Raw genomic sequence first — 69159 nt, 5'->3', positions numbered from 1 at the left:
TCAAAAAAATATCTCTTTCTTTCAATCGATCTCCCTCTCCTCTCTCTTGCTTTACAAATCATTTTTTTCTAATGCAAATCGTAATCTCCCTCTTCTTTATCTTTAAAAAAAAAAAACCAAAGATTCAGTAACAAAATAGCAAAATTTGATATTTTTTTGTTCTTACAAAAATTAAAAAAAAATCCAAATTCAAAGCTACATTTAGGTATTATTTAAAGGTTTTCTCCTTTTGTGATCTGTATGAATTTCACTACAAAAAAATCAACATTTTTCAACGAAATTTTTCGTTGGAAAAAGGCTAAATTTCGTTAAAAATTTCATTGGTAAAAGCCTCGTAAGTAATATTTTTTGTTGAAAATCTGTTGGAAAAATGAGCTCATTGTAGGGAACCCGACTAGATTTTCGTTGGAAACTTCCAACAGAAATTTCGTTGGAAACGACGTTCCAACAGAATTCCGTTGGAAATTTTCAATGAAATTTTCCATTAGAAATAATTTCGTTGGAAATTTGTTTCCAACAGAATTTTCCATTGGAAGCAATTCAGTTGGAAATTGGTTTCCAACGGAATTGTTTCATATTCAAAAAGGCATTTCCAACGGAAATTATTTTAATAGATTATCAATTTCCCAAAAAATTACCAAAAATTACTTTACAAAAAAGAAAAATAAATTTCTATTTCGATAATAAAATATCTATTCACATCGACATTTGAGTTTCATATTATATAAAAGAAACAAATATTAAAAACTGAAATTTAAAGTGAAACTTATATAATTCAAAATTAGCCTAACACACAATATCTAAGAAAAGTTAAACACATATGATTATAGAGCTAAAATTGTTATTAAACAGCTATACTAAAAAGTATCTCAGTGTAGCAGTGAAACATTGACATCATATCATGAAATGTGATCTTATCTCAGTGTAGCAGTGAAACTTTGACATCATATCATGAAATGTGATCTTACTTGTGCAGATGTTAGCTTGAAGGTCCCGCATTTCCTTGTTGTGAAAGTGCATTAGTCATGATCATGCTTTCCATACGTGCCATAAATTCACTCATGTTTTTCGCCATTGCATTTTTAATTTCTTCATGTATTTCTCCATGTAATTCATCACGTATCTTACCCAAATTTTCGGAAAGATTTTCTACTTTCTCTTCCAATGCAATTGCGGGACTGGTAACGTTTGAAGGCATAGGGCCGCATGCAGACTTAGATGTTGCGACATTGCTGTGTATTCCGGTAAGTAAAGCTGTAGTAGGGACCCGAGTACCAAACCCATACACGTAAGTGCGTGTAGTCTCAATCCCTCCTATTGCTTCAGTCCAAGCATTCGGATCGAATTTTGGCTGAGAAGATGAACTTCACCATACTTCTGTGATATTACAGAATTATACATTTTCTACAAAAAAAAATTAAATTAGATTAGTATTCAACTACAATTGTCAACTTTAATTTTAGAATTAATCAATTTGGTACGTATACTCGTAGACTTGGAAATGTTATCTATAAAATCACCATGACCCCCTAAACGCTTGTGAGTGCGGTTGAACACTTTCAAAAAGCTAACATCTCATTTCATCTCATTTGTCTGCATTTATTTACAACTATATATACTCAATCATAATTGATATATATAAATTACATAAAAGGAAAAATCAAAGTCAAACTACTAAACAAACAATTTAAATTTAGTTTGAAAGAAACCAAACATATAAATGCGAAGTAAAAGTAATTCATACCATCCTTTTTGCATGAACCACAAATGGAACTGAACCGCCAGTGTGCTTTGGGATGCTTCCTTCTTTTACTGTCAAATGATTTTGCCTTGTTTTTCTTGATTTGTCTTGCTATTCTTCTGTACCCCATACCATATCGATAAGGAGATCCCAGATTTCATTCGTGATCCATTCCCTTGACATGCCTTTGTAGTCCCTAATGTTGTATGTTTTGGCTTCTGTCATTGATTTATTCCTTTCTTCTGACAGTATGTCTCTTAACCGATCAGAACAAATTTTTTCCCATATTCGTCAAACCAAAACATTGTGATTTGCAGACCAAACACATTTTTCCTAGTTCAAAATAATAACGTTATTAAAAAAATTGATAAAATTTTTTTGAAAACTTAAAGTTATAATAAATAAATAAATAACAAACTACGTACCTAAATTTTTTGAAATATTAACTCTTTTACATCATTAAGGACTTTCCTCCATGTAAACCATGGACCATTGAAGTGATTTTTGATGATCCTTGTGATTGTAGCAGTGACCCCTTGTTAGAAAAAAGTGCTTGTAGAATATAAAAAAAAAATTAATATATTAATATTTTTAACAAATATAACAATTTCATTAAAAAATATTAGAAATATCTTAAGACAACATACCTCTCCCCAATTGGAGTTATACGCAATCTGTCCGCTGGATTAATAGGAGTCTGTAATCGTAGTTAAGCCCTCTACCCCTTGACCTTGAGGATGTGTCATCTACACTCGCACCTAAATCAATAGATGAGGATCTACGAGAATCGTGAGTAGATGTCTCATTTTCTACTTGCTCTATAGATGCACCTAACAAAGAAGGTGTCTCAAATGGCACATCATGAAACTCCAACTGCATCTGTTGTTGAATGGATAGATCAGCAAATTCTCTAGCATTTGTAGGCAAAGACATACTTGTAGAGGCATTTATTGATCTAGGTCGCGGTTTTGAATGCTTCCCTTTAACCATCATTCCTGCAATATTTATAATGTTAAAAGTCAGACACAAATCCATTAGATATAAAATTGAAACAAAGTATAGAAACCATCAATTTACAACAATGACAAGTATGATTATTCATTGGTATAATAAAATTGGCATTATATAGTATTAATCTCAACATTTATAAATATAAACTTAGATTAAATTTTACACACAGTCAAGATCTTTAAATATTATAAAATTAACAAATATACAACATGTAACAAAAAATATCAAACCAATATCATATATGACTACCATCATCATTCACTTTCAGAATAATCAAATTCATGTTCTTTATTATTATCACTATCATCACTCAAAGTTTCAGAAACGTTGTCTTCAAGTTCATCTTTTTCTTCATCGTCATCTTCATTTTCATCTCCTTCCATGTCATCTTTTTCATCTTCATCTCTTTGCATGTCATTATCTTCATCCTCAATCAAGAGATAAACCTCTTCATAATCACCACTTGCTAAGACTGTCAAGTTATCAAGTTCTTCCGATGGAGTAGCATTCATTGAAATAGACACATCTTCTTGGTATACTTCTTCATTCAAATCAATTTCATTTTCTCTATCTCCACTGCTAAGAATGTTATATCTACTCCTAGCTTTTGTTTTAAATATTGCCCACCAATCACATCGATCTCTTTTCCTTGATAGATAATTACTATAATAAACTTGGTGAGCTTGTGCTGTTAAAACAATGGTTCATTACTAGCAAGTATTGAGTTGTATTTAATTTCAACAAGACCATGCAAAGGATCTACTTTAATACCTTTTTCAGTGTCAAACCAATGACACTTAAATAGCACAACTCTGTTTCTGATTCCAAAATACTCCAACTCGATTATATCCATTAAAATACTATAAAAGTCATGCTTATAATCATTGTAAAAACTCCCTTTTATGCAAACCCAACTATTCATTGTCTTACGATTTTGTCCGTAATCTAGGGTGTGAAACTTGAAACCATTTACAAAGTATCCTTTGTAACACCTTATCATACGTCCTGGACCATGAGCAATTTCAAGAATACGTGGGTCTATTTCATTTGTACGTGTTGCAACCTACGAACATGACATATAAGATCAAAAATTAATAATTACATAATTAATGCCTCAATGTTATTAAAAGTTCACTTATAATTTACATAAACTTACATAATTTTTAAACCATTTAACGAATCTTGCATCACGTACTTTCTCTAATTCATCTTTCGATATATGCACAACATCTCCCTTGATAATATCATCAAACATCCTATCATCATATCCACAATTTAGTGATTAAATTCATTCTTATGATCACTCATTTGAGTTTTATGGTTGAATGATACTTGCTTTATATATGGGATCATCTCTTCACAATTCATTAAAACATATAGCTCAGCAGCATAAAACTCATCTTTATCTAAAAATCGAGATTTATCTAATGGACCAAAAGCTCACCCAGGATGAGTGAAAATTGAAAGACGACCTTGAGAGTCCATGTATCCCCCATCATCATTACGTGGCACTCTATTTAATCTTTTTCGCACATTAGGTGCAAAATACCATGAGCAAAATGAGGAGATTTCCTCGATAACATAAGCCTCACATATAGATCCTTCAACTGAGGCTCGATTTTTTACTTTCTTCTTCAAATGTTGCAAAACTTAAAAATCACAAAATTCAGCAAACTTAGAAAGTACCTTAAACTATTTTGATAAGCTATTTGAAAACAAATAACAATTATAGTACCTCTCAAATGGATACATCCATTGATACTGAACGGGTCCACCAATCTTTGCCTCATAAGATAAATGAATCAGCAAATGCTCCATAGAGTCAAAGAAACTGGGAGGAAAGATCTTTTCGAGTTTGCATATAGTTTCACATATTTTTCCTTGCAAAGCTTCCATATGATTTATAGGTATTTTCGTTGCACACAAATCCCTAAAAAAGTGAGATATCCCAGTAATCGCATCCCAAATTGAGTGAGGCACCATATCACGAAAGATAATTGAGAGCAATCGTAACAAAAATACATGACAATCATGACTTTTCATCCCATAAAATATACAATCACTCTCATTAACACACCGAAATATGTTCGATGCAAAGCCATCAGGTAATCTCAGTTGTTTCACCCAAGCACAAACATTTTTTATTTCTTCCTTATTTAAGGTGAACGCAACCTTAGGCTTGAAAAATTTTCCATTATTTTCCACCAATTCCAATTCTGGCCACTTGTAATACACCTTCAAATCTTGTCGGGCCTTTAAGTTGTCTTTCGTCTTTCCCTTAACATCCATCATTGTGTTGAATATATTCTCGAATACATTACGTTCAATATGCATCACATCTAGGTTGTGACGAATAAAAAGCGTATGCCAATAAGGCAGATCCCAAAATATACTCTTCTTCACCCAATTATGACTAACACCATAACCCGAAATCTTCTTGTCACCACATTTTGTTCCGAATGGGAGATCAAGAAGCGAATTCAAAAGTGACAATATTTCCTCACCTGATAATCGAAGAAATGGTAAGTCATGTTCAACTCTTTTTTTAATAAATTTGTCTCTCTGCCTTTTAAAAGGATGATTAGATCGCAAGAATTGTCGATGACAATCAAAGAAACAAGGTTTCCTACCATGATCCAATATGAAAGCCTTAGAATGTTCCATGCAATAGGGGCATGATAATCGTTCATGAGTACTCCACTCTGACAACATACCGTAAGTAGAAAAATCATCAATTGTCCATAATAATGCTACCTTCATATGAAAATTTTGTTTCCTATATGCATCATACGTTACAACACCCTTGGTCCACAATACTTTCAACTCATATATCAAAGGCTTCAAGAAAACATCTATGTTTTGACTTAGATTTTTCTTCCCCAGAATAATCATATTAAGAAATATATTGTGTTGTTTCATACACATATATGGGGGTAAATTGTACACACATAGCATTACTGGCCAAACATAATAAAGTTTCGTAGTCGGTCCAAAAAGATTGAAACTGTCAGCACATAACCTTAATATGACATTTCGAGGTTCCATTGCAAAGAAGTCATGTGTGTCGTTGAAGTGTTGCCAAGCCTCACCATCAACAGGGTGTTTGAGGAATCCATCATCACTTTGGTGTTGCGCATGCCACGTCATATATTCAGCAGTTTTACATGATATATAAAGCCTTTAAAGCCTGGGTATAAGTGGCAAGTAACGTAATATCTTGTAAGGAATTTTCTTCTGCCTTTTCACACTTGATTTCCTCATTTTAAATCGAGGATGCCCACATATCATACAATGCTCAAAATTAGCAGTTTTCATCCAAAATAACATGCAATTGTTTTTGAAAGCATGAATTTTGATATATCCCAATCCAAGTTTTGCTACATTTTTTTTTCATTCTATAAAAATCAGTAGGTAAAGTTTCATTTGCAGGCAACATATTCTTTATTATCTCCAACAGGCGATCAAAACATGATTCACTCAAATTTTACTCTGACTTAACATTTAAAAGTTACGACACAGCTAAAAGCGTTATGTGCTTTGTGCAACTTGACCATAAAGGTTCCTCTACAGTACTTAACAAAGAGTAAAAGCTAGATGCATTTGGATTTGGATTTTCTTCCACAAACCTTGACTCATTTTCACAACCATAATTGAAAGCAACTTCCGGACCCATAGCATCCCTAACCATTCTACTATATAGATTTTCTATCCTCTCATCATCTATAGGTTCTCCATATTCCTCATGTTCCTCATTACTAACATATGGTTCAATTCTATCTCTACTTCTTGATGATTGTCCAACATCATGTTCTCCATGTAAACTCCAAATTGTGTAAGCACCAGTAAAACCCCTATTAAGTATGTGCTCTATCACCTTATCCTCACATAGAAACTTGTTGTTACTACATCGAAAGCAAGGGCACCTAATTTTATTCTCCCACATAAATATAGTGTTAGAACGTGCAAAATGAATGAATTCATTAACTCCATTTACAAATTCATCTCTAATGAATCCATCAGAAGTTAAGCGACGGTACATCCAAGATCGATCTCCCGTCATTCTGTTATCCTAAGTATCATAAAATATAACAGTCAAGGGTAATTTCCACCATTTATTATAATAAAATTTGTTAACAACTACATTCCAATATTTAAAACTAAGTTAAACAATTTAAATATATTAACAAAAAAATAATAACATATGAGGATAGTAAATAAAATTAAACATAGAAGAAAACAAATTTAAAAACTGGATCGTTAATAAGTGTAACTTTATAAACGAGTGGATAAATTCATATTCACAAGCTTTTCTATGCATTAAGCAGTATAAAATCCATTACAACCAAGTGACTGAAAAATTAGCAAAACTTTGTTGCTTTTCCTTTTGGATTACCATCATCACCATGAATTAGACCCCCAGTTTGGATTAGTATTTTATGATTAAAAAATTAAATAATTAGGTAGGAAAGGAATTACTATTTTTTTAAAGTAATGACTTTTGATATGTTTTTTTACTTAATTTGAAAAAAATATTATATAAAAAAGAAAATAGTAAATTTTATAAAACACAAAAATTGTAAAATTTTTAAAATTGTTATATTTAATTGTCAATGTTTTATTATTTTGTTTGATTTATATATTCTTCAATTTAAAACAGCTCTCTATTATAAGTGACCAATTAATGTCATTACTTGACCAATGTTTTGTTATTGTATTTGCTTTTATTTTATTTGATTAATTTGATAATTTGTTTATGGTTGCTATTCCTTCTTTATTTTTAATTATTATTTTGTAAAAAAAATGTTAATTATAAACGTAACTTATTTCTTGTTAACCAAGATATATTATCAGACTTAACATATAATAGTTGCCCTTATCATCCATTAACTTACCTAGTTCTGCTCAATCCCTTAGCAAAATGTAAAATAGAATTAAGTTTTTAATTTTGATTTATGATTATGGTTTGTAAATATATCCAAATTACGGATTTGTATTTTTTTTTTCTGTTGAGTTGGAAGTATAAATTAAGGAAAAATACAAATTATATGAGCTTAGGATTATGGTCTATAAATATATTCAAGTTATTTATTTGTAAATTTGTCCTTTTCTCTTTTTTTACTTTGAGTTGAGAAGCATAGTTACCACAATAAATATTATGTAAGCTGAATAGAGATAATTTAATTAAATAGAGAATATTTTATGTAAAACACTTCTAGCACTAATAAAAATCTTTCAATATAAACCCTAAATATTTTTACATGGTAGTCAACTTCTTCTAAGAGATTAAGATATGTGATTTCTTTTGTTTTTTTATCTTTAGAGCTTGTTTCGTGTAAGCACATACCAAGACAAATATTATACCGATTTATTTGTATAGAAGGTCTGTACAACTGTCTTCAAATCCAAGGATGGGTTTTAGGAAATACTCAAATCCTTTCGGCCATTGACCATATGAAAGTTTGTCATTTTTGTTTTGTAATTTTTTTTTAAATTAGATTTTGCTTATAGTTATCCAGCTAAAAATTCATTAAGTAAATAGTTAAGATAATAATGTAACAAAGATAATAGCGTCACATGCTATTAGTTTAGAATCTTTAAGAGGAATTATAGTTATCAACAGTTTTGAAATTCATTCATCATCAAACTTCAGTTACATAGAATGTATATAGGCTCAGCAACAAGATCTAAAGTCAATTTACTTTTCATTATAAATCTAAATTGATTTTAAAATTTTTACAACTTAATGAGTAAAATTAAAATTACAATGAACAAACAATTTTAAATCAAATAAACCTTTTTCTACGTGATTTAATGAAAAATTCATTCTTATCATTAATTTTATTTTTATAAATAACAATTTTAAACAATAAAAATTATTCAAAAAAATGACCCGTTGGAAATATAATGAATAAAGATATCTACTTTCGAGAATAAAAAAATTTGCACCCATATTTATTAAGCTTATTAAAATGTTAAAGATTATTAAAAAGTAATATCTTTATTTAATCTATAATAAATCATAAAATTATGTATCAACAACTGCATTTTTTATAATTAAAAAATACTAACATAAAATATAAAAATAATTTTAAGAAAATACTACCGTAAGAATTACTCAAGACACTCATTAACAAAACCCATGGTTACTAGGCTTATGATGGAATTACTTCATTCTACAGCCCATTGAAACTTAGCCGAAGATTCATTGAAGATTCTTTTGGGGTTTCCATCCATTGGGAGAGAGTAAAAGGTACCAAACACAGTATGCCAAGTAAAGCAGGATGTTCCAATGAGTTTTCCTTCAACTAAACTCCCCAAGTAACTGATTTAATACTGATATTATGCTAAACCTATATATATATATATATATATATATATATATATATATATAATATAAAATAAACTTAAAACCAAACCAACATGTTTAAAGCCCCTGGATGCCTGAGGTTTCTCTTATTCATTGTAACAAAGCCGTAGAGCAAACACGATGCCAAGTCCTTGCTACCAGTCCACTAATCGAGGGTCCTAAACCCACCTCATATCAAAATATTAAATCCAATTCAAAGAGTTAATTCTAAATTAAAATAATTAGCTTCAAAGTTTGTCTTCTGGATAGCAAAATTCAAGAGGGACACATGTACCATTTATCACTCTCATAGCATCAACTACACCTTCTAATAGTCATCATTTGAATAGTTCGTAGTTTGTAGAAGAATGATACCTCAATTAAAAGCCTTCGATTTCATAGAAGCATTAACAAAATATGAACAAGAACATAAACCAAATCCAAAGGCTTCTGGGCACACTCAAATCCCGTCCTACAGATTCATAATAGGGTTGGATCATTATCTCAATTTTACAAACAAATATATGTATAAAAAATTTATCAAGAAATAAATAAAATAATCAAATAATATAATAAAAATGAACATTAAACAAAATTAATAAAAAATAATAAAATTAAATACAAAACCAAGAGGGAACAGATAAGGACCGAAATCTTCTGGAGAAATCGGAGCTATTCGTACCGATCAAGAATCGGCTGGCAAAGAAGAAAAATAGATTTAACTTTTTTTTTTCAAATCTAGGGATTATCGGTGGAGGGAAGAGATATTTAGGGTTTTAGGTGACCGAGCTTCAAGCCACCGGTGGCGAGGAAGGTGACAGAGAAGGACAAAACGGCCAGTGGAAGGAAAAGTTTAGAGAGAAGTGAGAAGGAGGTTGCGATTAGAGAGAGAAAGGGAAAGAAAAAAATGAATGGAAGGATTGCCGGTGGAGGGAAGAGATATTTAGGGTTTTGGGTGACCGAGCTTCAAGCCAACAGTTGAGAGAAAGGTGAGAGAGAAGGAGAAAGTGACCGACGGAGGGAAAAGTTTAGAGAAAAGTGAGAAGGTGGCTGTGGGTAGGGAGAGAAAGGGAAAGAAGAAAATGAAGGGAGAGGAGAAAAGGAATGTTTTTATACCTAATGTCACGACCCGGAACTCCCATCGAGCCCGTGACAACCGCCGCGAAGCCTCGACAGACATTCTTCCCCCAAATGCCTTTCGAGACCTCGCAAGGCTTTTATACTAGTTTTTCCATTCCTCTCTATTTTTTTCTTTTTTTTTTGAATAATAAAATAAAATAAAAATATTAATTAAAATAATCTATTTTAATGTAAAACAATATATATATATATATTTGAAACATCAAAAATTAATTTTCTGCACATAAAAACAAAATAAATTTATACATACTGTAATATAGAAAACTGGAGTATGCAATTTAAATTACAATGACACGTGAGCCCCCAAATAACTGAGAAGGTTTAAGTCTATAACCTTGCTTTTTAGAATGCAACTCCGAAATTTACTTCTCGATGCAATTGATAGTCTACTACCTATTCTAAGCCTGAAAAATGTATAGGAAGAAGGGGTGAGATTATAAAATTCCAGTAAGTAGACAGACATCATCAAAATAATCTAAAGCCGAGTAATATGAGACAATTAAAATAATTCATCCAAACCCATATAAATAATTGGATTTCATCCAATTACTCAACATGGCTTGTGTACTTTTCAAAAACTTGACCCTTGCCAAAAATCCATTCTCAGGGATACCCTGCGAAGGCATCTTACCGAGATCGCCAAGGCTGTTTATTGTCACACACATAAACACATTTCACCTCTGACAACACAACCGTTCCTCGACGTTGGCTGAGTCCCAGTTTCACGTGGTGGCCAGCATGAAGTGTACTCAAATCCTACCTCGGGAGTTATCCTATGCACCTCTCCAATCGAGGTAAGCTCAATAATTGGGAACCGTGCCCCTCTAATTAGGCTAGCCCACGGAACCCCCGTCACTGCAGTGTCCACTTTATAATCCACCAACCAATAAAATCACAATAGTATTGTCAAACCCTATCTTATAAAATAATTACGACGTCATTTACATGCTCAATAGAATGGTTACATATTTAGGAAGTTTGAGAAATCGTTAAAAGACGATATTGCCCCTAATGGTAATATTAAGTCGATTAAGCCTCAACTAGTTCAAATAGGAATTTTAAGGTGAAATTAAGAGTTTCATAGTTTAAGGATGACTCAAAATGGTAATTCGGAGTTCGAGGATCAATTTGGAGTCAAACCGAAATTTTCACTATTTAGGGGTAAAATGGTCATTTGCCACTTGGGGACAAAATGAAAATTTTTAGAAAATATTTTTTTTTGGTCCATTTGACTTATTGGAGTATGATTTGAGGTTTAGAAGTAAAAAAGTTTAATTTCGGTGATTTTTGGAGTGTAGGGGCAAAATCATAATTTTCTCAATCACGGACAAAATTTGAGATTTTGAGAGAATTTAGATCACATTTGACAAATTGGAGAATGGTATGAGTATAAGGGATGAAAAATATGTCTATGGGTAATTTTTCAGTTTTTGAGGTAAAAATATAATTTTTGACTTTTACAGGGGCAAAAGTGTAAATTTTAAAAATTACTTCACCAAGACTTTGGATAAGTGTGAGAATTTTATCTTAGTTATGGATATTTGAAGGAATAATGTGTGGTGGAGATTTAAAGCTTATAAGATAAGAATTTTAAAAAATAGACCAATAATGTAGTGACATGTGGCAAGTTTAGATTATTATATTATTTAACTATAAAAATCAGCCCACACCACTATTTTCTCTTCATTTTGGCCGGCCATAGCAAGAAAACAAAGGGGAAAAGAAAAACAAAAACCTAGGTGGAGAAATTCAAGGGAAAATTGGTGAAAATTCAAGGAAACAAGTGACAAAAGGTAAAATTTCTTGATTTTGACTTGTGATCTACCTTTCCCATGCTTTTCTCCTTATTTTTCATGGTTAGATTTCATGTTTTCATCGTAAATTCATGGCTGCCCAAATGGGTATGGAGAGAGAATGAAGTTAGATTAATTTGATTTTAAGTTATGTTAGTGTTTTAAGCTAGTTTAGCATATTTAGAAACAAAACAACAAGAAAAGAATTCATTTTCCTCCATTACCATTATTGGCCGAATTTCTAGGAGAATATTGGCTAATGATCTTGATGTTTATTTGATGAATTATGATGAATAATGATGAATTATGAGCCTAGAAAAAATAATGGGAATTTTCAGAGCAAAAATATGAATTTTTACCCACTAGGGGTATTTTCGTAATTTACTATCGCGACTGATAAATTGAATCTCATTCACAGTCCTTAAGGTAATTTAAGTATAATTGGAGTGTAGAAAGTGAGAAGAATTGATTTGGAGTTAAATTGGAGATAATAGGCCGAATTAGGTCAGCACCGTATTTAAGCGGTAGTCGGATAAGTTGTATATCATATTATGCATATATACCGAGCCTGAATTGATTTTATAATGGTCAAGCATTGATGTGGTGAATTATGTATTGTACATAGTGGATAAGTGGTGAGCAAATTACATTGGTACAAGTACAGAGATTGTGCTTAAAGATTGGGATTAGGAGTACATCGACTCCTAGAACTGTGAGTGGACAATTTATCGTCTTAAATATCTAGAGTAATTATATTTGTTTGATGCTTTTATTAAATGGTGAGTTTAAATTAGAAAATATTATGTTTTCCAATTAAAATATTTTTTTAATAAAAATGAGATTTATTTTATACTGGTTTTGAAATCAAATATTGTTTTGGAAAAATTGAGTATATGGAGATCGTGTTGAATTTATGATTTTATATGTTATTGAAATTGTGGCTTATGACACTATGGTAGCAGGATAGCTAAATTTTTGGGGTTGGCATGAAATATATGAATAGCTTTGGATTGGTCTTGATAGACTGGATTACATTTTATTCGCCATATTATGCTACTGAAAATTTTATGGGTCTAATGGTATATTAAACGGTCACTGTAGTGGTGGGGGTTTTCGTGGACTGCCTATGAGAGGGGCACGGTAACCCAATTATATACTTACCTCTAGGGGGAGATGTTGGGTGAAGTATCTCCTGAGGTATGATTTGAGTACACCTCACGTTCGGGCCACCACGTAAGAGTGATACTCAACCAACGCCAAGGAACGGCTATGTGTCAGATGTGAAAACATGTTTATGGGTATGAGACATTTAACAGCTTTGGCGGTCTCAGTGGGATATCTTGACGAAGGTATCTGCGAGAATGATATTGGCAAGGGCCAAGTTTAAGAAATTCATAAGCCGGGAAATTTTGATGAAAAGAAATTGTTTGGTATAGATTGAAATGAAATTTGTGTTATGGACATTATTGAGATATAACGTTTTTATATTGTCTCCATCTACTCGGCTTTAGATACTTTTGATGGTAATTGTTTACTCACTGGGATTTTATAATCTCACCGCCCTTAATTCCCCACATTTCAGGCTCAAGATAGCTGGTAGATAGCCGATTGCATCAAGGACTTCAGTTAGTCTTGCATCGACAAAATTGTAGGTTCACAGACTCGTACCTTATTGGTTAGTTGGGGGCCCACGTGTCACTGTAAATGAAATTTCATACTTTAATTATCTTTATTACTCTATGAATAAATTTATTTTACTCTTATCCTACAAAAGTTATTTTGGGAAGACTTTGAAAATATTATGTTTTAAGAAAATAGAATATTTTATTTAATGTTTTTATTATATTCAAATAGCTATAATTTTACTTTAAACGAATGTTTTAGACTTCAAAATTTAATTTAAATCATGAAATATGCGTTTCCACTTACATATTACATTTTTACGGATTTCAAAATTTTCAAAAAAAAAAAAACGAAAATGCCCTTGTGAGCTAGAAAAAAATATTTTATTGTTTTGAGTTGGAAACGACTTATGATTTCTTAAAATGCGAGATTTAAAAACTGTTACTCACTGGGGATATGCAGAAGCTGATGCTAAGCCTTGCGGGGTTTCGATCGGCATTCGGGGTAATGAGTGTCTATCGAGACGTCGCGGTGGTTGTCACAGGCCCGATGGGAGTTTCGGGTCGTGACAAGTATGACATGACTCACTTAACACATTCAAGGCAAATCAAAGCAGTTCACATATTCTTTAAATCATAAAAATAACCAGTCATACCCACATTTATCATAAGCCATTTAATGTAAAATCATGGATAAACAACACAATCATAGTATAGGTCTCCAATTACTCTAATTTTGAAATCATTATTAAATTTTCAAAAATTTTATAAAATCTCATTTTCCCATAAAACACAATAATTTTTCAATTAACCAATTTTCCATAAAATCACACAATTAAATAAATCTACTCTAGATAATTAAGACGATAGTAAGTTTATTCACTGTACTAAGAGTAGATATACTCCTATTCTCGGTCTTCGGGTGTAGTCTTTTACCCGTATCAGATAGCTCACCACCTATCCACAATACATTACACAAAAAATTCAATAATTTGTGTCAAATCAATATATATTATTTCAGGCTCTTATCCATGCGTATGCACTATATAGGGTGTGAAATGTTTGGACAATCGCTTAATCATAGTGTCCGACCTAACTCGCCTATACACGGTGTAAATTTTTTAAAATCTCCAATTTAACTCCAATTCCATCCATTTCAATTTCAATTATCCAATTATATCCACAATACCTCAATGACTGTGAATATGGTCCAATTTATCAATTCGGATCACAAATTACGCTTTTACCCCTAGTGGGTAAATATTTCAATTTTTTTGCACCAAAAATTCCCATTTAATTTCCAACCTTATAATTCATCATTTTTTCATCTAATTCTCTTAAAATAAAGTCAACCTCATCCTCACACACCATTGGCTAGATTCGGCCTAGAGAAACTCATTGAGAAAATGAATATTTTTCTTGTTGTTTTACTCATAAACATGTTAAACTAACACTAAACACTAACATAGTTCAAAATTAAATTAATCTAAAAACTTTCTCTCTCTAAACCCATATGATCAGATTTGAATCCATCATCAAAACACATAATTTAACCATGAAAAATAAGGAGAAATGCATGGAAATGATAAATCTTAAGCTAAGCTTGAAAAATCATACATTTAAACACTTGATTCCTTGAAAATCACACTTTTCCTTTGAATTTTCTCACTCTAGGGTTTGTTCTTATTTCTCTCTCTCTCCTGCTGGTTTTGGCTGACCCTCCCAATGAAGAATTTTGAAATTTTCAAGCCTTTTAATAGGCTTAATAAAATATTATTATTTTATTTACCTTTTGAATATTTTATTATTTTATTTTTTTCTAGCCATCTTTTTGACTTTTTTTTTCTACCACTCAATCATCTTCACTTATCCATGTCTTCCATGAAATTTTTAGACTTTTTCAAAGTTTTGGTGGAGTAAACTTTTAAAAATTACACTTTTACCCCCGTAAAGTGAAAAATTACATTTTTGCCCCAAAAACTGAAAAATTGTCCATAGACATATTTTTCATCTCTTATACTTATACCATTCTCCAATTTGTCAAATGTGATCTAAATTCTCTAAAAATCTTAAATTTTATCCGCGAGTGAAAAAATTACGATTTTACCCCTAGATAGTGAAAATTTCGATTTGATCCTTGAACTCCGAATTACCATTTTGAGTCATCCTTGAACTGTGAAACTCTTAATTTCACCTTAAAATTCTTATTTGAACTAGTTCGAGGCTTAATCGACTCAATGGTACCATTAAGGGCAATATTATCTTTTAATGATTTTTTGAACTTCTTAAATATACAAACACTCTATCGAGCATGTGAATGACATTATAATTATTTTACAAAGCAGGGTTTGACACCTAAGGTTGCTAGCTATTAAACGGCGTAGTTTTGATAGTTAGAGAAATTGTCGTATAAGCACCAAATGGTGTGTTTTAAAATTAGAATGGATGGGTGGTAGACCTGGTTAAAGTTTAACTCATTTTTCATTAGGGCAAATGTTCAAGTCACCCTATCAACACAAATTTAAATTTTAAATATTTGGAATTTTATCAATAAATTAATGTTCAAAAATTACTCAATATAAAACATAATGGTATATTACTATATTTATTATATATATTAATGATACAAATATTGTGTAATATAATTTGAAATATATTAAAAAATTTGTATAATTGCTAATCAATATAATTTTATGAAAAATATGATAATAACTATAATCATATAACTAAAATTACTATAAGCTTACATATAAAACATGTTAATATATATTTATGTATGATATTTCAATATCTCATATACATACATATATATATTAACTTATAAAGTTATATGAGTTAAAGAATATAACTTGTAATTTAATATTAATACAATAAGTTTTTTCCCTTTAATAATGCAGGTTTATATCTATACTCTAATATAGCTATCATTCTAATTTGTATACATAGATATAATAAACTAATATATTTTAAATATATTAAATTTATAAGTTCATTATATATAAATCTTCTTAATTTATATATATTAACTAATTAGTCCTAAAACATAAATAAAGTATTAGTATTTTTTAAAAATTTCTTATTAGATCTTATCATGTGTTTTTTTTAAATTTAAATATTTATTTTTTCTTTTTATCAATTTTTTAATTTTATAGAATTAATTAATTTGAAATTATTAATTTATAATTTATGATTCAATAAAGTTTAAAAAAAGTAAAAAAATTAGCAAAAGAAAACATAATTAAACTTTTAAATATTATAAACTTCACATATGAATATATTTGAGTTTAATAATATCAATTTTTTAATAAAGATTAATAAAATTTATAAAAATTTTGAAATATTTTAATAAAAAAATAAAAAATTATTATTACTAACGGAATTTTCCAATAGAATATTTCGTTGGAAAAATTCCGTTAGGAATAACTTGTTCCAACGGAATTTTCGTTGGAAACGTCAACCGGGTTTTCAATTTTTTTAATCCTAGAACTTTCCGATAGATTTCCAACGGAAATTTCGTTGGAAATTCCGTCTGATATGGTGGTTTTTTTTATTTTTGCTCCCCAAAACTTTTTCCAACGGAAATTTCATTGGAAATTTCGTAAAAAATGCTTGTCTCCTTTTTTTTTTGGCTCGCCAAAAATTTTTCCAACAGAAATTCCGTTGGAAAAATTTTTGTCTATTGTTTTTTTTATCGTCAAAAATTTTTCCAACGGAATTTTTCCGTTGGAAATCCGTTAGAGAAAATTGATCGAAAATTTTTTAAATTTTCGTTGGAAATTTCCAACAGAAATTTTTTTGTCGAAAAAAACCAAATTTTTTGTAGTGTTTTTTGATTTTAACATCTGAAATTATATCGAAACAAACTTGTTCTGTTTTGATTTATTATGTAATTAAAGATGACATCAATACCCTTTATCATAATTTTAACCAAAATTAAAACTTAAAATGAGAGTTTATATAATTTATTTTGCTAAACAACTTACCAAATAGTTTTGCATTTTTTTTATATACAATTGGGGGAAAGAGGATTCGAACCCTACTCTTTAAACAGGGGGTTCATACACCAACCAATGAGAAAATGTTCGGGTGTACCAAATAGCTTTAGCTTAATTTTATAAGGTATTATTTTTCATAAGAGTTTTTTAATAACTTTTAAACTAAAAAAAGTAGGCCAAACAGACTCTTAGTATCTAAATTTTAAAAATTTACAATTAAGTATTAAATTTTTTTTCGATAAAGCATTTTTAAGTAATACAATTAAACAAATAGAAGATGTGATAAAAAAATTAATAAAAATGTATGACGTGTCTGAAAAATGTATCCTTATATCCACATAAATATTTCAAAAATATTTTTATTTTAAAATTATGATTAAATCTAACATTATCACATTTCAATAACAGAAACATGAATTAAATATTAAAAAATAAAAATTACGCAAACATGTAAAACTAAAAGAGTGATTATCCCAACTAGCTTACCTAAGGATAATTCCAACAATTTCTAGAGCAAAATGCGTCAATTCAATCCATGGTCTAATCATCATATGTATCAGAAAAAAGTATTGTCACGACCCGGAACTCCCATCGAGCTCGTGACAATCGTCGCGAAGCCTCGACAGACATTCTTCCCTCGAATGCCTTTTGAGATCTCGCAAGGCTTTTGTACCAGTTTTTCCATTCCTCTTTTTTTTTTGAATAATAAAATAAAATAAAAATATTAATTAAAATAATCTATTTTAATGTAAAACAATATATATATATATTTTTTGAAACATCAAAAATTAATTTTTTGCACATAAAAACAAAATAAATTTATACATACTGTAATATAGAAAACTGGAGTATGTAATTTAAATTACAATGACACGTGGGCTCCCAAATAACTGAGAAGTTTAAGTCTATAACCTTGCTTTGTAGGATGCAACTCCGAAATTTACTTCTCGATGCAATTGACAGTCTACTGCCTATTTTGAGCCTGAAAAATGTATAGGAAGAAGGGGTGAGATTATAAAATCCCAGTGAGTAGACAAACATCATCAAAATAATGTAAAGCTGAGTAATATGAGACAATTAAAATAATTCATCTCAACCCATATAAATAATTGGATTTCATCCAATTACTCAACATGGCTTATGTACTTTTCAAAAACTTAGCCCTTGTCAAAAATCCATTCTCGGGGATACCCCGCGAAGGCATCTTACCGAGACCGCCAAGGCTGTTTATTGTCACACACACAAACACATTTCACATCTGACAACACAGTCGTTCCTTGGCGTTGGCTGAGTCCCAGTTTCACGTGGTGGCCAGCGTGAAGTGTACTCAAATCCTACCTCTGGAGTTATCCTACCCGCCTCTCCAATCGAGGTAAGCTCAATAATTGGGAACCGTGCCCCTCTAATTAGGCTGACCCATGGAACCCCCGTCACTGCAGTGCCCACTTTATAATCCACCAACCAATAAAATCACGATAGTATGACATGACTCACTTAACACATTCAAGGCAAATCAAAGCAGTTCACCTATTCTTAAAATCATAAAAATAACCAGTCATACCCACATTTATCATAAGCCATTTAATGTAAAATCATTGATAAACAACACAATCATAGCATAAGTCTCCAATTACTCTATTTTTGAAATCATTATTAAATTTTCAAAAATTTTATAAAATTATTTTATAAAATCCCATTTTCTCATAAAACACAATAATTTTCCAATTAAACCATTTTTCCATAAAATCACATAATTAAATAAATCTACTCCAGATAATTAAGACGATAGTAAGTTTACTCACTATAATAGGAGTAGATATACTCCTATTCTCGATCCTCGGGTGTAGTCTTTTACCCGTATCAGATAGCTCACCACTTATCCACAATACATGACACAAAAAATTCAATAATTTGTGTCAAATCAATATATATTATTTTAGGTTCTTATCCATGAGTATGCACTAGATAGGGTGTGAAATGTTTGGACAATCGCTTAATCACAGTGTCCAACCTAACTTGCCTATACACGGTGTAAATTTCTAAAATCTCCAATTTAACTCCAATTCCATCCATTTCAATTTCAATTATCCAATTATATCCACAATACCTCAATAACTGTGAATGTGGTCCAATTTATCAGTTTGGACCACAAATTACGCTTTTACCCACAGTGGGTAAAAATTTTAATTTTTATGCACCAAAAATTCCCATTTAATTTCCAACCTCATAATTCATCATTTTTCCATCTAATTCTCTTAAAATAAAGTCAACCTCATCCTCACACACCATTGGCTAGATTCGGCCTAGAGAAATTTATGAAGAAAATGAATATTTTTCTTGCTGTTTTACTCATAAACATGTTAAACTAACACTAAACACTAACATAATTCAAAATCAAATTAATCTAACAACTTTCTCTCTCTAAACCCATATGATCAGATTTGAATCCATCATCAAAACACATAATTTAACCATGGAAAATAAGGAGAAATGCATGGAAATGATAAATCTTAAGCTAAGCTTGAAAAATCATACCTTTAAACACTTGATTCCTTAAAAAATCACACTTTTTCTTTGAATTTTCTAACTCTAGGGTTTGTTCTTATTTCTCTCTCTCTCCTGCTGGTTTTGGCTGACCCTCCAAATGAAGAATTCTTGAACTTTCAAGCCTTTTAATAGGCTTAATAAAATATTATTATTTTATTTACCTTTTGAATATTTTATTATTTTATGTTTTTCTAGCCATCTTTTTTACTTTCTTTTTCTACCACTCAATCCTCTTCACTTATCCATGTCTTCCATGAAATTTCTAGACTTTTCCAAAGTTTTGGTGGAGTAAATTTTTAAAAATTACACTTTTGCCCCCGTAAAGTGAAAAATTACGTTTTTACCCCAAAAACTGAAAAATTGCCCATAGACATATTTTTCATCCCTTATACTCATACCATTCTCCAATTTGTCAAATGTGATCTAAATTCTCTCAAAATCTCAAAATTTATCCGTGGGTGGAAAAATTACGATTTTACCCCTAAATAGTGAAAATTTCGATTTGACTCCCAATTGATCCTCGAACTCAGAATTATCATTTTGAGTCATCCCTGAACTGTGAAACTCTTAATTTCACTTTAAAATTCCTATTTGAACTAGTTCGAGGCTTAATCGACTCAATAGTATCGTTAGGGGTAATATCATCTTTTAACGATTTCTCGAACTTCCTAAATATACAAACATTCTATCGAGCATGTGAATGACATTATAATTATTTTACAAAATAGGGTTTGACAAGTATCCAATTCAATGGTGGATCCAAATTTTTGCATGAGGGGTGGAAAGGATAATCATACAAAATTCGATTCGGAGTAAAAATTAATCACTTTTGAAATAAAATTAAATTATAATATAAAATTTTACTAACAATTTAAATATAAATTTTCAAATTCACCAATATAAATAAATATAAAGTAGAAAAAAATTAATATAAAATGTTCACATTAAGTATTGTAAACTATTAAGCAATATATTTTTTACTTAGGATCATAACGGATTATATACAATAATGCTAAATATTCTAGTAAAGATATGCCATAGTTATTTGGTTTGGAAATAAAAAAGATAAAAAAAATTTTATTGATTCACAAAAAAAAAAAGAGAAAAGGTTTTTTTTTTTGCTTAATTTGATGAATGATAATTGTTTGTTTGATTAAAAAAAAAAAGAATGACGGAAAGGGTGTAAAAAAAATGAGAATAGAAAAAAGAGTTTTTCTAATTTGATGAATGATAATTGTTTGATTGATTCACAAAAAAAAAAAGAAAAAAAGTTTTTTCAATTTGATAAAGAATTTTTCTAAATGCATGAGTGATAATTGTTTGATTGATTTATATAAAAAAAAATTCTAATTTGATGAATAATAAGCCTCTAAAAGATTTATAAAAAAGAAACAAAATTAGGGAAATGGCGCCTCTGCCAATAATCATAATTCATTATTGTTTTTTCTATTTCGATGGGTTGGAACTTGACATAGGGTTTTTTTTTTTGTTTTTTTGAAAGGGGCATACGTTTTTATTTAAGAAGGCATGTATAATTGTAAGTAATTAAAAACTAATTCAGCACTACAACTCTAATCCAACTTAATTGATGATATTAAACTAGCAATACTTGATGATATTAGCGAATGGTATTAATTTTTGCAAGTCGTCATACAATTTGACATTATGTGTTTCATTTTTTTATTTTTCCTAAAAAACACTTGCCAGTTAAATAATCAAGTTAGTGATGGAAAAAGTCTTATATCTTATATTTTAACAAACACAAAAGTTTTCAATGTAAGTCGTTTTAGCTCAGCCGGTATTTCCAAGGTACTTGTTTGGTCTTTGGTCAGCCATTTCTAAAGATCTAAAGCAGGTTTGCATAGCCATTACCAAGGGGACTCGGTAATGGCTGTTCCATGTGTGGAGGAATAATTCAAAAATTTTATTAAAAAAAAATTACCTTTAAACAAATTTGAAAATTATCATCTATGTAATATAAAATTTCTTCATTTTTCACATTTCATTTCTCTCTTTGTCCGTCTTTTGCCTCTCTTCTTTTCTCTCCGAATTCCCTCCACCATCACAGGGTGATGGAGGTGACGAGCAACTATGATGTCTATGACATCAATGTCTATCGTGAGAAGCATCGATTTGACATTCCATAACCAGATTGAATCAAATAAGTTTTGAATCTGGCAATCACTGTCGTATTTGGTTACAAAAGCATTGGATCTGGTGTTCTTGGCTAGATCCGACCATAAGGAGTGCTAGATCAATACTTTATTATGCCAGCGACATATCTGACTAGTTGAAAAGAGAAAAATGAAAAAAAATGAAAATACTATAATGGAAAAACTAAAAAAATAATATAAATTAAAAATTAATATTTAAAATTTAAAGTTTAGTTATAAATTATTAATATTTAATATTTTAAAAATAAAAATTAAGAATAAAATAACCATATTAATGAATTAATTTTTATAAATTATTAATATTTTCATTAAACTACAGCTATTAATATTAAAAAAAAATAAAATAAACAATCATATTTAAATTTTAAGTAAAATTTTATTCATATTTTTAATAAATTATTAAAATAAATATTTTAAATTAAAAATCATATATTATAATAAAAGGTGCTTTTATCTTTTTATCACCTATTCCATTTGCTATTCTAAAATTAATTTTATCTGCAAAAAATTGAAACAAGTCATATTAATTCCTACTCTATTTCATTCTCCAAATCAAACTATATAATAATTATTTCTATTTTGTTCTATTTCTATAAAATAGTCATTCTATTATTTTTATTTCGTTCGGCGACCTAAACAAGCTTAATCGTTTTGAACCTGTTGTTTGTGCATTTTGGTCCCTAAGAGTTCTTTATTCTTTTTGGGCTTTCAATCAACGTGTTCGCGTTACAGGAATTTTTTTACTTTGTTTTAGTGTTTCACCTTTTCTAATCTTATTATTTTTTTAAAAATATTCTATTACTGTTTAGCTTATGGTTAATAGTTTGGAATGAAAAGAAAAAGGAAAAGGGACAAAATAATAAGGTATCGTAGGAAAAAAAAAAGTTAAAATAACAAAAAAATTGGATGAACTTTATACTAAATATTCATAATATTTATATGTATGGTTTCAAACTCAAAATATTTTCACGGCCCCATTTCTCAGTCCAAAAGATTTAGATTATGGACAGGACTCAGGTGAATTTAACGTGGGCCGAAAGTGGACTCAAAACATAGCAAAATTTATAGCCCGATCCAGAAAAGGCCCAGAGGAAAAAACGAAACCCTCATTTTGCAGTATAAAGAGTTTAGGGTTTTGCGTTATCATCTTCCCTACCTCGAAGCCACACAGAGCACCAGCAGGAATTAGACAGGAAATGGCGCCGAAGAGGAAGACCCCAGTCAAGACCCGAAATCCAGATCTGATTCGTGGCGTAGGTAAGTATTCCCGCTCTAAAATGTACCACAAGCGTGGCCTTTGGGCCATTAAAGCCAAAAACGGCGGCGTCTTCCCCCGCCATGACCCCAAGCCTAAGGCCCCCGCTGCCGCCGAGAAGCTACCCAAGTTTTACCCCGCTGATGATGTTAAGAAGCCCCTTTTTAATAAGCGCAAGCCTAAACCCACTAAGCTCAGGTCTTTTCTGAATTGATTTGTCCTTTTGTTTGTTTGTTTGTTTGTTTGTAGATCTCTGAAGATATGTTTCTCTATTGGGGTTTGCTTTTGATGTTCATTTTTTTATTTGTTTAGAGCGAGCATTACTCCTGGGACGGTGTTGATTTTGTTGGCTGGAAGGTTTATGGGGAAGAGAGTTGTTTTCTTGAAGCAACTTACTTCGGGGCTTCTTTTGGTTACTGGTGAGCTTTTTTTCCCATTTTTTATTTCACAGTGGTAATTTTGTTTGTTTAAAAACATGTATTTTACATATTTTACTGCTGTCCCTTATGCGTCACTCACTCTTCTTTTTGCTGAATGTTTGCTTGGAATTTTTGTTGATGAAATGAAATCAGTAACTGTGAATTGTAAATTTAAAGCATTGCAGCTACTAACAAAGGATGGTTTGTCTAATTCAAATACGAACTGGATGTATGACAACGGTGTTAAAATTGTTCTTACTGATTTTTCCATGCCACTGTATTGCTTCTTTAATTTCAATGTAGTATTTACCACTTAAATTAATTCTATCTTGTTTCCGAAGAAGCACAAGGTGGTATTACAATTTTCGTGCTGCTTGTGCTTATAGGTTAGATGCTTTCATAGAACAACTCATTTGTTATTCACTATGCCGGCGAATGACTTCTGCTATAATGAAATCATGATTTGGGATTTACTTGTATCATATATGTTTCTGGATGTAGAATATACATTTGCTTCTTGTGGATTAGGGGGCTAGTTATCATTATGTGTTGGCTGTTCACCATAAACTAATGGATTAGGGGACTAGTTTCTCTTTTGCATTTTGAATATCTTTCATGGTTCATGCTAGTGCTTTCTAAAATTTGGAAATTTAATTTCTTTGCAGGACCATTCAAGATTAATGGTGTTCCTTTAAGGCGTGTGAACCAATCCTATGTCATTGCTACTTCCACCAAGGTTGACATCTCAGGAGTTAACGTGGAGAAGTTTGATGACAAATACTTTGCGAAGGAAGCAGAGAAGAAGAAGAAGAAGGGTGAGGGAGAGTTTTTTGAAGCTGAAAAAGAGGTTAGTTAGTTTGTCACGCTATTTAGTATAATTTAAGGAGTCCTAATTGGGTTTATTTAATTTAATGTGCTTATTGTCTATTCTTTACTTTTCCTTAAAAAATTGTAGGATAAGAAGAAACTGCCTGATGACAAGAAGGAAGACCAGAAAGCAGTTGATGCCTCTTTAATAAAGGCCATTGAGTGTGTCCCAGACTTGAAGGCCTACCTGGCTGCAAGATTTTCTCTCAAGTCTGGCATGAAACCTCATGAGCTTGTCTTCTAGAGGGAATTTACATTTTGTTATGTCATATGCTTTTACTTTGGTATTCTTTTGGTTTTAGAGTATCAGTGGTTGTATTATCAGATTCTATAAGGTAAAAACCTAAATTTTGGGATACTATCTTTTGTTATGCTAGAACTTAAATTTTTACTTATTTGATTGTGTTTTGTGCTAGTCTGATTGGAGCTTGTCAAATTTTAAATTTGATGGAATTGGATACTTCCTGTTATCTGAGTTGCAATTGGCTTCTAGTTTATCATATGGAGGTTGTGGTGGCCAAAAGAAGTATTTTGTTGAGTTGGTATGAAGATATGTGCTCCTTACGGTCGTCCAATCTAAATGAGTTTCTCTATTGATCTGAAAAACATACACAAAGCAGGAATCACGGTTTCTTTTCCTAGTCATTAATGACACTGCCTTGTGTTTGAGCTCTGCAGTTTTCTGGATGTGAGTTAATTTATGGTTCAGAAACTGTAAATCTGGAAGGTCGTATATGTAAGAGTCAACATCATTTATAGATAAAGTAATCAAATAGATGAAAGCCAAGATAAGGAAATGGAAAAAAGCAAAGCCCCTTAATTTATTGGAAGGACATGGAAAGAAATTTAAAAGAGAATAAAAATCGAAATTGGGGTAACACTAACTCCTATTTCCTCAGAGCATGCTATCAACTGGAGAGGGCAATCTCCTGAAGAAATTGCTTGGTACTGAAGAATGGCGTAGCCAGAATAATCCTGCAACCAAAGCTGTGGTCTTGAATGGTTTCACGTCGAGTGCCACTGCAGCAATTAGGCAGGATATTACTAAGAGGCTGGTCGCTATGGGGTCTCTCCAACTGAGTAGAGCCATTTATTTTTCTTAGTTTTGGAAAACCACAATTTGAAACATTCGAAGCTAGCTAGCTAACATACTTAATTACTTTAATTCTAAAGAGTGCTAGATTAGACTAAATCCAAGCTTGAAGTGTACCTCGAAATTATGGATTTAATTAGTATCTGAAATTTAAAAATGCACAATTAGATATTAAAATTTATTTTCATTAAGTAGTTTGCATTTTTAATTAATACCGTTAGTCAAATAGAAGACATGATAAAAAAGAACTAATAAAAATGCCTCACATGTCTGAAAAAATGCACCGTTAATTATTTTAAAATTATTTTTATATGAAAATTAAAACTAAATCTAACATTGTCACATTTTAATAACACAAACACGAATTAAATATTAAAAGTAAAAAAACATGTAAACATGTAAAACTAAAAGAGTGATTATCCCGAGTAGCTTACCTAATGGTAATTCCAAAATTTTCTAGAGCAAAAGGCCTCAATTTTATCATCCAATTATCATATGTACCAGAAAAAAAGTATCCAATAATCATAATGCATTAGCCTTTCCCTTAGCCCTCCGATTCTTTTTAATATACCTAATGTTCAAGAGAGTGATCATGGCTAACTAAGAGGATATTGCTGTGTGAAAATCTTTTCAATCAAAAGGATGTTGTGTCCTCCATCTATGGTGACAACCACATACAACTTGATGAGATCGTAACATTAGATATGAATCAGTTAGGTCTTTAAGACAGGAATTATGTATATTATTTCTTATGTATTGTTCAAAAGCTTTAATTAATCATTCATGTACCACTACAAAAAAAAAAAAAAAGATGTATTATCTATCATTTGTTTGAATGTAAATTTTTAAGAGTTGGATTCTCTTGATCACAGGAAGAATTTTTGGTAATTGTATAACTAAGTCTCAATGGTGATGACAATTACAGGATGCTAATTTTTTGTATATATCAATGGCGACAATTCTAGACTAATAAATTCACTTTGAAATCTATGAGTATAGAATTTCGTCTATCGAATGGGAGACTTCTTCCCAAATAAAATGAATTCGTAACTTTTTTTAAGAAAAGAATATAACCTAGTGTTGTTTATTCTATTTCGATGGGTTCAAACTTGACATAGGCTTTTATTTAAGAAGGCAGGTGTAAGTGTAAGTAATTGAAAACCATTTCAGCATTACAGCTCCAATTTTAACTTACCGTTTGATCCTATACACGGGTCTCTCTTAAGCTAGGAGTACTTGATGATATTTGCTAATGGTATTGATTTTTGCAAGTGAACCTTATTTATTTTGCTTATTGATTGATGTATATTTTCCCTATTATTTTGAATTTCTCTTTTTTCAATTAAAAAAAAAAAACTTGTTGGCTAATTCATTAGGTTGAAATATTAAAATGTAGGTACATAATATTAAAATACAAAAAATTCACAAGCCGTCTTAGCTCAGCCGGTAGAGCGCATGGCTTTTAACCATGTGGTCGTGGGTTCGATTCCCACAGACGGCGTTATATATTTAGGTATTTTTTTCAAATGATCAGCGACGTAATATATTTAGGTTTTTTTTCATATGATTAGCGACCCATAAAAATATTTTAGTTATTTTAGTTTGCAATGCCCATTGGTGGATTTTAGATTTTCTTTTATATGATTAGCGGGCCATAGGACAAAAGAAGCCCAACCCAAAAAAGGCCCATAGGAAAAAAGAAACCCTCATTTTGCAATATAAAGTGTTTAGGGTTTTTTTTTTATCAACCTTCCTACCTCAAAGCCACACGCCGCCGCGGTCGCCGCAGCAGTAGCAACTGAGTAAAGGTTTTAGAGGGGAAATGGCGCCGAAAAGGAAGACCCCAGTAAAGTGCCGAAACCCAGATCTGATTCGTGGCGTAGGCAAGTATTCTCGATCTAAAATGTACCACAAGCGTGGCCTTTGGGCCATTAAAGCCAAAAATGGCGGCGTCTTCCCCCGCCATGACCCCAAGCCTAAGGCCCCCGCTGCCGCAGAGAAGCTACCCAAATTTTACCCCGCTGATGATGTTAAGAAGCCCCTTCTTAATAAGCGCAAGCCTAAACCCACTAAGCTCAGGTTCTTTTCTGAATTGATTTGTCCTTTTGTTTGTTTGTGGATCTCTGAAGATATGTTTCTTTATTGGGGTTTGCTTTTGATGTTCATTTTTTAATTTGTTTAGAGCGAGCATTACTCCTGGGACGGTGTTGATTTTGTTGGCTGGAAGGTTTATGGGGAAGAGAGTTGTTTTCTTGAAGCAACTTACTTCTGGGCTTCTTTTGGTTACTGGTGAGCGTTTTTTCTCATGTTTTTATTTCATTGTTGTAATTTTGTTTGTTTAAAACGTGTATTTTACACATTTTACTGCTGTCCCTTGACATTCTTCTTTTTGCTGAATGTTTGCTTGTGGAATTTTTATTGATGAAATGAAATCAATAACTGTGAATTGTAAATTTAAAGCATTGCAGCTAATAGATAACTAATAAAGGATGATTTGTCTAATTCAAATACGAATTGGATGTATGACAACGGTGTTAAAACCGTTCTTACTGAGTTTTCCATGCAGCAATATTGCTTCATTAATATCAATGTAATATTGACGCTCAAATCAGTTCTGTCTTGTTTTTGAAGAAGCACACGGTTGTATTATGGTTATTGTGCTGTTTCTGCGTATAGGTTAGAGGCTGTCATAGCAAAACCCATTTGTCATTCAATATGCTGGAGAAAGACTGCTGCTATCATGAAATCATGATCGGAGATTTACTTGTATCATATAGTTTTCTGGATGTTGTATCTATATTTGCTTCTTCTGGATTAGTGGGCTAGGTTATCATTACGTGTTGGGTCTTTGTCATAAAGTAGTGGATTAGGTGGGTAGGTTCATACTAGTGCTTTGCTAAAATTTGGAAATTTTATTTCATTGCAGGACCATTCAAGATTAACGGTGTTCCTTTAAGGCGTGTGAACCAATCCTATGTTATTGCTACTTCCACCAAGGTTGATATCTCAGGTCTTAACGTAGAGAAGTTCGATGACAAATACTTTGCCAAGGAAGTAGAGAAGAAAAAGAAGAAGGGCGAGGGAGAGTTTTTTGAAGCTGAAAAAGAGGTTAGTTAGTTTGTCCTGCTATTTAGTGTAACTTAAGCAGTCCTAATTGGGTTCATTTAATTTGATGTGCTTATTGTCTGTTCTTTTACTTTCCCATAAAAATTTGTAGGATAAGAAGAAACTGCCGGATGACAAGAAAGAAGACCAGAAATCAGTTGATGCCGCTTTAGTAAAGTCCATTGAGGGAGTCCCAGCCTTGAAGGCTTACCTGGCTGCAAGATTTTCTCTTAAGTCTGGAATGAAACCTCATGAGCTTGTCTTCTAGAGGGAATTTTGCATTTTGTTATATCATATGCTTTACTTTGTTATTCTTTTGGTTTACGGTATCAGTGGTTGTATTATCAGATGCTATAAGGGAAAACCTAAATTTTGGGATGCTATCTTTGTTATATAAGAACTTCAGTATTTCCTTATTTGATTGTGTTTTGTGCTATTGTTGTCAAATTTTATGTACGATGGAATTGGATACTTTTTGTTATCAAGTCGCAATAGGCATCTAGTTTATCCTATGGAAGTTTGTGCTGGCCAAATGAAAGTAAAATTTTGAGTTGGCACTCGTTGCTGAATTACTGAAACTAATATATAAATCCTGTTTCTCATTTACCGGAGTAAACATCATTTGTAAATAAAGTAATTAAATAGATGAAAGCTGAAATAAAGAAATGGAATACAACAAAACCCCTTATTTTATTGGAAGGACAAGGAAAGAAATTTAGAAGAGAATAAAAATCGAAATTGTGGTAAAACTAACTTCTATTTCTTCAGAGCATGCTATCAGCTCGAGAGGGCAATCTCCTGAAGAAATTGCTTGGTACTGAAGGTAGCTTGCTCCGGAACCTGGGATGGCGTAGCCAGAATAATCCTGCAACCAAAGCCATGATCTTGAATGGTGTCACATACAGTGCCACTGCAGCAATTAGGCAGAATATTACGAAGAGGCTAGTTGCTCTGGGGTCTCTCCAGCTGAGTAGAGCCAGAAATCTCTCCCCTTGAGTTGCCATGTCTCCTACCACTGTCTGAATTCTTCCCGCCACACTTCTAAGCCTGTCATATCTCATCCTCACTACATCTTGAGCCTTGGATGTTGGGAAAGTGTCGAACTCTTCATCCAGTTCATCTGGGTGAACTACTTCTGCCCATGACAGCTTGGTGTCCATGTGAGGAGGATGCCTTGGTCGGAACCGGTAATTCCAAATCCCAATAAGAAACATGTATAAGAAAATGGTTGGCAGGATTAATTCTGGATAGCAGATCAGTATGAAAAACAGTACATGTACTAGAATACTAGTGACAGGATTCTTCCAGTGGCAAACATCACCAAGCCACTTGCTCATAGCTATCACGCCCGAAAACAGTGAGACAATTCTGAAGAAGTTAGCTTTGCTTCTTCTCATGCTCCACATGTGGGAATCCACATCCAACATATACTCCACAACCTCTTTCCTCAGCGGTGGCTCAGCTCGGCCAAGCCTCACTGCAACAATGTTCATGGCCTGATATCTCAGGCTATCCAACTGGTTCACAGTGAAGGGATGCAAATAATGCATTTTTGGCAGCAAGGGATGCCAATAGAGGTAAATCATATTTGCCAGAGAGAGGCACGTGAACCTAACTGCTAACTGAAGCTCCCCCATCTTCTTCAATCCAGATGTTTGTAGAACAAGAAGAGGGTAAGAGTTTGTATAAATCCTATCTGTTTCCAGGGTAGATAGTCGAATTCTTACCTTTCCTATTCTGGAATCATTTTTACCTCCACTACCTGAAGCTGGTTTTTCACTCCCACCCAAGTGGCAGTTGTCAAAAACTCCCAATGTGATTACTGTGCAAGGGTCATAGACCTCCCAAGTGTATTGCTCGTTCCATTTCGGATTGAAGCTTTCCATTATAGTTCTCGTGCGAACCCACTTCTGCCCATATTTTGCCACACAGTAAGCATCCGTGGTTCCCCTGCCATCTTTGGTCTTCATCGGTTGAAGACCTTGAGCACTTAAGATGCCCACTTCCAGGATCCCAATTGGGTTCTTCCAAAGCTGCCTGGCAGTTGGCCTTTGGTCACTTATATACATGGTCGATTCATCCAGCACATGGTAAGCTCCTTCAAGACATACTCTAAGGTGAACCCTGCTTGAAAATTTGAGTTCGTGCCTCTTGTCTCCCTCCAGAGCACCAAATCCAAATTTTTCGAGGTTGCACCATTTTGAATGAACTGGCCGATGATCCAAGCGCCGTTCAAAGTCGTGGAGGGGCAAGATTAACCTCCCCATAACTTCATCCTTTGCAGAGGTCACTTTATTTTCAACTGTTAGATACAGTTGCTCCTCGAAAGGTTCAGCTGCTACGAATATTAAATCTTCATTCCACATGGGATTTATCGTCTTCTGGGGACATAGCTTGGTTTTGAGTATTTGGTTTCCAACTTGAGCCTTAACAAAAGCCTGTGGTAATTGGCTTCTGTCATGTGGCTCTACATCTTGAGCTTCAATCACGTTCACTCTGAGGTACCACAGTTTTGGAGAGACGTAAACCTTTGATCGGATATTGAAAACACCCTCTCCTTGAACCGAAGCAGCATCGGTATGCCAGGCTTCTGGAAAAGCCTCATCAGCTTGTGTTCCCATCCAGACCGCAAGCATAACCTCTCCTTTCACCTTGCTATCCCCTCGACGATGTTCTAATCTATACCATTGTGGTGCTAAAGGGCTATCAGGTGGAACCCTTGTGGGCACTTCGTTCATGTCGAAGATCACCTTTCCTACATAATCATCTCTGCCGACCATCTCCCTATCCCTGACAAATACCTCTAGAATTGAAGACTGCAACTTCTCCTTTGAGAATGCAAAGACTTGGTTCCATTCCGGGTTTGTTTTCTTCTCAAAATGTTGTGTTTTTCCTTTATAATTCCCCAGCTTCACTTCCACATAAGGATCAATGTTTCCGGTGACAGGATTAGTTGGCAGATCTTTGGCTTTAACAACCCTGACATACAGATAAAACATCTGTTCAACGAGATCATAAGTGCTTGTTGCTCTTTCACTGCTAATCCAACCACCACCGCCGCGCATTCCTCCATGAGGCCATCGTTCTCCTAGCTGGGGCTTTGTGTCCTTCAATTTGAACTCTTCTTTCTGGTTAGCAGCGGCAGCTGGATTCATTGGTGCAAGACTTTGAGTCACCTCTTGTGCTGGTTTTTGCCTAAGGAAATTCTGTGTTGATTAAAAGCTCAAGGAGCTGTAAGTGCTAGGTTCTGGAGCCAATTTTATGTTTCCTCGAACTTTCTATCTCTGTTGGACTTGGGAGCCCTGTAAGCTGTCAAATGAAGTATAGGGATTGCTTTCTAGCAATATACTTCTATTGTAGCTTTAATCACTGAAGCTGAAAGATTAGCACCAAAAAAAAAAAAAATAGAAGAAGAGAATTTTCACTTTAAGGACAGGAAGACAGTTATCAATGCTACATGAAAATATGGATTCTAAAGTTCTATAGCTCACCTCGGAATACAAGAAAAAACTTCTCTAATTGGAACTGATCATAATTGTCTCTCCTTTATTGACCTATATAGTGGAATTCAAATAATGGATTCTTAACTTCCCAAGAAAGTTGCACACACAGATCTTTTTCTCTCTAGACAGATAGCGGTCTCATGGTTTTGGAGGCATTTGGGACCCTTTGAGGTTGATTTGGAGCTTCAGGTTTCAAAAGGGTTTCAGGTACTGTTTCGAGTTTTTGCCGATTTCCTAGAAACAAGTCATGCTATTAGTTTTCTCCAATCCCTGGGGTTTAACATTGTGAGTCTATTACCTCTCGCTACCTCCCTCATTACACTTTTTCTTTTGCTTTACTGTTAAGAAAAAGAATCTTTATTTTTCAAAGAAAAAGGTAAGCAAAAAGAATGAACAAGGCTCATATTGAAGATTAATTGCTGGGAAGGAAAGTCCTAGCTAGGAAAGGCATTACAATACATGAGCATCCATACTTAATCTGAGAGCATAGAGAACACTAGAATTCTATGTACCTGCAAAAGATAGCTGATGCCCCACTTGGGTGGACAAAGAAAACCTTTTGACATTTCGATATAGGGTGAGAGTAAGTGCATCCTCACTTTCCTAGATTCTTTAAGCTTTCATTACTTTGCTAAAATTTGTCAAACTGCAAAAGCAAAAATGCTTAAACTACCCTCCCCTCAAGAGAACTAGGATGCTGCCAAGTCTTATAAGGCAAGGGTATTCTCGTAATTTTAGCTGAGTTGCATCACTTTGCATTTGGCCTCTGATTGTGGACAGTTTTCTTCTTTCTGAAAAACAGCTAAGGGTGAGTTAAAGCTAGTAAAACAGATAAAGAAGTTAAATGAGCTAAAAGCAGTGTCATGAGAGCTTAAAGAAAAGCAAAAGGAAAGTAGAAAGGCTTAAGTGTATATATATGACCTTACATACAAAGATGCTTTTGCCCATTATTCTCCATCTTTATTCCAATCTTTAATTAGTTTTTTCCTACTGGCATCTTGAACTTGGAATTTGGTGTCACTTCAACCTGAGCATTTCTTAGTTGTTTATCATATTTAGCAGGGCAAGGCCTCCATTGTGCTATTATTCGCTGACTTGTCAAGAGGAGAATAACCCAAAAAAATAAAAATACAACAGAAATTACATTTAAATATATATAAAACAATGGGTAATCTTTTCTGCTCGTGTAGAAATTCCCTATTGCATGTGCATATCTTTTTATCCAGAACATAGGGAGTTTAAAGTTGTTTTGAGCAGACAGATGTCTTTCATTGTGGAGCATCTTAGGCTTTGGATTACCGCAATAAATGTTGCAGCTTTCATGATAAGTAACTAGGAGGTATATAAAGGGGGAAAAATGTTCTTCTAATGAGTGGAGAATGATGGCTTAATTTTTTTTTTCTTTAGGAAAGCAATTATGGCCATGAGATAATTGTGCTTTTTTATGCCTTAAATCATTCTATGGTAATGAACTATTATTACTTAGTGAAAAGGAAAGTGATTTTAAACCTGTACGAGTGTATACTCGGTATATTTGTTAGTATTAGCTTTTTTGTATTAAATAAATTTAAATCTAACTTTTTGAATAAAAATATGTGGATACAATATAAGTGTTTTGATTTTTAAAAAATAATAATATTTTTTTTGTTAAAAAAATTATTTTGCTTTAATAATAAAATCTCTCTCTCTCTCTCTCTCTTTAAAAAGAAATCACGCTATAAGGATGTTGCTTGAAATATTTTAGTACTTGTCAAATTTTGTATAATTCTTAAAGTGTGTATAATTTAGCTTCAAACATGAAAAATTCAGAAGAAATTTACATCTATGGTATTTCATTTAAGATAAAAAACATAATTTTTAATGAAAGAACAAAGTATATGTAGAGTTTTTAGGCAATACTTAAAAAAGTTTCTAAATTATTTAAAAAAATTTAATTTTTTTTTTATTTCTTTAATACGTTCAATTAAGTCTTTATACTTTTTTTAAGTCAAATAAATTCTTTTATTTAATGATTGACTAATTGTTATTAGTTAAAATATCAATTATCTTCGTATATCACGTGACGTTAATGTGATATATTGATATGTTATAATGATTGATAATGTGACATGTTGATATGACATGATCATATAAGACATTTTCATCTTTTATGTCAATGACAATTTCATGTCACATAATTATAAAATGACAAATGATATTTTAATTAATTATAATTAATTAACTATTAATTATAAAGACTTATTTGATATAGAATAAACTTATAAAGACTTGATTGTACGTAATAATAAAATAAAAATTTATTTAAATTTTCTTGTGTTAGAAATGTTAGCTCAATAATAATGAGAAAACCTCCAAGAGAGAGGGTGAATTGAATTTATAAAAATTCTTTAAAACAAATTAAACTTTTAATAAAGGCAAGCTTGAAGATAAGTTTCTCATATTTATTTTTACTTTAAAACATGTCAAAAGTAATTTAATAAGCAAATTAGTGAACAAAAAGTTGAAAATAAATTTCAAACTCTTTAAGGCAAAAAGCACTAGTGTAAAATTTTCACAAATTTTCAATCAAGTCAAGTTTAAAATAATTTTCACAAATTTGTTTTTCTATTAAAGTATGTCAAAAATAATTTGAAGAGTAAATTAGGAACAAATTTGATTAACTCTTTAATGTAAATGCATAAATTCAAGGAGTGAAAAATAATGAGCAAAAATATAAAGAATTTATGGAGGTTTGACTCTCTATATAGGTGCCTACTTTCTTTTCCTTAGTAAGTTAAGGAGTTTTAAACTCACTATGAAAATATTTTTTTAAGAGTAAAGCATAACCTTTACAATGCTTTTTTTCGAGATCAAGCACAACCCACTTAATGCAATGTCTTTTATGGATCAAGTACAACCTTTTTAATTTTTTCTTAAGCTAAGATATAACCTTATGCTCTTTAACAATTTTGAATAGTAAAAATATCTCTAAAAGGTGAAATTTGCTAAGTAAGTACAAAGTTAGAAGAGTATGTAGTGATAAAAGATGATTACAAAAAATGGAAATGAAGGCACAAAGAAATTATAACACGAGAAAGTTTAAAAACTTGATGGAAGAATTGTATTTGCTTGCTTTAGCTTGGTTTCTCTTTCTCTTTTTTTTTTTTTCTTTTTCTTCATATGATTTGATTCTTGATCAAATAATATTTTTCTCCACTCTTCTAACCTTTTAAATATGTTAGAGAAGTCCTTTTTATAGTAGGAAAAACTTTGGAATTGTTAGAGAAAGTTTGATGAAAAAACTAATCATTTTCCTTTTGAATTTTGTGTCCAACATCACTATGTATTGATAGTTCATGTGTATCTATCAATAGATACCAGGTAAAATCACATTTATTGATAAATGAAGAACTTCTATGGATAGATAAAAGGTTTTTTTGAGTGGTTTTTGCTTTGCACACCTTGGCCTCTTTACTTGAACTTATCTTGGAAATCAAACACTTTAACATCTCAAAAATAAATGTTAGAGAGATTATAAAACTTATTTAAAAAAATTTAACACTCGCACATATAAATCAAGTTTGTAGACTTTCAAAGATCACTCGAAACAATGTTCAAACAATTTTTTAAACTATTTCACATGGAAACACTTAAAATCTTCAAAACTTATTTAAACAAGTTCAAAAACTCATTCAAATAACTTTAAAAATAATTCAAGTAAGTTCGAAGATCATTAAAGTAATCTTAATCACTTTTCACATGGAAACATTTAGGCACTTCAAAAGCAAATATATGGAAGTTTTTAACATTAATAAATTAAGTTCAAAAACACATTCAAATAACTTTAAAAATCATTTAAACAAGTTCAAGGATCACTCATACAAGTTCAGAGATCATTCAAGCAATTTTGATCATTTTTGTTATTTCAAAATTATAATCATTTTAAAATGAATAAAGCTAACATCTTGAATAGTTCAAAAACTGTTTCAAGTATTACGCTATTTTTTAAACATTATTATACTATAGTTTGGTTTAGGTCCAAGATGGTCAATTAAAGAGAATTTAAATTTTATAAAAAAATCATTTAAGCCTTTTAATCCCTTTTTTCATTTTTATTTTTTAAAAAAATTGGAACATGGGCTGGGTCTTGTAGGATTTGAGGGCAAGGGAAAGTATAGTGTGTTTGAGGCCTGGGCCAGAGAACTTAGCCGGCTGATTCTTTAATAGCGGCAATAAAGGAACGAGAGGATTTGGGATTAGCTTGGCCACGATGAAATTTAGAAAAAGATCAGGTTCCACCCTTAATACTCTCTCATTTAAACAGAATTCCTGCCATGTACCGCTTGCTTCCTTCAAAATTCATGAAAATACACATTCCAAACAGATATAATCAATTAATCATACGTTACGCTTTAACCCTTGCTGCATATTCACATTTTATTCAGTTATATATATATATATGTGATGGTATTTTAGATATAAAACGTTAGGGTTGAAACTTGAAACTGTGACTCCTTTCTTACTTCTCTATGAGTTGATATAAGTTGATAAGAATTATAATTAATGGTCTAATGCAATTTTTTTTCTATTTATAGAAAACATTTATGCGCTAATAAACATAGTGTTTTTTAGATTATATTTGGTTGATATTTTTACTATTACTTTTATTTTTTTGCTTTTTTTATTTGGTTTTAGTTTTCTATTTTTTTTTTTGCTTTTTGCTTTTTATTCCTTTTCTTTTTTTCAAAAAAAAAGTTATTCCAGATAAAATAACAAGATTATTGTAATTAAACAACTTTTTAAGATTTTTTTTTTCTTAAAACTGTAATACTACTAAAAGCACTTCTATCTGCCAATATATCAAGGCATTTTGATTTACATATTTCACATGTGCCCCTTAATCTAAAGCTGTCTCTATCGCAAAATTTGCAGCGTCGTATCGTTTCTATTACATGTCCTTTGACGTCGTGGAGGAATGTTGAGGATGAGGACCCAAAGATTATTTGAAGTGACCTTTGAATAAACGCATGAAACCATGATATGATTTATGAAAACATAGGCAGCCCCCATTGTTGACTTGACTAGTCCGATTTCATTTAATAAATGAAAGGCTCAGTTTAGTGTGGGAGAAGTTTGTGCTAACAACGGTATGATTAGAGTACCAATGCAGTAGAATAATAAAACTTAAAATAAAATAAAAAATTATATTTTTTATTTTTGGATTACTTTGATTGTTTAATGTAAAGTTAAGTATTACATAAAATCAGTAAAAATTTTATCTTTTCAAGTGATATCGTAATTAAATAGATTCATTTTGATGATAAAACGTGAACACTTTTTGTGTGAAAGAATCCCAGCTACTCAATCACTTGGCCTTTAATGATGCACACACGATTGCAACGAATCTTTCTTAAGGAAAAGCTTTATGCCATGGGCTTGCGCTAGCAAGTGGACAACGATTTGTCCTCTTCTTCTTTGATTTCTAGCAAAAAATCAAAAGAGAAGTTTTCAAAAAATAAAAAAATAAACTTATCAAGAGTGGCAACACTCAAGAGAAAAAACTTTTTTTTATTTCCTTTCTCCTTTTTTAAAAAAGAGTGATTATAATGTGATATTTATATCTAGGTTTAACTTATTAAAATTTACAAAATAAGTCCTTAATATTATAACAATTAAAATATTTAACAAATACCTAATTAAACTCTTTTATTAGGCCCTTAGTAGTTAAAACCTAGAATTTGATTTAAGTTTAATTTAAATCATCATACTCTCAAATTAATCCAAATTGTAACCTTTGTGTGTGACCAATTAAGTTCCTAACATGTTGACAATAGAATTGAATTATAATTTTATTAATTAATTAACTTAAATAAATCATATTCAATTTTAAATTAACTAATTAAATTCCAAAGACCAAGATTGACATCTAGCAATGCATCATGACCACCTAATTCTTAAGAGAGTCAAAGGATTCTTTGACAACCTTTCATGTACAGTTTATCAGTGTAATTCATTCGCTCATCATATATCCTGAAGATGATAAGAGTTTGGTCCAATGCCTACTCTTATTGATCTTCATATTTGTTCTTGTAGTTAGATCATTAGCTTTATGAAGACTTATGAAACTCTTTTCATAATCTTCAAGTTATCTTGGTCAAGGACTTCAATAAGCTAATATCAACCAAGAACAGTTATGATATGTCCCTTGTATCACTTGGGATGATGATTCCTATCTTGACCACTCATTTACCTTCACATGCTTCATGCTATATCCAAAAACATCTTGTTTTCGCATCCTTGGTTAGGGTCCCGTAGGGATGAAATCAAAGCTTAGCACTCCACACATAAGACAACCTGGTGTCTCAAGTCTATGGACTATTTACACAATTGACACATGAGAAGTATTGCATAGATACTTGAGTGAAATATCAAATGCACTTTTCATGGCGAGTCATGTTGAGTGAACTTGCTCTCCTAAGCAAGCACCTACATTCTAGTTCCAAGTATCTCTATACTTCAACCTATGAGATCGATTGCTCACTTCTTAAGTAAGAAACGTAGAATGTGCCAGTCTCTAGGTATCATTGATGTCTAGTCTCAATGATACATTGACTAAGAACATTTTGAGACTACGCTTTGATGCATAAGGATCTCATAACTGCAACCCATTACAGTTCCCTTGCAAGGTATATTAATCTCATGGACTTCATCCAAGGAGACTTATAACTTGTTATAATTGATGCCTTATTGATGAAGGAAAACCTTTAATTATTCAATATGAATGATATTGTTGCATGATTGGAATTAAGCTTTAACTAATCCCAACATCTTCCACTAGCACAAAGCTAATTGCTACCTCATCGTATGTGGATTCAAATCTATCTAGCAATCGTGTCTCCATGTAGACGCGCTTGTGCCTTTCAATGTGGTTAATTGTTTTTATCTATCTTCAAAATGTCTATGCATCACATCATGTCATATTACTATATTTAGATCCAATGAGACCCAAGTTCTACTATTATGACTCCATTGTTACATTAACAATGTTCAGAACCCTTTATTAGTTCCATGAACTAACGATCTAAATATTTTCCTATTTGAGCCCTTTATAGTAAGATGTATATGACTTTATTTATATACACGTATAATCTCTTTTGCTCATTGAGACCATTCCAACTAGACTATATTGTATGCATCATATGCATGTGTCACTCTATGTTATGCCATTTAGCCCCTTTAAACTTTTTATTGTCATTGGGCTCCCACTAAATCAAAGATCTTTGTGAAAGTAATATTCAAACTCTTTTGAATATTCCATGATGTATATACATCTCAATGTATGCTTGGAATCATATTGGTTTAGAATATCATAATGGGCTTTTATGTTGGAGAGATATGGACCAAATCATATTGCAATATGTAGTTGCTTTCTTTCTTGACCATTCATCTTTATGTTTTGCTCTTAAGAAAGTTCCATTTTATATGAATCAATATTCAACCTCTTGATCAATACCTTTTAAACAATTGAACATAATTCATAATTGATCAAATATCATTGCAAGGATAAACATGAAGCATGGATAATTAAATATGACATAATTATTCCAAATAATTATTCAAATTTGAAACATATAAGCTTCCACATCCAAATGCTAAAGACAAATGTTTCACTAGCCATTCCCATGGCAATCACATAATTAATGTTTCAAAAACATCCAAATAAATTATCCAACATGTCGAAATAAATAGTAGTGTAACCATCCAATGTAGCATTTAATGCTTTAGGTAGTCCATCCATGTGGTCACCTCCTCAGCGAAGATCTTACTCATCTTTATCTTTAGTTCCTACAATATGTCAAACATATGAGAACCAACTTTGAGGTATTATATACTTTTAATATATAAAGTAGAATTATTTACCATATGATACTTAAATCAAAAACTTCAATAAGCTTTTTTTTCTTACTCACAATAGCTGGGTACTCCTTATAGTTCTTCTTCCAATGCCCAAGTTTGCCACAATGATGGAAAATATCTTTCTCTTTGTCCTTTTTGACACCTCGTTTAGGCTTTAATGCCTTTTCATTTTGGGGTTTTACCTTCTTCCTTTTTTGGGCTTTCTTATTCTATTGCTTCGTATGAGCCTTGAAAGAAGAAACAAGAAGCAATGATCCCTTATCTTTCCTGATGGATCTCTCTGCTATGTCTAGCATATTCAGAAGTTCAGGAAAAGTGGCTTTTAATCGATTCATATGAAGTTCAACACGAACTGACTAAAGTTGTCAAGAAGAGATTGTAAGACTAAGTCTATACTTAGCTCATGATCCATTGCTAATCCCAATTGTCCAAATCTCTTGAGGAGTCTAATCATTTTCAACATATAAGGTTTAACAGAATTACCTTCTGCCATCTTGCATCAAAATAGTTCTTTAGAGATCTCATATCTCTTAGTGCGCCTCTCCTTATTGCACAATTCTTTAAGGTAAAGAATCATGGATTGGACATCCATGTGTTCATGCTACTTTTGGAGCTTAAGGGTCATACTGGCTAGCATCACGCATGCTGCCTGATCATCGTCATCCTTATGATGTTGATATGTTTCGTTATCCTTACCACTAGCATCAACAACAGGGACTGGTGGAATAGGAGTGTCAAGGACATAGGATTTCTTCTCTTGTTTCAAGACGATCTTGAGGTTCCGAAACCAATCGAGGAAGTTTGGGCCAGTGAGTTTATTTGCTTCCAAAATGCTCCGCAATGACAAATTACTAGCCATGTATATAAATTATGCTTAAATAGATAAAATAAAGTAATAAGTAAACATCATGCATAAACTATTTAAAACAAGGTTTTAAAATTTTAAATAGTTCTCCCATTATTTTTTACAAGATGATAACCCCCCATATCACCTCGAAAGATCTCTACTAGAATTCTCTTAGTAGGCTAGGATCCCATCCATCTAGTCATGGCCTTGAGTGTGCTCAACAAACTATGATAAGTTGATTAGGTAGGTAACTGAGCTTACCAATTGTATCTCAATACAACTCCTAGATCAGCTAGCTGACAACACATTGCCTAAACATATCATATATGTTTGCCTAGTCTTTGCCTGTAGTTTCCGTAATAATCAAGTTTCCAAGCAATCGAATTTTATGAAACTAGTTGAGTAAGACCCACAAATAGCTCAAACATACTTGTGTAAAAGTGTGGCCTTGAGTGTGCTCAACAAGCCTTCGATTAAAAGAGCAGCCGAGTTATCTTGCTATATGGTGGAAGACAACTTAATAATACGTGGTATGTGACTCAATATTTATCGAGGGATTTTCTTATTTTTGACTTAGTTAAGGTCTCATCTTTGCATGCATAATATTTATTAATTGTATAAATAAATCTATCTCATGCATACTATTTTGAATGATTATGGACCTTATCTATATTAATTTCCTTAAGCCATTGAAGGAAATTAGCTTGGTCAAACTTAGGGGATAACATACAACATATTGTAATCTTCCTCCTCGTATCTTCATGGCTCCTTTAGGTCTTCATCTTCAAATTGTAAAATAACTCCTAAACTAATCCTAATTCTACACTTATATGTAACTAATTACATTTTAATAAAGAAACCTTGTGGTACATCCGAGGGGAGTTAGGTGAGGAAAGAATTTTACAATCTCTGAAAATCAAGAAAAAGGCAAGGTGTACAGACCCTATTTAATAAATAAATACCATGATAAAATTTAACCATACATCCACAATCATATTAGGCCTAGTCCATAATCATCCATATTTATCCATCCACATGAACATAAAATTAAATCTATGTCTTGTTTAAATTGTTAATCACATGATTTATTTGAAATTAGTTAAATTCAACTTTTGAATTAACTTCGTTTCAAATTTTTGGGTCTCAATTTATTTCCATATATATAGAAACAATTTCCATATATAGAAATCCTTACTAATTAATATAAATAACCTTTATCCATATTCTAATCTTATTAGGATAGGATTTATTACAAATTAAAATAATTTTAATTTGCTTTATCCAAATATTTAAGGTTATCCTTGACCAACCAGATATTAAAGATTTTATGTCTTAAGTCACCTAATCTCATTTGGTAATTTTAAGACAATAAAATCTTCATTTATCCAATTGTCAAATCCGAATTCCATTGCTAATATCATGGAGATTTTCCTCTGATTTTAAATTGCCTATTTATTCTTAGACTTCCATAATATATAGGAATCTAATTCCTTAATTTATGAAAGATTTTAAAATAATTTTGACTTCAATAAAATTAGGAAACCAATTCCTAAATTTAATATGTCAAATTATTTTAACTTGTCAATTGATTAAAATAATTTTCATATTTTGTAGGAATCAAATTCCTTATTTTATGGAAACTTTCAAAATCCATTTTGATTTGCTGATTTTATAGAACTACTTCCACGAAATATCTGATAATCAATTGATTTTTAAATTGCATCAAATTAAGATGCAAGATAAGGCAATTCAAAATGCCAAAACCGTGGCGTTCAAAAAACTGCTTACAGCAATTTTATTGACCACGTTTCTTGGCCATTAAAGTAGCATTAAATTTTGGAATTTTATCCCTCATCTTAATCCTCCAATCAGCTAAGGTATGAAACCTCTTTCATCATCATTAGCATCAGTTTTGGATGCCTTCTGCCTGCTGAAAACAAGCAAAACCGTGACTCAAAGTCTGCTGCTGGCAGCGACGATTAGTCATGGTTTCAAGGCTTCATGCTCACTATGTGGTATTGGTTTTTAGCCACATTTGAAACATTTTCAAAGGACATCAACTTAACATCATTTCTGCAAATTTTGAGAATTTTTAGGACTCATTTGCTTGCTGAAATGATACAAAAACCAAACCTGGACAGAATCAAAATCTGCCCTTAATACCTAGATCTACATTCCTCCACGAACCTGAATTCCTTTGCTGATTTTTGTGCATGTTATGCAAACTTTAATCTGCAAATTCTTGACACTAAAACATGTTTAATGTTCACTAATAAGAATATAAAATTTTACAAAATAAAATTGTTCGAAAATATCAAACAATTTCAAAACAGATTTATGTAAACTTGAACTCACCATTTGATACCCGAATTTTCACATTTACGTCGAACATAGTATTAACAACAACAAGACATACCTTTGCATTAAAACGAGCCAAGAGAGGCTCTGATACCACTACTAGGAACGGCATAATTAGAGCATCGACGCAGTGGAATAGCAAAAATTGAAATAAAATAAAAAACCATACTCCTTATCTTTGGATCACCTTGGTTGTTTAATGCAAAGTTAAGCACCACATAAAATCAGAAAAAGTTTTACTTTTCCAAATGATATCGTAATCAAATGGATTCCTTTTGGTGACAAAACATGAACACTTTTTGTGTGAAAGAATCCCAGCCACTCAATTGCTTAGCCTTCAATGATGCATACACAATTGCAACGGACTCTTCTTAGAGAGAAAGCTTTATGCCATGGGCTTGTGCTAACAAGTGGACAATGATTTGTCCTCTTTTCTTCTTTGATTTCTAGCAAAGAATCAAAGGAGAAGCTTAAAAAAAAAATAAAAAATAAACTTCTCAAGAGTGGCAGCACTAAAGAGAAAAAACTTTTTTTTTTCCTTTTCCCCTTTTTAAAAAAGAGTGGCTATAATGTGATATTTGTATCTAGGTTTAACTTATTAAAATTTACAAAATAAGTCCTTAATTTTATAACAATTATAATATTTAACCAATACTTAATTAAACTCTTTTAATTAGGTCCTTAGTAGTTAAAACCTAGAATTTGATTTAAGTTTAACTTAAATCAGCACACTCTCAATTTAATCCAAATTGTAACCTTTGTGTGTGACCCATTACGTTCCTAACATGTTGGCAATGGAATTGAATTATAATTTTATTAATTAATTAACTTAAATAAATCATATTTAACTTTAAATTAACTAATTCAATTCTATATACCAATATTGGTATCTAGCAATGCATCATGACTACCCAATTGTTAGGAGAGTCAAAGGATTTTTGGACAACCTTTCAGTGTATAGTTTATCAGTGTAATTCATTCTCTCATTATATATTCCGAAGAAGATACGAGCTTGGTGCAGTGCCTACTCTTATTGATCTCCATATTTGTTCTTGCAGTTAGATCATTAGCTTTATGGAGGCTTATGAAACTCCTTTCATAATTTTCAAGTCGCCTTGGCCAAGGATTTCAATAAGTTAATATCAACCAAGAACATTAGAATATATCCCCTGCATCACTTGGGGTGATGATTCCTATCTTAACCATTCATTTACCTTCACATGCTTCATGTTATACCCAAAAACATTTTGTTTTGGCATCCTTCGTTAGGGACCCATAGGGATGAAATCAAAGCATAGCACTCCACATATAAGATAACCTGGTGACACTTGAATGAAATACCAAATGCACTTCTCATGGCGGGTCATGTTTAGTGAACTTACTTTCCTAGGCAAGCACCTACATTCTAGTTTTAAATATCTCTATACTTCAACCTATGAGATCGGTTGCTTACTTCTTAAGTAAGGAATGTAGAATGTACTAGTCTCTAGGTATCATTGATATCCAGTCTCAATGAAACATTAACTAGGAACATTTTAAGATTACGCTTTGATGCACAAGGATCTCATAATTGTAACCCATTACAGTTCCCTTGCAAGGTATATTAATCTCATGGACTTCATCCAATTAGATTTATTACTTGTTATAATTGATGTCTTATTGATGAAGGAAAACCTTTAATCATTCAACATGAATGATATTGTTGTATGATAGGAATCAAGTCTTAACTAATCCCAATTGGCTGCAGGGCTCATCCCAACAGTTTGAAAAGGATGTAGAGGCTACTACTTTTCTCTGTCTCTTGAAGCTTAATCATTAAGCCCTCTTCACTCCACTCTAAGTAGATTTTCAACTGAGTGCATCGACAGTTTAGGGAATCAAATTGTGTTTTCATGAAATTTGTATATTAAAAATCGTATAAGGTTTATTTAACTCTGCTACCGGAGTGATCTTATTTCTACTTACATATTTTTGCTTCTTCGATACAAACTATTCACATTGTTTACTTATATGTGAGCTTGTATTCACTTTTACTTAAAAAAGAAAGAAAACATGCATGGAAATAAAAGGTTATGTGATACTAATAGCAATACTTTTTCTTCGAAGAAAATGTCTGCATTTTGCTCTTTGCTTCCACTGGCACTAGGTTTTCGATCCCTTTGTGCTGCCTAAATCTTCCGTCGGCCCCATCAGCACATAGAAAAACCCACCATCCTCACCCTATAAAGAACACTCTTTGAGCACGATATTTCTCATCAAGCAGTATATACGAAAACATGAAGATCATTCCATTCTTTCTCTGTTTTCTCTTCTTCTCCACCCTCCTCTCTCTTTCTCTTTCGGAACTCTGCAACCCTTATGACAAAAAAGTTCTCCTCAAGATCAAACAATCGTTGAACAACCCTTACCTCTTGGCCTCGTGGAACCCGCAAACAGATTGCTGTAACTGGTATTGCGTTGAATGTGACCTTAAAACCAACCGCATCACCTCACTCACCATGTTCTCTGATAAAGAACTCTCTGGCCAAATACCTGCTGAAGTTGGGGACCTCCCATTTCTCGAAACCCTGGAATTCAGAAAATTGCCTAACCTCACCGGTCCTATTCAGCCCTCCATTGCCAAACTCAAGAACCTCAAGTTTCTACGTTTGAGCTGGACAAACCTCTCTGGTTCAGTACCAGACTTTCTTAGCCAGCTCAAGAACTTGACTTTCTTGGACCTTTCGTTTAACAACCTTTCAGGTTCTATTCCAAGCTCCCTTTCCTGGCTTCCAAATCTTGGTGCCTTACACTTGGATAGAAACAAGCTTATAGGGCCAATACCATATTCTTTTGGTATGTTTCATGGCAACGTACCATCACTCTACTTGTCTCATAATCGACTTTCTGGCAAAATACCTGCCTCTTTAGGCAACATGGACTTCACTGCCATTGACTTGTCTCGGAACATGCTTGAAGGTGATGCTTCAATGCTGTTTGGATTGAACAAGACGACTTGGGAAGTAGACCTTTCGAGGAATAGGCTGCAGTTTGATCTTTCAAAGGTGGAGTTTCCCAAGAGTTTGGCAAGGCTGGATTTGAATCATAACGAGATTAGAGGAAGTATTCCTGTGGGGTTGACTGCAGTGGACGATTTGCAGTTTCTGAATTTGAGTTATAATAGGCTGTGTGGGAAGATCCCGGTAGGAGGGAAGTTGCAGAGCTTCGATTACTCTGCATATTTTCACAACCGGTGCTTGTGTGGTGCTCCGCTTCAAAGCTGCAAATGACTTTGTTTTGAGTGGGAATATTTACATTACTATAAGATGCATTTGCCAGGGTAGAGAGCAAGTATAGTGCGAGTAGAATTAGCACATGTTGTGGCAAACTGCTAAACGTACATACAATTCTAATGTTTTATATAGTTTGTGTATTTAAGTTTTTTGGGTGTGTGGCTTGTTTTGGATAAGAGATTGAACCGTTGACGAATATCATCAAGGCGCAGCTTCCCAGTAATATATAAAAAAAATTATTGCTTTTCCTTATATTCAACTCCAAAACTTATCTGCACTGTTGCACAAATATATGCTACATTAGGATGAGGGTGAACAAGCAGAATTAGCTACTGGAAGTGAAAACAGCGCTGACTTTGAAAACTTTCTCTGATATATCTCTCCAAGGAAAGACAACTGCAAGTGTAGATCAGTGAGCCAGAGGTTCAAGCAAGCTAAGCAACCCGATTGCTCTTGGAAGATGGATTATAGCAACTGACCTTTGACAGCACTCTTTGTTGTCTTGTACAATAATTTCACAACATCCATAGTCGCGAGATAGCGACAATAAAGCATCAAGTATATTATAAATCTTAAAACAAATGTAGGAAGGTTACAATTAGCCAAAAATCTTAAAAAGGAAAAAACACACGGATGATTCCTTCCAGGCCAATTTGTTTACCAGCAACAATTGTTCTACTGGACTCGACATCATAGGATGGTGCGAGCTGCTACCCAAACGCAATGTCGCAGCTAAAAATAGAATGAAGTTTATCAAGAAGGCAGAAAGGCGGATTGGCGTATATACTCTGTAGTTCCTGATTATCGTGGTGCGTGGTCTGTCTTGATTTTCTAATCATTCAAGCAGCTTAAGGAAAAGAAAATGAGGAAAGCTTTATGTGGTGAAGGGGTAGTGGGATGAGGACCCACATGATTATCTGTAACTAAGACTTCCGAATGTGTACGAAAGCGACCTTTGAATATATGGATCCAGCTCATAATGAATGAGGAGCCATCACCGTTGACCGGATCAAGTTCTGTTTCTCCCCATGTAAAGCGGCGAGTTGATTTTGGACAATGATTAATACATCATCAAGTCTTACTCAACATAATTAACATATATATATATATATATATATATATATATATATATACATTTAAGGACAATAAACAAGTTTGGTTTCATATCGAAGGTTCAGAATCAAATTCTAACTTTATAAATAAATGTAATGAGTTACTCTATGCAAGACTCATTCAGATCAAAGAGCAACATTTTTTCCTTTTTAAACCAGAGTTTGGAATGAAAATAATGTCTCTAACTTGCTTTGACTGGAACCAAGTTTTCAACTGCATTTGAGCTGTCTAAAGCTTCTATAGCCGAGCCCTATCCCCACATGGAAAATTTCGACCTACTACTCCACCTTGCCTAACTCTATAAATTAGATTTTTTTCCAGCTCTACATATCTCATCAAGCAAATATCCAAAAATATGAATGTCCTTCCTTTCTTTCTCTGTTTCCTCCTCTTCTCCACTTTCTGTTCACCTTCTCTGTCAGAACATTGCAACTCTCATGACAAAAAGGTCTTGCTTCAGATCAAAAGAGCCTTAAACAACCCCTACCTCTTGGCCTCATGGGACCCAAAAACAGATTGCTGTGACTGGTATTGTCTTGAATGTGATCCCACCACCCACCGAGTCGTTTCCCTCACCATGTTCTCCGATGACCGTCTCACTGGCCAAATCCCATCTGAAGTTGGCGACCTTCCATACCTTGAAACCCTTCTGTTCAGACACCTGCCTAACCTCAATGGTACCATACAGCCTTCCATTGCCAAGCTCAAGAACCTCAAGACTCTTCGCTTGAGCTGGACAAACCTGTCTGGTACAGTACCAGATTTTCTTAGCCAACTTAAGAACTTGACTTACTTGGACCTTTCATTTAATAACCTGTCAGGCACTATTCCAAGCTCCCTCTCTTCACTCCCAAATCTTGAGGCTTTGCATTTGGATAGAAACAAGTTTACAGGTTCAATACCAGAGTCTTTGGGTATGTTTCAGGGCAAAGCACCAGACCTGTTCTTGTCCCATAATAAACTTACCGGTACAATTCCTGTCTCGTTAGGCAACATGGACTTCAACACCATTGACTTGTCAAGGAACATGCTTGAAGGTGATGCTTCCATGTTGTTTGGATCAAAAAAGACCACATAGGAAATTGATCTTTCGAGGAATATGTTCCAGTTTGATCTATCTAAAGTGGAGTTTCCCAAGAGTTTGGCAAGGCTGGATCTGAATCATAACAAGATTATGGGAAGTATTCCTCCAGGGTTGACTGGAGTGGATTTGCAGTTCATGAATGTGAGCTACAATAGGTTGTGTGGGCAAATCCCGGTAGGAGGGCGGCTGCAGAGTTTCGATTACTACACGTATTTTCACAACCGCTGCTTGTGTGGTGCTCCGCTTGAAAGCTGCAAGTAAGGGTGGAGACACTAGAGAGCTTTGCAGCGACAGATTGGCAGTGAAGTGCGCACTAGCGTTAGTGATGGGAGGGTTGTGATAAGCACATCGTGGCAAATGGTTTGACATTTAATTTGCTTGTAACTTGATTCGACTACAAAGGGGGAAAAAGCACACAATGAGGTGCAGCTTCCTAATAAGTATCTTTGTGCTCCGTTTTAGTTATGTTTTACTCCAGAAGTTACTTCCTCTTGCCTTGCAATATGTGCAAGAATTTTCTGAAAAAAATAAGAGAACCAATAAGAAACAAGTAGTCCTACTCACGAGCTAAGATAAAGAATGTGACAGGTTGGAAAATCTCTCTTATCTCCCAGAGCAAATATAAAGGTAGAATCATTGGATGCGCAATCCTTTCAGCTCATGTCTGCCCTAAAATTCAAGTTGTGAGAGCACAAAATCCTAACTCTCTAAATGAAAACTGAATAAAACTTTTATCAGCAATATGACCCTTCTTTATTTATTCCAAAGAAGTTAAAAGACACTGAATTTCCAATAAAATTAGTGAAGTTAACTTTACAAACACATAGGGGGGAATAAATTATTCACAAAGCACCCGCGATTTCTCTTCCTTAAAGGGGTGCTGTCAAATATTAGTTCCTATAATCCATTTTACAAGTGAAGAGTGATGAAAACGATGGGCCAAGTAAACAAATGCAATCACTTGTATACAGGGAATGAATAATCAATGTCACAACAAAGATTCCTTCCACTCTAATCTGTCAAGCCCATCAACAATTGCCTTACGAAACTCACCATTGTGGAGAAGAAAGGATGAGACATGCCCACCAGTAACCCATCTCACTTCTGAACCAGGCCAAGCCTTTTGAAGCTCCAGCACAGAGTGCTTTGGTATGTAACCATCGTCCTGAAACATATAATTGCAATTGAAGATATAGATGATGAGACTAAATAGCGAGAAGTGACTCTAGCAGATCATTATAAAGAGAGCATTAGCATGAGAAGAGATAATTTTGGGATCCAGGTAGCACCATAGAAGTTCTATCAAAAAAATAAAAAACCTAAGAATGGTTAATATATGTGTTAAACTACCCTGTGAGCTGCAATTTTACAAGGTGGAGTTACCCATGCCCCCTCCCCCTTTGTCCAGGGGGAAAAAACCTGCTTAGTGGGCCTTAAAATAAGAAAAACATGGATGATTCCAACAATCAACAAAATGCAGCCCGGAACAAGGACAACCACACCAAGTTGTTTGCAAATTGGAAATTTAAATGCAAAAGAAATTAAGTGTTGAATCTTTAGTATCTAATTGTTTATGTATAAAAAGTGTACTGCAATTAAAACTTTTTGCTTTGCTGCTGGACTTCTAAAAACTTTTTTTTTTTATGGAAAACTTCTAAAGACTAAATATAAAGAGCAACCAAACATGTAGAAAAGAAAAAAGCTTAAAATATCAAAATTAAAATTTTGATGAATGCAAGGTCTTCAACATGTTAACAGGCATGACCTAAGAAATTGACATGTATATGTTAATTTAAATGACTGTGACAAGACACCTTGTGAAATCCATATGGCCAATAAACCACCAGACCTGCTAAACATTGAAATAATCAAAATGGCCACATATCTCATCCATTCAAACACTATGATAGGCTTCATCGCTGCAAATTCAACAGTAATAACTTTTGAAAGGAAGAGCAACAAATCAGCTCTTTGAGTTATACTCTTAAAATCATGACTATTACAAGCAGCTGGGGAAAAGGAAACAAAAAAGCAGAAGATAAAGAGGTTATCTGTAAGGATGCTTCACTTTGATATGATAAGAGTGGATAACATGCAAACAAAGGAAAAGAAAGAAAATGAAATAAAAAAATTTTAAAAATTAGTTCTGAGCAAAATCAACTAAAACTAACTACAAGTTCCTTGTCAATATTCTTAAGTAACATCCATTTGTCAGACACAGATATAGTACTTACAGTTGCAGCAACAAATATTACGGCATTAGGGTTTTTGGGAATTGGAAAGCGTGTGACATCTGTGAGAGACAGTACATTTCGCATTCGTTCTCTGACCTCCTCGAGAGTCATTACAGCCTCTTTTACTGCAAGATCCTCTCTCAGTGCCTCCCATGCAGTGCCATGCTTCAATATACCCTCACAGAATGCCACAACAGCAGAATGCGGGGAGAGAAAAGGAAGGGTTGCAACAGGTGTGGGGTGAAGTGATCCAACCATTGCAGCATGCACTCCCCCTAGTACCATAAAAGCATCAAACTTTAAAAGAGTATGTGCTAAATAGGGTTTGAACAATCCAGTTTCAGGACAAATGTTGGTCATATATTTCAGAACCATGAACCTAGTAATTTAGTTTTTAGCAAAAGGCAAAATATGTTTAACCCAGACAAATCTGAATAGACTATAAGCAGCACAAGAACAATATTTCTTACCCATGCTAAGTCCACACACACCCATCTTGCCAAACCTTGCCTCAGTGTCTAACCAGTGTAAAAGGCTGCGTGCCTCTTCAATGGTTGCTCTCCCTAATAATAGCAAGTCACTAACACACAAGAGTTTTGCGCCACGCTGCAGCATAGGGCGTCTTTGACCATAGAAAGGACTAAAAATATAGTTATATCAATTAGAAAGCCTAAATGCATAAGTAATAGAAGCCAGGCTTTGATTTCAGCTTCTAAAAGTAGTTGATGACAAGAAAAGGACTCTAACCTCTCAAGCACCATAGTTGCAATGTTTTCCTTCAATAATGGTCCACCGAGACGCAATCTCCGTTCAAATGTATGGTCTCCTGTGCCTGCCAAAGGGGGTTAAATTTTGTATCAAAAAAGATGAGTTCTAAACATAAAATTCACAACCCAAATGATTTTCAATTTGAAGCAATAGTTACAAGATTAGAATATACATCTAAAACTGAAATATTCCGACATGAAAAATCTGGGAAGGAAGGCTACCAAATTTATGAGTATAGCAAACTACAAAGGTTTTCTACACATGTGTAAAACAAGATCATGAAATTTAGTGAATATGTCTATATTTTATTATTTGGGAGTAGGAAGCAGTTCCCTGAATTATAACGTAGAGAAATACAAGTTAAACCTCGAAACTTCACCAATTAATCAACTCTAGGCCAGGTGAACTTCATTTCAAACAACATTTTCACAGTAAGAACTGATTTGGAAACAAGCCCCCCACCCAAAAAAAAGGAAAAAGGAAATTAAAATTAAAAAGACTACCATTACTAGGATACAGATTGTGCAGGACAAATTAGAAAGGAAAGAGAAGAACGTGTAACTGTATAAGACCTCTTTGTTTCTTGCAAGAGAAAAGAAAACTGCTACTTACAGGGATAAAGAGAAAGAAATCACAATTTCTGTGCTTAGAATGGATTTTGAACATCAAAAGGCACTTTGTTCTCTCTAAGTAAATGGTCACGATCTACAAATAACAGTGGATAAAGGATCATGAAATTACTAAGAACTGAATGCAAGATGTGCTAAATGAATTTGTTCAACATTGCATGCATTTAGGTTTCACCAACACCAGATTATTCCTATGCCTATTATTGAAATCTTGAGTAGTTGGGTATATATATACACTTTAGGCAATCAAATGAAATATCTTGTTTGGATGACTGCACAGTCATGTTTGACATGAACTAGTACTCATGAAAGAGACAGAGCATTTCAGGGTGTTAACGTAAACATTAGACAGCCTTGTGCTTGGAAATTTGCTATCCACACCTTACACATTTTCTTCTCTTCTTTAAGATATTAGATTTTTGAACACTGGGCATAGCATGTAGGTTCGGCATTCCTTTTGATACGTTTATTTTTCTTTATTGGTTTTTTTTCCTCTTCCATGTGTCATATTTCTTGTAAACCTGTCATGTGACAGCTGCAGGGTATTTCAATAAATAATTATTAATTAAAAGAATACTGTGCACGAAAATTTTCATAGGCTGATAAGAGTATCCGCATATATTCAATATGGCAAACCTTATGCAGATTTAACCATAAAAAAAAGATCCAGAAGAGTTCATTTTTCCCCATTTTTCATGGAAATGAATGTTATAAAGTGCATAATTTATTAATCAATCTGTGAGAAAGAAGAAAAGTGGTTTAAGGTATCATCTAGGATGTGTTGTCTTGGTTAAATTTAAGCCTATACTAAGCAGCAGTTCAGCATAAACAGTTTAAGGGGGAAAAAAAAGAAAGAACATTACAATCTTTATAGCAAAAGAGCGTAAGTGTGCGAAAGCTTAAAATATATACAGCTGGTCACAAACCACCACAAGATCCTATTAACAAAACAGCAGGAAGCTGGTGACGTTCTCATTTACCAATCAAAGGTTGTTGCTCACCGTAAATAGACATAATACAAACATCTATTCAAATTTACATCCTTAATAAAGCAGAAGCCTAAATGGTCAATTTCCACAATGTAGAAGATAATTCATTCTAAGCTCACACCAAGAATAAAAAGCAATAAATTTGCATTATCCAGGTATATAAGCAAACATAAATAAAAAACAAAATTCACATCCTAATTATAACGATGCAATCACCCATTAAACTAAAGTACTGCCCACACGACAACAAAACAATCAACCAATAAAACCATATTAAGGGCTTAAAATTCAAGGTGCCACCAGTTCAATTCCACTTCAATGGCAAAAATCTTCAAAACCAACCTAATTAATCAATCAAAGAAACCTAAAAGTGCATGATTTATCTAAAGGCTAAAAAGATATACCGTGATACCTGCAAGGTGAACCACACATGCCATCTTTGGGGGTGGCACTAATTTTGGGACAAGGAAAGCAACCCTTGCATTGTGACTTTCAGGGGGCAATGCACCAAGCAACTGCTCATCACAAGGGGTCCTAAACACACCTTCTCTCAAGCAAGCACTTTTGGTCTCCCAAACTGTTCTCCAAATGGGTTGGATCAAGTTTGGAGGCCAGTTTTGGCCTTCAACTTCAGGGAACAGCTGGCTTATCAATCTCTCCAAAAGCTCAAGCTTCGTTCCACCCCACCCTCTTGAGAAAAACGGTGGGCTCATTTTTGTTCTATGCATAAATGCACCATATACATGGTCTAGAATGTAATGAAGCATTCCCAGATTAACAGTAACCATTTTTTGAGAAAAACCCAGATTTTTTTTTTCTAAATTGCTCAAATCAGTGGGAAATTATCTCCTGTTTTATTTTTTTTGAACAAAAGGGATCCAACGATATTGTTTTATTACCCAAAAAAGTTATTCACAATCTGAGTTAATTAAAACAACCCAGCAAGGAAAACTCTATAAAAAGGTTAGATATTTGGTAAAAAATTTGATTAGTTAGGGAAGAAAAGCACATTAGAATTAGATCTGATGATTAACCATACATTCCCTAAAAAATGGAGAAAAAAGCATGAAAAAATTGGTTAAAACGAAGCACTAGAGTTGCAAAACCAAAAAAATTTTGAATAAAGGAATTGAAGATTCGTAAACTATTCAGAGTAAGAAAAGAAGATTGAGAAAATGAATTGGCTCAGACCCAAAAAGATAGAAATATAATGAGGAAATCGAGGGCTATCCAAACTCGTGAGTCCTTCTTTGAACCAAACTTAAAACAATGGGCTGAGAGAGAATTAAAACTGCGAAATGACACGTGCAAAAGGTCCCACGTGCCTTGCCATGCCATCCAATATCCACTTGCCACGTCAAAGAATATCCACTGCGGATTTGTATAGGTTTTTTCTTTTGGTGTTGGTGTATTCAGAGAGGCCCATCCCATTCCAATTATTATTCCCCACTTCCCTAATCCAGTAAAATTTTAAAAATGAAGTAATATTAAAATATATTGCTCAAGCTTTTGCTTACCCAAATCCAACAAATGATGATCATCGTCTAGTTTAATTAATCGTCACAACAAGTTCATTTCTCAACTGATGCTTTTCTTTTATTATCTTCAACTCTCTAAAGTAAACAAATTAAAACATAATTATGCACTTTAATGAACTTGGTTTTTTTAGGGTCAACCGACCATCTAAGCTTCTTTGATTTTTTATCCTACCAACTTGGTTCTATGCGAGTTACCCCAAAATCTTGATATTACTTAACCAGAATGTGGGATTGGAGGCATTACATAGAGATTTTTTATCTATTAGTAATCTGTGAACCACTCCATACTTTCTAGGCTCCTGCATAGCCTAAATATTTAATACTTAATATGATTTTATCGATTCTAGTATTCTGAGTATAGTTTTATTTGCATTGTTTAAATTTCCTTTGTTAATTAAACCGCACAATGATTCAATCGAATCGATTACAATTTTAGTAAAATGATTTAATCTAATTCGTTCATTAAGTTTATTGGTTCAAAAAGTTTGATCCAATTAGTTTATTTGATCGATTCTCGATTTTAAAATATTTGAACTGAACTGATCAAAAGATCAAATTAATATTTTATATTTATATATATTAATATATATGATATTATATAGAGTTTATATTTGATGTATTGATAATGTATAGCATAGAAACTATACACCGTCAAGCCACAAAAATGTGCTACCTTATTAATGAGATTAAATCAAATTTTATTAAAAACTTAAAACTAAATATTAAAAAATTTTAACATCTAATTAGTTAAAAAATTAAAAATATTTTTACTCTCCCTAAACTCTCTTTCTTGTTTCCCTCTAATCCTTCTCTCAAAAGTTTTTACAAATCTTTCACGCCTCCCTCTAAAATCTTTAGGGTCTTGCTTTTCTTCTTCTCGGTTTAAGGTTGGTTTTTTTCTTCTGTGTTTAAAGAGCAAAAAGGAAAAGTAACTTTGTCTCTAAACTCTAATTCACCATTCCCTCTAACCCTTCTCTTGTTCTCTTTTGTTTTTTTTTTTTTTTGAAATTGCTTCTCTTGTTCTCTTTAAACAATTGAATCCTTTAACCCTTCTTTTGTTCTCTTTAAACAATCGAAAATTATTCAAGTTCAAGTTTATTTTACATGTAATTGATTGAAATTTGCAAAATTGAGAGTCAAATTTTAAATTTAGAGTGTGAGATTTGAGATTAAGAGTCTTAAGTCTATATTTTTGTTATCAATTCAATTAGTTATTTTCATAAGATCATAATGAGGTACATGAGACATGCAAGATTTTCATTTTGATTAGTTCCTATAGTCATTTGAAATTTCGTATGCTTACTTGAGTGCTAAGTTAAGTTATGTATGTTATATTATATCTGCACTCAACCTATATCCAAATCTAGGAACAAGGAGAGATTATAATAGTGCAAAAGGGAAGAACTTATGAAAGAGGGTTTAGAGAGAAAGTAAAAACTTTTATTTATCATTTTTCTTGAAATTGTATAATTTTATCAAATCTAATCTTAGTGGAAGAATAAGAGGAGAAAAAGATGATAAAGTTGGAGAGAGATAAAAAGGAAAAAAAAAACAAGAAAAGAACAATTGTGAGGAAGATGGAGAGAATTTTTTTTAAAGAAAATTAGTAATATTTATTTTTAAGTCTCCATTAGATTTCAATTTTACTTCATTAATAAGATGTCACATTATGATAGCTTGACAATGTATAGAAAACTATAGAGATCTGTCAAATATAAATCTTACTGTTTTTAAAATAGACACTTCGCTCTAAAAAAATATATTTTACTGGACACGTAAGCAGGGACGGCCTAATAAGTTCAAAGGCTTAAAGCAAAATATTCAACGAGGCCTTCTTTTATTGAAATTAAAAAAATTATTAAATTTTTATTTTTTTAGCTTTTTAAAATGCAAAATTTTTATATTTTTTAAATGGTTAATACAAAATCAACAATCAAAATTTTTAATTCAAATAAATCAACTATCACATAAAATAAAGATAATATAATATAAATTAAAAATTAAAATAAAAAAGTTTGTAAATATTAGAATAATAGTACCTAACTATTGAATGTTTATTGCAAATCGCAAATGAGGTTCACGACTTTATGAAGATAATAAATAACGAATTTCTTGTGTATTCTTTGGAGGAAAATTGAAGTTAAAGGAAGAAGGAAGAAAGTAAAAATGAGAAAAGAAGAATTCAAAAGTAGATATTATACATTGAAAAAGAAATAATTGGTTTTATATATAGGAAAAAAAATAGTTGTTAGAAATCATTAAATATGTTGATTGGAAATATGAGAAATAAGTGAGAAAAAAATAATTGTTGGAGATGATTAAATACATATGACCGTTAGTTGATTGAAAATAATATAATATTCTATAAATTAGAAAGTGATAAAAAATTAAGATTTACTAAACACATAATTAAGAAAGTAAAAAAACAAGTAATTTTATCAATTATTTTTAATTTTTATATTTTTTAAATTTTATATATTTTTAATATAATAAATTATATTATAAAATTATAAAGCCTCTTCAAATTGGGGGCCTAAAGCCCTTGCTTGGGTGGCTTTACCCAAGGGTCGGCCCTGCACGTAAGTCTAGTCAGTAGTCAACTATTAATGTTTCTGTAAGTTTGATGATGTGATAATATTAAAAAATAATTTTACTCTTAATTAATTTTAAAAATTACTATTATATAATTTTATTAATTTTATTATCAATTAAAAAAAATCCCATTTGGGGAGCATCAGAGCTCCCTTAAAGAAGCATCGGGCTCCCTTGAAGAGCCTGACTGGTGCTCCCCTGGGGAGCTCGATTTGAGGCTCCTTAAAGGAGCATTGGTGCTCTCCTCCCTTAGGAGCATTGGCCGATGCTCCCCTTTCTAGGGGAGCCGCAGAGCATAGATTGGTGCTCCTTATTTTTTTAAAATTTTTAAAAAATATAATAATAATTTTTTAAATTAATAAAAGAAGGTATTTAGTTTTTTCATAAGTGTTTGCACTCTTAGAGCAGAGTGTCTATTTCGAAAATTAATGAATTTTTATGTAATTTTGATTATAACTTAAAAAGATGAGGATATTTTATCCTAAATCTTATAATATATATTATTTTTAAGTTTATATAAAATATATATTTTCATTACCAGGCTACTGCCAGCTAAGTTAGTACCCTGATCTTATTCTTTCTTTCACTTTTCCATTTTTAACCACGCGTCCCACAACCCTTTGCTCTTTCTTTCTTCAAAACTTAAACCTAAACTCTCTAAGCAAGCTCCACCTTAACACATTTTTTATTTTGTTTATGCATTTTAGAGACGTCAACAATTGCTTTTTTTACGTTGTTATTAAAAAAATTTATACTAATTATATTTTTTGTATTCTTTCAATTGTTATGTAATCTATGTGAGTGAATGTAAAGAGCGAAGTCACGGAGGAGATTCAAGTTGATGATATGAAATGATTAATTGTTTTGTATTAGATGGTTTTATTTTGTGGATATTAATTTTATTAATTTTATTATGTTGAATCTTAAATGTTAATTTGATGATTTATCTAAAACGATATAATTATATGAGTGAAAAAACAAATATTATGTTATATATTTTATAATTATGAGTGAAGTTTATAAATTTTAATATTGTAGTTTGTAAAAAAATGATAAAATTTTAGTCCTTTGGATTCAAAATCGAGCTAATTCGATATTTGGTTGATTCAATCTTCTATATTTAATCGATTTTGATCAGTTTTTTAAAATATTTGATACATTTGATCTTTAGATATAATTAATCGAATTGATCGAACTGATCGAACTGTTCAATTACTCACCTCTAACAAAAGGGTTGCTTAATTCTTTAATTTTGATCATACAATAGGTGGTATTTAAGAACAAACTACAGACTAGTTAGTGTTGGCAGGTTAGTTATACTAGCATTGCAATTGTGCAATATAATTGCATACCAAGTTAACTATGGCAGGAACTGAGTCTTGAATGGTTTTAATCAGATGATCCTCTCTTGTCTAGTTTAAACTATTTTCACTAAGAAATAGTATATTAAATCACGATTGTCAGAAGAACAAGTTGTATTGTCATTTTCTAGTACGATCTCTCCCTGTCTGTGCTAAGGAAGCACGCTGCAGTTTGGATTTGTTTCGATTTCCATTTGATAGATCAGAACGAGGGAAATGGATTTAGCCTAGGTACAGGGATACAGATTAAGGGATGAGCCCGTGGAAGGGTCAGTCCAGGTCCTTCCTTCATGTCAACAGTACCATCTGCTCCATTAACCTTCCAATCAAAGCATTGAATCATAGCAGCAAGGCTTGTCTGAACAACTTGCAATGCTAGTGATGTTCCAGGGCATGATCTTCTTCCACTCCCAAATGGCAAAAGATGAAAATGCTGTCCCCTTACATCCAGTTGACTTTTTCCACTTTCCTCTATGCTGACAAACCTCTCTGGGCGAAATTCAAGTGGATTCTCCCAGTGATAAGGGTCCCGACCTATGGCCCACACATTAACGAAGAGTCGGGTCTTTGCCGGAATGTCATAACCTCCAACAGTACAGTGTTCGCTTGACTCCCTCACAATCATGGGGCCAGTGGGGTGAAGCCTTAGTGTTTCCTTTACTATAGCTTGAAGGTAGGGGAGATTGGTGGTATCTGATTCTTCTACTATTCTGTTCCTTCCTACAACAATATCAATCTCTGCTCTTGCTTTCTCCATTATATTAGGATGATTGATAAGCTCAGCAAGCGCCCATTCTGTAGTAACAGCAGATGTGTCGGTTCCAGCTGCAAATATGTCCTATGGAATTCAGAAAGCATGCATCAGTAATGCTTGTGGAACTTTAGTTTGAAATCATTTTCATTCATTTATACTGACTCAGAATAAATTACTTTTACCCAACCATAATCCAAGTAAAAACTTAAGCATTTGGTGCGCAGCGTGTAAATCCTAGTCTAATTTCTGAGTCACATCTAATTTACCTTTTCCTGGGTATTCAAGCCTGAAAAAAGTCGATGCTGGTTCGAGGGAACACCTTTGCTATGCATTTCTGTTAATTTACTTGTTAAATGCTTTATAGACCTACATTGACAAATTGAGCAATGAACAGTCTATAAAGAGCTCAAATGACATCTACCTAACAGTCAGTTTGGCTGCCGGCATAACTAACCTTGATGTCAATGTGAAAACATCGGCATTTTGAATGGTTAGCTTTCATAATTGAATACCAGGACTAATTTCTATGTACTTTTGTGTAGATTTAGCCCGTTAATTTTGCTCAAATGATTATTATATTCTATCTAAAGACTTTCAGGCTTCAAGTTAGAAACTGATTTATCTTTCAGGGAAGAAGTGAAGAAATCTAGACTACTAAAACAAGGTTTTTCAATACTAGAAAGTAGCTTTATGAGTAAGAAACAGAAAGGAGAATGTTCGAACACTTTACCAGGATGAATGCCTTTATGTTTTCTCTAGTCAATCTCATCTCTGAGCTTTCATCTTCTGATATATCAAGTAAAATATCAAGTAGATCTTTCACCGCATCGCCTCCATCCTCCTTTCTCTTCCTCGCTTCTTCATGCTCCCTTATTATTTTGTCCATCATTGCATCAAACTTATCACGAACCTCCTTGAGCTTTTTATTCATCCCTTGCAAATCCAAATTCTTACAGAACCAGATAAAATCTGACAAATTAAACTGCCCTGAGAGCTCAGCTATTGCTTGAACCAACTTCCTCACTTCTTCGGCTTCATCTTCATCATTGGAACATGTTTGATTCATTGTCATTCTTGATACAATATTATTTGTTAGCCTTACAAGCTCTCCTCCAACATCCACCTTTTCACTTGCATTTACTTTTTTCATCAGGAACTGCAAAAACTGCCTTAGTTCTTCGCGTCTAACCGGAAGAAACTGGTCTAGCATTCGACCACTAAGTAGTTCAGACATGCAAATTTTCTTCATGAACTTCCAGTACGGTCCGTAGGGAGCAAAGGAGAAATCTGCTGAGCCATATGTAAGGTAGTCAACAGCAGCTGTTTTTGGACGGTTGGAGAAAGACGACTCGTGAGTTTTAAGGAACTCTTTTGCCATTTCTGGGGTGGAAGCCACAACACAAGGGACAGAGCCAAGCAGGACATGCATTAAGGGTCCATATTTGGTTGAAAGTTTGTGAAGAGCCTGGTGAGGTATTGGTGCAAGGAGGTGGAGGTGCCCAATGATAGGAAGGGCCATTGGGCTTGGTGGGAGACGTGAGGTGGTCCGGCTCTTGGTGAAGATTCTTCTGACCAAAATAAGGGACACTAGCCAAATGAGGAAAAGTATGATGTAGGGTTGGAAATCAGCCATCTTTGAACCTCTTGCTAAATCAATTAACAGTAAGACTTGAGGTTTTTTAGAGAGGTGTCTATATAAGCGCTTGGGATGTTAGACTTCCACTAATTGCTGAAAGCTTTTATCCGTCTTGTATATGAATTTTTCTGGGGATCACTTTGCCCGCTTCCATCTAGTATGATGCTTAGGATAGCCGTGACTGGGTCAGAGGCCGTCCGCCGTCAATGGCAAGGTCAAAAGTTGAGGATCAGCCTTGATCCTAATGACAGTTTTTCCATCTTATTATTATAGGTAACTTTTTTCTTGGTTTCTTTTAACGCGTTCGTAAGCTACCATTCAGTCTTCATTGTTATATCGTGATATTAGATTCCATTCTTACATCATGTTTCAATTATTTTAAACTTCATTTGGTTGTTTCTGCAAGAAGCCGGCTGGGGCAAACCAGAGATGAGAAGCCTGAGCAGCCCCTCTGGTGCTGGTTCCAGCCTTTTGACACAAATGTCTAAACAGGACTGTCATGAAAAGCTAAACAGGAACTGACACAATTGGTAATAAACAATTCTTCAATCGCTTTTGCGTGACTGATTCTGAATTCCTTAAAGTAAGGTGTCTTTTCCTTCCAAAGACAATTCACTTTAATTTCTCTAAACTCCTTCTTATAATAATGTGTCATTGTTTACTTTTGTTCTTCTTCCAAGAGAGATTGCGAAATAAGAAAACAATTAAACTAGTCGTGTATCAATGCTGCTATTTTTAATATTTTAATTTATAAATAATTAAAATTTTAATATATTAATTTATAAATTATTTAATACTTTTACCGAAAGTCTTACACTATAAATTAAAATTTTATATTATATTTACAATAAAAAATATTTTTAATGAAAATAATTTGATTCAATTAAAATTCTTATATATTTATAAATTAAACGAATCTTATTAATATTAAAATATTTAAAATGTTAATTTAAAAATATAATGAGTAAATATAATTACTTTCGTCAAACAAAATTTGTTTGAATATGTATATACTTTTATATATATTAGAGATATAGATTAACAAGTGTCCTGTTTCCTCTGCCTTTTTTCTCTGTAAATTCCTAGGTCTGATGAAGTTTGTAATTCTTGTTGGAATTAACTTCTTCTATAACTTTCCTTCTTTTTCAAGGGAACTTGATTTAGCGTCTTAAAGCAACAAGTGAAAAAGCATAAATCTCAATGGGACAGGGCATGAATTTTCAATGTTTGAGAAAAGTTTTTCTCATTGTATTTTTCTTTTTCTTTCTTCATTAACCAAAAGGTCTCCAAAAACCGTGAAGAAACACACACACATGAAACTGATAAGATACACAAGTTTATTGATAATGGGTCATTTAGGAAACCCAAACTTCCAAGAAGCAAACAGAAACAAGCCTACCGGAATACTAAACACCAGAGAAAGCCACAACAAAGGCACAGGCCCTGCCAATTTGTCTAGTCATTAGAGATTATACAATTTATGAGAACAGAAAATATGGACAGAAGCTATAACTATTGAGAATCAACGCCCTACATCCATAATTCTACTAATAATGCAATTTATGCAGTAGACTTAGATGAAACAAGCATGCCTGAGGCTACGTCATTAATGGTTTCAGGGCCACGAGGTACTGAGTGCTTCATCCTTAGTAGTGGAAAAATAACTAGCATTTCAACAATGAGACAACAAACAACATCAGACATCAGAATACTCAAATTGATGGAAATGGAGAGGGCCTAGCCACAGGGTGACAAACCAATGGATGAGCTCTAACAAGAGTCAATCCAGCTTTTTCTTCCATATTAACAGTATCATTTACTCCATCAACCTTCCAATCAAAGCATTGTATTATTATCCCAAAGACTGTTGGGATAACTTGTAGTGCTAGTGAAGCTCTAGGGCAGCTTCTTCTTCCATTCCCAAATGGCAAAAGGCTGAAGTGCTGTCCCCTCACATCCAAGAACTGGTTCTTTCCTTGCCTCCATGGTTCACAAAGAAATCGCTCTGGTACAAACTCAAGGGGGCGTTCCCATTGCTTTGGATCCTTGCTAAGAGCCCACAAATAAACAAAGAGCCTAGTCCCTTCTGGAATCTGATAACCGCCAATGATACAATCTTCTGTTGACTCTCGCACAACTAAAGGACCCGCAGGGTGAAGTCTTAGAGTTTCCTTTACTATTGCTTGGAGATATGGGACATTTCTATGTCAGATTCCTCCAATATTCTATTCTTTCTAACCACAGAGTCAGTCTCCTTCTGTTCTTTCTCCATCACACTTGGATGGTTAATTAACTCTGCTAATCTCCACCCTATAGTAACGGCAGATGTATCTATTCCAGCCCCAAAAAAGTTCTACAAATTTCATATCTCACATGTCAGTCTTGTATCCTCCACTATTAACAGTAGATAATGCTAAATATGATTGCGTTAATTGTTCTTCTTATCTCTTATTTTTTAATTGTCTTCCCTTCATTGACTAACAAAATTCTGAACTGTTTTTTGTTTGTTCAGAAATTTGCCAGCCGAAAAGGTAAAAATTTAAGCATTTCAATTAGTTTGTTTCTTGTCTTATGGTTAATATTGAAACTATTTCATTATCAAACTACATTATGCATGTGTTAATTCTTGTTTATATATATATTGTGTCTTAGTATAAGTATGCTCATGTAAAAGTTTTTGCACATAGGCATAAAAGACTTATTACCATAACAAAGGCTTTTATGTTTTCTCTGGTCAATTTCATCTCAGCATTTTCATCCTCTGATATGTCGATCAAAATATCAAGCACATCTTTGATTTTGTTACCTCTAGCTCCATTCTTCTTTCTTGCCTCTTTGTGATCCAATATGATTTTCTCCATCAGAATGTCATATTTGTCCCGGACATCCTTAAGCCTTTTCCTATACCCTTGCAAGTCTAAATTCTTACAAAACCAAAGTGAATCTGACAAATTAAACTTTGAGCCAAGACTATTCATCTCTTTCACTAACGTCTGTACTTCGTTGGCTTCGTTTTCTTTATCTGAACACCTCTCGCTCAGCAACATTCTTGATATTATGTTATTTTTCATCCTCATCAGTTCTAGTCCAATGTCAACTACCTCTCCTGCCTCAGCTTTCTCTTGTATTATTTTTACAAATCGCTTCATCTCCTCACGTCTGACTAGAAGAAGCTAGTCTAATGTTCAAGTCCCCAGAAGTTCAGACATGCAAAGTTTCTTCATGAACTTCTAAAGGGGTCCATATGGTGCTGTCGCCATATTAGCAGTACTATATGTGAGGTAATCAAGATTGGCCTTTTTTGGCTAGTTTAGGATAAAAGTTTCATGATTTATGAATACTTCTTTTGCCAGTTCTTGAGAGGAAACAAGCACACAAGGTTTTGATCCAATGTAGAAGTAAATCAAAGTTTCTTAGTGGTTTGAGAGCTTGGTGAGGTATAGGGCCAAGGAGGTGCATGTGTCCAATAATTGGTAAAGCACGTGGGCCTGGTGGAAAATGAGCTTTGCCTTGTATTTTGCTGAGGATAGCTTGGAGAAAGATGATGGTTATTAGTCAGATAAGGAAGACAATGATGTAGTCTTGTGAATCAACCATGGTTGAATGCAAAGAAAATATTTGAGTTCCAAGAAATGGTTTCACGATGGTTATTATATAAGTGCCAAAAACAGTGTTCATCTATCAAAATAGTTTTGCAGCAGAAAGGTAAGGGGAGCACGAAATTTATGAGACACATCAGTTTCATGACAAAACTATGTACTTACATGCTATTAAGTCAAGAAATTGTCATTTAAATAGTGCTTGGTGAATGATTTGAACTGTTCCACAGAAGCATGGAAGGATCCCCATGGAAAATATAGATCTTAAGATGTACCATACATGACATTTTCTGATATTTAGGATATGTTAACAAGTTTTATCAGTTACTCCTTTACGTACAATGAATCAAAGTGGAGAATGGAAACCAGAAACAATATAAACCTTTTCTATCTCATCAATTACTCGATTATACAAGGTTTTCCGAACTCAGAATGAACTTGCAACATTTAATATTAGAAACCAGAAAAAGTTATGTATTGCTTCTTGTTGGAACCCTGCACTATCATATGCAAGAATTCTTTCATCTACTCTCAATCAAATTACAATTACATTAGATCTAAGCGATGAATGATGGGAAAATATAATATTATTGCTCTAAAAGGCAAACGTTCAAAAGGCGAATTCAGGAAATGTAATTCTTGGAAAAGTTAAGATGTAAGAATACAAGAGATTTTACATTATCACTTTGACCAAGACATTTATAATAAAAGATTTGGGGTGATGCTTGTATTTCTCCTACCACTTTTCTTGCCTTGTAATGGTCCCCATCTCGTGAGTTCTTCCTCTCAGCCTATCTTAATTATTGTACTTATATATCTTAAAATTTTAATCAAATCTGCAATGGAAAGTAGATCAAATGTAAACAAAGGTGTTGACATCGACTGATGCTTTCTTTTAACTTTTAAAAATTTTCTTGATGTAAATAGAGACGTGAAAGCTGCAATTAGAATTGACAAGATTTATTTTAATTCAGCAGTGGAACGTCTTCATTTAAATTCATAGGCTGCCACACTAGTTTTAAAGTGCCTAATATTGCAAAAGGAAAAATCATTTGGATTCGTCATTTCCCTAAATTTTCAAAATCTAAGATTATATATATATATATAGTTTGGGCGATTATCTTTCTCTTAACTATAAGATGATTGATTGAGTCAAGATCAAACTAGTAGTTTGGCTTGAGGTGTGTGTTGATGTAACACGACAAGGTCATAGCTTATGCCTCGAGATAGTTAAAAAGGCATGAACAAAATTACTCTACTAATGACTTAGAGATGGTTGCTATTGTGTTTGCGTTTAAGATTTGGAGACATTATTTATATGGAAAGACATGTGAAATATAAACAGACCATAAAAGTCTCGAGTATATATTCGAGCAAAAAGATCTCAACCTTAGGCAACATTGATGGATGAAGTTGCTTAAGGACTATTTTTGTACTATTTTATATCACCCTGATAAGGTGAATGTAGTGACAGATGTTTGAGCCAAAAGTCCATGGGGAGTCTAGTCCACATATTAGTTGATAAGAGACCTTTAGTGAGGGGTATTCATGATCTTGAAGAGATGAGGTTGAACTTTGAGGTTAATGAGATTGATGTCTAACTAAAGCATTCCTGAGCTAAGACGATACTACTTGATCACATCAAGGAAGCCCAAGATAAGGATGAGTGGGTGACCAAGGCCTTAGAAGATTCCCAAGGGAGGAAGGGATAATATTTTGTTAGAGACTTCGATGGTCTACTCTGCTATGGGGTGAGAGTGTATGTGCAAAATACAGATAGTCTCAAGAGAGAAAGTAGAGATGAGGCATATTTATTTGCTTATGTTGTACATTCGGGAACCACCAAGATGTACCATGATTTGAGAGAGGTATATTGGTGGGAAAGCTTAAAAGAGAGATGTAGTTGAGTTTATGGCCAAATGCCTAGTGTGCTAATAGTTTAAAGCAGAGCATCAAAGACTTATAAGATTACTATAGCGTTTACATGTACTTGAGTGGAAGTGAGAGCATATCTCAATGGATTTCGTGACAAGTTTATCTTGTTCGAGTAAAGGATGTGATTCCATTTGGGTGATTATGGATAGATTGATTAAGTTTGCTTATTTTTTATCGGTAAGGACCATTTATGGAACGACACAGTACGCTAGATTGTATATTGATGAGATTGTGCGATTGCATAAAGTTCTTGTTACCATAGTTTCTGATAGAGGTATTCAGTTCACTCGCCAATTTTGGGGTAAATTTTAGGAGGTTTTGGGAACTAAGCTTAACTTAGACAAATGAACAGGTTAAGAGGATTATACAAACTTTGGAAGATATGTTACGGGCTTGTGTTGTTGATTTTGGAGTCACTTGGGATCGACATTTACCTTTGATGGAATTTGCTTACAATAACAGTTATCAAACAAGCATAAAAGATAACACTTTATGAGGCTTTATGTGGGTAGAAGTGTAGATCACTTATTGCTTGGTTTAAGGTCGATGAACGAAAGCTCATTGGATCAAAAATGGTTCAAAAAGCCACTGACAAGATACAGATGATTCGAGATAGGATGTTGATAGCTCAAAGTAAAAAAAAGTCATATGCCGACCATAAACGTAAAGAGTTAAAGTTCGAGCTTGGTGATCACGTGTTCTTGAAAGTTTCGTTGAGTGAGGGATTATGAGATTTAGAAAGAATGATAAGTTGAGCTTGAGATATATTGGACCCTTTGAGATCCTAAAGAGAGTTGGCGCAATAATCTACAGATTGGTGTTAACCATAGACCTTTCGAGCATTCACCTAGTGTGTTCCATGTATCTGTACTCCGTAAAAACAACCTCGACCCATCTCATATGATCCAACATGAGGAGATTCATTTAGGTCTTTAATTTTAACACCATTAAATTTCATGATTAAATATGTTAACTTGACATTTGGATCAAGTTGACATGTTATTTCTTGCTGACGTGGCTTTAGTTATATATGACATGGTATGATCATGTTAACGTTGTGCTTGTTGACATGACAAAAATGTTGATGTGGTAGCTGTTGATGTGACAAAAATATTAATGGATAAAATCCCTAAATTTTAACCCAAAACACCCTAGCCCTAAATTAACACAAATTAACAAAAAAATTAAAAGAGAAAGAATGCATTCATGTGTTTAAGAGAAAAAAATTAATCCTAACAGGGATGTGTGTGTGCGTTTTTTTTTTAAAGTTAGAACATGAATGAAGCAAATTAAAATCCTCTTAAGCAGTTTACACATAGAGATCCTGCCTTCGATGAACAACCTTGCATTAGAATTACCTCGTTTCTGTGTTGTAGGCAGAAGGATACTTTCTATCTATATTTAGTTCACTGTGGTTAACATTTGAGAAACAATTAGTCCTAATTTCGACATGAGAAAGCATATGCTTATCTCCAAAAAAGAGTCTCAAAAAACACATATGCTATTTGCCTTATGTTATTCTTCTGTCCATCACCAAGGCCAAAAAAAAAAAAAAAAACATCAGTGGCACAAGTTGAAATTTAGAGTTCAAAGGCTTTTGCACTCTTTTTCAATATGCTAGCTTGACTTAGTCGTTATTGTCATCTTGGAGTCAATTTATCTTTAGTTGTCAATCTGTGTTAATTTAGGGTTAGAGTGTATTGGGTTACAATTTGGGGGTTTTGTCCATAAGCTTTTGCCATATTAGTATTTTGTCATATCAACAAATGCCACATTAGCATTTTCACCATGTCAACATGATCATATCATGTCATCACATATATAGTTAATGTCGCATTAACAAGAAATGTTACATCAACTTGATCAAAATACCATGTCAGCATACTTAATTGTAAAATTTAATGGTGTTAAAGTTAAGGACTAAAATTAATAAATTGAAAAAA

At 32.9% G+C, this 69159-nt stretch overlaps 7 protein-coding genes, 1 non-coding gene and 1 pseudogene across 9 annotated transcripts; 5 read left to right on the top strand and 4 right to left on the bottom strand.

Annotated features, from left to right (window-relative positions):
• Positions 1–23513: 23513 nt before the first annotated feature.
• Positions 23514–25392, top strand: LOC18599068 (large ribosomal subunit protein eL6-like). The gene is made up of 4 exons (XM_018121131.2): positions 23514–23822; positions 23937–24043; positions 24709–24890; positions 24999–25392. The coding sequence occupies exons 1-4, from the start codon at positions 23566–23568 to the stop codon at positions 25152–25154; spliced, it is 702 nt and encodes a 233-aa protein (XP_017976620.2). The 5' UTR covers positions 23514–23565; the 3' UTR covers positions 25155–25392.
• A 2039-nt stretch (positions 25393–27431) lies between these two features.
• Positions 27432–27504, top strand: TRNAK-UUU (transfer RNA lysine (anticodon UUU)). The gene has a single exon. It is a non-coding gene; the product is annotated as a tRNA-Lys (tRNA).
• A 237-nt stretch (positions 27505–27741) lies between these two features.
• On the top strand, positions 27742–29524 carry LOC18599067 (large ribosomal subunit protein eL6-like). Its single transcript, XM_007028875.3, has 4 exons — positions 27742–28082; positions 28186–28292; positions 28930–29111; positions 29221–29524. The coding sequence occupies exons 1-4, from the start codon at positions 27826–27828 to the stop codon at positions 29374–29376; spliced, it is 702 nt and encodes a 233-aa protein (XP_007028937.1). The 5' UTR covers positions 27742–27825; the 3' UTR covers positions 29377–29524.
• Positions 29525–29726: 202 nt separating this feature from the next.
• Positions 29727–33148, bottom strand: FTIP1 (C2 calcium/lipid-binding plant phosphoribosyltransferase family protein). Of its 2 annotated transcripts, none has more exons than XM_018121109.2 (2): positions 32600–33148; positions 29727–32483 (listed from the first exon to the last, which is right to left on the bottom strand). In XM_018121109.2, the coding sequence occupies exon 2, from the start codon at positions 32261–32263 to the stop codon at positions 29873–29875; it is 2391 nt and encodes a 796-aa protein (XP_017976598.1). In that variant the 5' UTR covers positions 32264–32483; positions 32600–33148; the 3' UTR covers positions 29727–29872. The 2 variants fall into 2 exon arrangements, with proteins under 2 accessions (XP_017976598.1, XP_088662538.1); XM_088806412.1 differs by having other exon boundaries at positions 29727–32477.
• A 12840-nt stretch (positions 33149–45988) lies between these two features.
• Positions 45989–47236, top strand: PGIP1 (polygalacturonase inhibiting protein 1). The gene has a single exon (XM_007028873.3). The coding sequence runs from the start codon at positions 45989–45991 to the stop codon at positions 46979–46981; it is 993 nt and encodes a 330-aa protein (XP_007028935.3). The 3' UTR covers positions 46982–47236.
• Positions 47237–48425: 1189 nt separating this feature from the next.
• Positions 48426–49744, top strand: LOC18599064 (polygalacturonase inhibitor 1-like). Its single transcript, XM_007028872.3, has one exon. The coding sequence runs from the start codon at positions 48453–48455 to the stop codon at positions 49173–49175; it is 723 nt and encodes a 240-aa protein (XP_007028934.3). The 5' UTR covers positions 48426–48452; the 3' UTR covers positions 49176–49744.
• A 166-nt stretch (positions 49745–49910) lies between these two features.
• Positions 49911–55044, bottom strand: LOC18599063 (alpha/beta hydrolase family protein). Its single transcript, XM_007028871.3, has 5 exons — positions 54214–55044; positions 52163–52247; positions 51886–52055; positions 51416–51690; positions 49911–50346 (listed from the first exon to the last, which is right to left on the bottom strand). The coding sequence occupies exons 1-5, from the start codon at positions 54587–54589 to the stop codon at positions 50170–50172; spliced, it is 1083 nt and encodes a 360-aa protein (XP_007028933.3). The 5' UTR covers positions 54590–55044; the 3' UTR covers positions 49911–50169.
• Positions 55045–59389: 4345 nt separating this feature from the next.
• LOC18599062 (cytochrome P450 93A3-like) lies at positions 59390–61736 on the bottom strand. Its single transcript, XM_007028870.3, has 2 exons — positions 60777–61736; positions 59390–60130 (listed from the first exon to the last, which is right to left on the bottom strand). Exons 1-2 carry the CDS (start codon positions 61677–61679, stop codon positions 59495–59497), a joined length of 1539 nt encoding a protein of 512 aa, XP_007028932.3. The 5' UTR covers positions 61680–61736; the 3' UTR covers positions 59390–59494.
• A 1263-nt stretch (positions 61737–62999) lies between these two features.
• LOC18599061 (3,9-dihydroxypterocarpan 6A-monooxygenase-like) lies at positions 63000–65403 on the bottom strand (annotated as a pseudogene).
• Between the last annotated feature and the right edge of the window lie 3756 nt (positions 65404–69159).

Source organism: Theobroma cacao, chromosome 5, assembly GCF_053813885.1.
Source record: "Theobroma cacao isolate CCN51 chromosome 5, ASM5381388v1, whole genome shotgun sequence".
Lineage (NCBI taxonomy): Eukaryota > Viridiplantae > Streptophyta > Magnoliopsida > Malvales > Malvaceae > Theobroma > Theobroma cacao.
The sequence above is the reverse complement of the archived record's forward strand: the minus strand, read 5'-3'. Positions and strand labels throughout refer to the sequence as shown.

Coding starts and splice junctions, on each gene's coding strand:
- LOC18599068 (XM_018121131.2), top strand. CDS start 23,566: ATGGCGCCGAAGAGGAAGACCCCAGTCAAGACCCGAAATCCAGATCTG. Junction 23,823..23,936: donor CCTAAACCCACTAAGCTCAG/GTCTTTTCTGAA, acceptor TTATTTGTTTAG/AGCGAGCATTACTCCTGGGA. Junction 24,891..24,998: donor TTTTTGAAGCTGAAAAAGAG/GTTAGTTAGTTT, acceptor AAAAAATTGTAG/GATAAGAAGAAACTGCCTGA.
- LOC18599067 (XM_007028875.3), top strand. CDS start 27,826: ATGGCGCCGAAAAGGAAGACCCCAGTAAAGTGCCGAAACCCAGATCTG. Junction 28,083..28,185: donor CCTAAACCCACTAAGCTCAG/GTTCTTTTCTGA, acceptor TAATTTGTTTAG/AGCGAGCATTACTCCTGGGA. Junction 29,112..29,220: donor TTTTTGAAGCTGAAAAAGAG/GTTAGTTAGTTT, acceptor AAAAATTTGTAG/GATAAGAAGAAACTGCCGGA.
- FTIP1 (XM_018121109.2), bottom strand. CDS start 32,263: ATGAATCCAGCTGCCGCTGCTAACCAGAAAGAAGAGTTCAAATTGAAG.
- PGIP1 (XM_007028873.3), top strand. CDS start 45,989: ATGAAGATCATTCCATTCTTTCTCTGTTTTCTCTTCTTCTCCACCCTC.
- LOC18599064 (XM_007028872.3), top strand. CDS start 48,453: ATGAATGTCCTTCCTTTCTTTCTCTGTTTCCTCCTCTTCTCCACTTTC.
- LOC18599063 (XM_007028871.3), bottom strand. CDS start 54,589: ATGGTTACTGTTAATCTGGGAATGCTTCATTACATTCTAGACCATGTA. Junction 51,691..51,885: donor TGTGTGTGGACTTAGCATGG/GTAAGAAATATT, acceptor TTATGGTACTAG/GGGGAGTGCATGCTGCAATG. Junction 50,347..51,415: donor TAATATTTGTTGCTGCAACT/GTAAGTACTATA, acceptor TATATGTTTCAG/GACGATGGTTACATACCAAA.
- LOC18599062 (XM_007028870.3), bottom strand. CDS start 61,679: ATGGCTGATTTCCAACCCTACATCATACTTTTCCTCATTTGGCTAGTG. Junction 60,131..60,776: donor ACATAAAGGCATTCATCCTG/GTAAAGTGTTCG, acceptor TGAATTCCATAG/GACATATTTGCAGCTGGAAC.